Below are 69,732 nucleotides of genomic sequence, written 5' to 3' on the forward strand. Positions count from 1 at the left end.
TGAAGTCCAGCTGCAGAAGCAAGGCCACCCCTTGCATTTACTGTCAGTACCAGTAAGCACAGACTGGGACTGATCTGGCATTGCTTTTGTTCTAGTACTGTAGGTGGCAAGGCTGCAGGTGTGTGAGCGGGCAACCTCTCCAATTCTCACTCCCCACCCCCTGCACTGCCTCCTTTAACCTCCTTTTGGAGGATGATGACAGTGGCTGGCAAATATGTCCTCCTCTCTTGGGGCTCCCCACATGCTTATACTGGTTCTGTCTGCTGTTCATCCAAGGGTGACTGTGCCCTGCATCTCTGCTGCACACAGTGCTGGTTGCCCAGCTCCTGGCCATGCCAAATTCAAGGAGAATTTCCTTAATACAGAGATGTCCTTATTGAGGACATACCTTTGTCTGGTCAGACAGCAATGTTGGTGGCATATTGTGAAAACTGGAGCTATAAACAGAAAATAAAGGTGACTTGGGTATGTTTTCCCACTTAGATTTTTATTGGACTTTTAGATTAAGAAATACCAGAAAGCTCCTTTTATGACAATGACGTTCTTTACAAGACTGTAAAAACAGAGCCCTAAAACCCTGCCCTAGCAGCCCATGCTTCTCAGGCCTTGATGCAAAATCATTCTGAGTGAGGCTGTGCCAAAGGAAGACTCCCTTGATACAGCATCACTGTCCCATCCTGCTGCCCTTCCAGCCTTTATCTGCTTTCTTGTTGCCCTGTAAGTCCAACTGAAAGTAGGAAAAGGAGATGGAATAGCTTTTGGCTTTCCACAATGCACTGCAGAACTGCCTAATAGCACAAGGGTTGGCTTGCAAAGCCACAGCTGGCAGATGGCAGCATGCTACCTCCTCAAAAAGATCTTCCCATTGCTGGCACTGAAATACAGGGAAGTTCCTCATCCATGTAAACATTTAGAGAGTTTTCAGAAGAAGAAGAACCATGGGATTAGTATAGCAATAGCCGACATCTGAACGCAGAGCACAGGGAGCCCTGCTGCCACCCACCACCCACCCCACCATGCAGGAAGGGAGCAAAACCTTAGTGTCTGGGGCCAGAAGCAGCACAGAGGGGGACGAGATACTCATACACAGTGATGTATGTGTGTCTCAAGATCTCAGCATAAATTGCCTCTCCATGGAAGCAGTGATTTCTACTCTAGGAAATATCAGCTTCTGGTACAAACTTGGAGAAAAGCAGTTTTATAATATTTCATCTTTTGGCAGCTGTCCCATAAATAAGAACTTCCTCTTACTGGAAGCAAAGAAGGGGGCTTTGGGGAAAATATATTGTACCTTTAGCACTATCAAGTGTTATCCAAGCTCTCCACAGCTGTAGAAAAACAGTTGTTGGGTGCTGTTTTGACCATTGAAAGTCATGGCTATGACTTTGAACGACATAAGCATGGAGATACAAATAGCTTGTTTTTATTTTGTTTTGTTTTCTGAAATCTATAAAAATAAGCATCTTCAAGACAGTGTGACTCTGCCAAAAGTTAAAAATACAATTGAAGGAGAAACAGACAAAGACTGTTCCTAAACCTAAGCCAAAAAACACCCACAAAAAAACAAAAAAAAAACCAAACAAACAAACAAAAAGCTAGCTACAGCAGAGTAAGTCTAACCTGTGTTTTTTACCCTATAAACTCACTTCTCGCCTCACCTTCCAAAGAAAAGTTTAAAATGCAGAACTAAATCAAGAAAATAATTCATATCACAGACTAAATGTCACTTAGCCCTTTTTGTTCTCTCTCAGGATCTTTTTACGCTGCTTACCCCACTGTCCTGACCTAAAAAATATGCCTTCTGTCTCAAATAAGCAATGACTGCACTTGTGAATTCAACACCCTGGTCCTTCTGCTCAAAGAGATGCTATGTCCCAGGAATCTGCAAGGCAACAGGAAAGATAATTATTAAGTGATTTTCAGCCTGTGGTCTACAGTCCCCAGGGACTCTATGAACTATTTCTAAAGGGTCCAGGAAAAACAACCAAGGCAAGTAACATGCTTGTCACTGCACTTTAATTTGGTGGTCAGGAACACTCACTCCATTAGAAAATGTTTCGAAACATATTGGAAAAACAAAAAAAGACATCATCCAAGGTTGGAGGATGTCTAGGAAAGTCCATGAGCCCACCTAAAGAGCAGGAACCTGCTTCATATATACCACTTTCTGGATTATAAGTGTTTCAACTGGCTAAAGCATGGAACTGTGGCAGTTTTATATATAGCTTCTCAGCAGCATTCTGCAGCCCATGCAGAATTTTTGCTGCTGCACCAATTTCCTCAGCAGCATACATGCCAGATATCTTAAAGCCAGTGCAGTGGTTTCATCACCTTTCTAGTGCTACTTGATCTGAGCTGTTGCTATTTCACTGACTCAAGAGGCTTTGCTTTCATCTTAAAAGTAGGAAGGAACATTGTTGACCTGTTTGTTTTCTGCGTTTCAGGTCTGCTTTGCTGATTTACCCCGTCATTCCAGATGTTCTTGATTGATTAAGCAGCACCAGATCTACTCCATATTGTCCTAACCTGGGTACAGCTATCTTGCAACAGACAGACAAAAATAACCTCTATTGGGTTAATATTTGTCACATTGTGTTATTTCAGGTATCTGTTTCACGCAGAAACAGGCAACAGAGCCTACCTGCGTTGTACAACAGAGCCTGGTGCAAAGATCGCAGAGTTAATGCTCGCCAAAATAGCTCTGGATTGGGAAACAGTCTAACACCTCAGCACAGCAGCCTGGCCAGTTAATTTTCCCTGCAGAGAAACAGAGTCATTAGTGAAACTGCTGTGCTGTTCTCTAGATCCAAACTGCTATCTCAGCACAGCAGTGCTCAGGTATTCCAGCTGTAACTGGAGCCAGCTCCAGGACGTCTGAGCTATGAAGTACAGATGTGCCACCTACATGCTAGTCCAGAAATCACTGGAGGGATGCTAAATATTTTACACAAATCACATTAACTCTAGACAACAAGTTTGTATAAAGAAATAAGTGAGCAAATAACAAAATAGTTCCCATGTTCTTGTGCAGCAACATAAACCAGCCCATGTTAATGGTGGTACATTAAAAATGTAGCAAGTACAAGAAGCCATAGCAAAATAATCTATTTGCCATTCCACCAGAGGACTGCTGGGTGTCATTCCCAGCCTGAGTTAGGCAGGAAAGCAGACTGCAAACCATTGGGTTAGCTCCAGAGGGGTTTGGCTTTAGGCTATCACTGCATGCTGTGGAAATGTAAATTTAAGCTCAAGCTCCTTAATAGTGTATGCATCTTGGGTAGCTGTTCTTTAAATGCTCTGGTTTATTGATGCAGTGCTGTAGGATCAGAGTTTGCCATCAGTAAGCATACACTGTCTACTCACCTTCCCTTGCATAAAAAGAGGTCTCTCAACTTTTCCCTCCCCAGAGCATCTTCCTCCATTAGCCTTTTCCATTGCCTTCCCTATTTCTGTGTCATTTTGGAAAGCTGGTTCCTCCCAGCACTGGTGTTACAATGTTTCTTACAATCAGCCTTTATTTTGACAATTTGGGAGTGTACCCTTTAAGCTAAAGAAGACTTCTGGACGAACTGCTCCTCATAGAGGTCTTCCTAAGTCACAAGACTCTTCAGAGACTGGTTATCCCAGTGTGTCCCAGTGGTATTAAATTGGAGGCAATCCTCAGCGCAAGTCACAAAATCACTCTATACTGCCACTGAGATACATCAGCCCTGCTACCACTGACCTGCCACAAGACCCTTATCACCCCAGATGGCAGTGCTTTCATTAACTGCTTCTCCGCTGTCTGACTATAGCCAATTCCTATGGAGCTTACAGCTAAGGAAAAATTAATTATTATTTAACTTTAAAAAAATGAGGAAAAGTGATTGAGTTGGTTCCTGCAAGTAAACCCCACGTTCACAAAACAGCCACACGTGGCTGAGGCAGCCAGCAATGCCCAGTCAAGGGAGAGGAGAGGTTAGACATGTCAGCCTCAAACCCACAGCCACATTGCTACCTTGTTTATGGAAGTTCATGTATTTAGTCTCTGGTATAGAAAACCTTTGAGCCAGACCTCTGCAGGCTAGAAGTACCACCGTGAGCTTGCCCTGCATTTTGCCCTGCATTTTTCACTATTGGCAGCTGTCAGAAACACGATGATGGGTGTGTGAACCCTGGGGCTGGCCCAGTGCAGCTTGTCTTATGTCTTAAGATATTTCAAAAGCTTACTTCTGTTGTCCCTGTAGTTAGAAAGACACTAGTGAAAAATGTCGAGTGAAAAAACAATGAAACCAGTGAAAAACTGCCAGACTGAGTAGAGGGCAGGATGAGCCCTGGGAATAGCAACAGAGATTGCCAAAGGGAAGAGCAGGACAGGGCAGGCAAGGAGAGATGTGGCTGAGGTGAAAAGGGATAAAAATTATCATCGGGAGTTCATGCTCTGCCCCAAACACAGCTGACTCTGCAGACCTGGTTACAATAGATTCACAGAACAGGGAAAACTTTCTCACAGTCCCTTCCCTGGGCCAGGGACACAGCCCCTGCAGTGCCCAGCCCCCTGACTGGGATCACATTAGGCACCACCTACACATCAGCTTTCTGTGCTTAGCTATACCAGTAGCAGGGTAGAGGTCTCTAAGGATGGGATTCATCTCTCCTAACTTTCTGTATCTATAGCACAGCTGCCAAGGGAGATCTAGTCAATAAACTCACTGGACTTGAAGGAGGTGTTCATCTAACCAAACACAGGCATCTGCTCCAGTATGAGTCGTACCCTAGTCTCAGCCACATTGACTAAACCTCTAGGGACAGGGGAGAAAACACAAGGTTCCTAGCTCAGATGCAGGCATTCACATGTCATTAGAGGTGAGCATCATACTCAGAATCCAAAAATAAAATAGCCCAGAATGGAGTGAGGACCAATCATGGCACAACAGTGAGAGCAACAGTCACATCAATATGTAGCTGAGGAATGTGGATATAAGTAAAACCTGGGGGAACAAACCAAATTCTCAAAGCACTACCATAACCATTGGTTAAATAGCACATTTTTGAGTGGCATTCCTAAAACATCCAAAATACCTTAGCAAGGTTTGAAGCTTTGCTGTGCTATGCACTCTACAGCCTCATAATAAAAAGCCACTCCCTATGGCTGGAGAACATGAGTAGGAGCAGTAAAATCTGTGCATGGTCCCGACCCATTTTCTCTGATTTTCTTCTTCCCCAGCCATTTCCAGGAGAGTCTCACCATCGCTCATTTGTCTCAAGGGGTTATGCTGGAAGGCAGTAACATGATTTTGGCAAGCAGTTGTGTTAAAGCAGGGTTGCCTCAGGGTAGGGCATATATTGCTGCTTGCCAGCTTCCTGACATTGCAAGGCTAAGTTCATACCATGACATTTCAGGATTCCTTTTGGGTGATCTCAGGTTGTTTCAACATTTCTCAAGAGCTTCAGTCAAGGCTTTAAAACAGAATGGAGTAATAAAGGAAAATATTATAAATATTCCCCAAATACATGGAAAAACTTTTTCTTATATAGAAGAACCCAAGCATTTGGCAGAAATGGGAAACATACCCCCTCTAATGAAAAAAAAATATATAGAACTCCTTTTTCACGCAGTAAACACAGAAAGGATCTTAAACATTACAACAGGCTCAGATCAATTTGATAATGAAGGTAGAAGAAAATTTTAAACATGTGTTTACTTTTTTCTGTTCTCCAGGTTTGAGTCCAGGTGTGTGTTGAGTACCCATCTCCATGTGTCTTCCGGAGTTCTTTGTTCAGTCTTTAAAACAAGGTCACTCGGCTTTTTTAATCCAAATAGAAGCATCAGAGACACATGAGGGTTTATTTGCAGTTGCAGAAGAAATCTTCAAAGAAAGCCCAGGAGGCTTATTAAAGTTGGAGCTGGGGGAAAAAAAAAATCCAAACATGGACACAAAAATCAGTATTGGCAGCTAGGGATGCGACTCTCATGAGATGGCCTGATGGAAGAAAATATCTGGAAAAACAGAAGAGAGAAAAACAGAAATAACTGGATTTAAAGCAGCTTGCTTGACTAAGAACTTCTCAAATATGTGTAAAAATTCATAGATATTTACTAAAACCCATAACTGAGCCAGTTGTATAAGTATCCGGAGAGTATATTATTTTTACTCAGCTAAAAGTAGCTGGAATATTTATTCTTAAACAGTTTGCTTTCTGTAAAATGGAGGATGCACCTTTGAGAATTGTGGAATCAAAGGAAAACATGGAAAATAAGTCAGAAATAGAAAAATGTATCAACGATTGTATCAGAGAGAAACAAACTAGACTGTTACTTTCAGTGCTGCATGTTATCACTCTATAAGCAATATTAAAGCCTAAGGAAAACAAAAATAAAGGGAATCAGGTCAGTTCAGGACATGATTTATTTTGAAACTCCTCTGCAGCATGTTTAACATAAGCACATTTCACCATACCACTAAGAATAAAAATCAAGATAAATTTAAAGCACATGTGCATATTTGCAGCACCGGCTGAAAGGAACCTAATGCAAATGATTTTTTTCATTTTGTGCAACATTAAGTGACATTTTTTCACTCCTCCTTTGCCTTCAAGGACAGAGTCTTATCGAGCAATGAATAGGTGTTTAAATCATTAGCAATGAAGAGAAAAACTTGCACAAGAGTAAAGATGGACTCCACGAAGGAAAAAACAGTTTAGATTGTTGGTTATGGTTCTCAATATGCAAACAACGATTGTTGAGTCCATACTAGTATTGAAAACCTCTTTTTTTTCTTTAAAAGATTTAAACCGCGTGCTGCAAAGTGTCTGAGCATTCACATCTGAGCACCAAGTCTAAATGAAACTGTTGCTATTCACAGCACAACCAGCGTTTATACATAGAAATGCAGCAAGAAATTCAGAGCTTGTCTTCATTGCAGAGCTAAATTAACCTTATAATGTTGTAAATTGAATGTTGCCTTTATACTAAATCCTGCTGTCACACAAAACCTACACTCAAGTATGATGTGCAGCAGATAGAGAGTAGAAGCAGGTTAGTGCTGCCAGTCCTCACACGCCTTCCCATAACTTCCATGTATCAAGAAAGGATGAAATTCCCCCAGAATTCACAGTGAAACAGTTTACAGAACAATCTCCTGTATCTTTTCTGGTAATTGTAACCCAAACCAAAATGATCCCTGCAGTTGTCTGCCCCAGTAATCTATCAGAAACTCTTTCTCTTCTTTTCTCTCATAGCAGGAGCAGCAGGAGTAAAAGCATATTTTTTGCCCAAAACTGTGGTTTCAAGTGCATTAATAGGGATTTGCACACTGTGAGATCACTCAGCAGCACAAATTTAATCTTGATCACATGCGGGCATATGACTGCATTTCTGTCAAATCAGACAGAGCACATGATGGAGTTTTCACTGTCTTTCTCTATTAACATGAACTTTACGTAAGCCTGGAGAGGGTGGATGATGACTGATCTCTCGTAAAAGGCAGGCAGCATGAAGTCAGCCCGTTAACACCACTCTGAACTGATCCAGGCTGACAGAAGGAGTAAGTAGGAAGTCAGTGCTTTGCAACCTGGGGCCACGTCTTTCTGGATGCTGTTAAAAGACCCTGAAAAGCAGATGGACCGTACCAGCCAGGCAGAGCCTCCGGCACGGCAGCGCACAAGCCCAGATGCTGAGCTATACCAGCAATTTTAAAATGGATTTGCACTTGGCATCCTTGGCCAAGTCAGGTGAAGGGCCTTAGAGCTGACAAGAGAGACGCTATGGTGTTATCCCCCATTGCCCTACTTCACACAAGATTACTTCCAAGTGAAACAATACAAATTAATAGAAAATAGATCTAAATAACACTGCCTGAACGCTGCAAATGCTTCACTCTATGGCATAACCTACACAGGCAGTATTTGGGTCTCTGGATCAACAAGCAAAGCTCAGAGCCATCTCCTGGCCCTCCCTTGCAGACTGCTACCACCTCGTGGCCATTCTGTCCCCCATGTCGGCAACACCAGCCGAAACCGTTGAAAGCTAATTCTTATTTCCCCTGCTCCCTTAGCTATGGAGAAAAATTATTTTTAGGGAAAGAAGTAGCAAACCCAAAGCACTGTGGGAGAACTGTATCACTGTAGGAAAAGTAACGTTAAAGAAAAACGTGAGAAAAACCTTTTTCATAGTGTACACAAGTATGCAAAATAGCACCTACCGCTCCATTGTGCAAATACACATAAAATTATTTTAAGAAAAGATAGCATAGATGCTTTAAAAACAAATGAATAATTTGTGAATAATTATTTCTCCAACATCAAACAAATCTTTAGTGCATTCATCTTGATCCATTCAGGAACAAATTAAGACTTGAGGCAGAGAAACAGTTCGTAATATAAATCTTAAATAAAACATTTTTAATCAAGCTGCTACTAACACAAACTTTTTTTCCCAAGAAAGAATATAGCAATACATAACTTCTCACCAGAGGTACCCAAAGGCTCCTGGAGACTCCAGACTAAAGTTTAGGCTGTGATCTTCCTCCTGCCAGCTCAGCAGCAAACTTTTGAGCTCCTGTAAGGGACGATGCTGCCCAGAGGGCAGGACAGATTTATGACACAGTTTCCATTCACAGTTCTGCCACTCCATCCTCTGGGAAAAGTCACTCCTGCCTCCTATCCCTGCCCTCCCTGCCTCTCCTGTTGACTTGTCTAAAGGAAGGGTGGAATCTTTGCAAAATACAGCACCTAATGCAACATGATTCTGATTGAGATGATGATTTTTAAGTACCATGATGACAGATATAAAAGTGAATAATTGAAATATAAGCATATGGTTATTTTATTTGTTTTGTGATTAGGTTACAGAGATTATTGTTTATACAAAGGAGGCAAATCTGATCATTCAACTGGCATTTTGGGAAACCAAAAAAGCAATTCCTTAAATATCAGGATATTGGTCAGTTAATATTACTTCTCAGCCTATAAAACAGAATAATTTTTAAGGCCTGTTTCAGGATTTTTCCCCAGTACTTGCTCATATTACAAAAGTTTTCTTATGGCACACAGTAGTACTCTAACTATGGTTCCATTAAACATACAATTTTCTCTCATCATAAGCAGGGAAACATTGTGGTTCAAATCTCTCTTATCAGAGACTTAATTTCTTTCAAATGTTTTAATAGCATGAGACAGATGTTCCACACCTGCATGCATCTCAGGACCATCTTCACTACAGAGAAACATATACATTGCTTTTCAGTGCTGAAGATGCAGGGTCTGACTCTAGATGTGATTGTATAATCATATGTGGGGTGTGACTATTGCAGGGAGGAAATAACTTTCCTACATGTGTTAAGAAGCAGTGATGCCACCTCCCCCACTCCCCATTTCATGTACAAATTGATATAACCATAACACATGTTGCTGATATAGAGGTCAGAGCATTTGTCTTGTAGCAGCAAACAGCAAAACTCCCATGAGTGTTTAGTCCTGGAGATTATTTGTGGAGCTAATAGATGTTCCGTAATTATGCAGACTGAAAGTATATGGTAACATGTCCCTACTATAAGAGGCAGGTTCAAATTCTCTCTCTTCTGCTCAGTAAAGGAGTACACTTACACCCCACAGTCCCTTCTGTGACTGCATGTCATCTTTGTGACTTGCTTTGAGCAAGGCTCAGGATGCTGGGCAGTCATGGCTGCCAGTAATTCACAGAAATCCTGGGGATGGATATTCACACTCAACCAACTTAGACCCCTGTTTTAGCCACTGTTCCCTCTATAACTCATGGAGGAAAAGCAGGTCTTCCAGAAGGCAAATCCAAGCAGATCCAAAATATATTATAGTGCTCTGGATCGTTCTTTGGGAAAACCTGCCTCCATGGACAACAGAGGAAGCTGAAGGAGTCCTGCTACTTTGCTTTGGTGACTGTGACTTCCAACATCAGTTATTCCTGAAATCCTGTCTAAATTCTGCCCCTTCTGTTGGGCCTTCATTCCTCTCTTCAATCCCTGACATTGTCCTTGAAATCAACATATCAGTCTGCTCTTCTTCACACTCTACCTTCCTTCACCCTCTGATCTCCTGAGACAGGGATGGTCACCCACCGGCACCAACACCAGATTGGTCATCAGGAGCTCAGGCTGGCATCAGCAAGTGACCTGCAGGGCTGTGAAACAAATCTGGCCCTGGTCAGCAAAGAGGTTAACCTTTCCTTCCCTGGGCCCTGGGTGGTCTCATCCCAGGTTCTGGACTCCAGGCACTTCTCTGAGCCTTGTGCAGAGGCATTGTTCTGGAAGCTACTCGTTGGGGAGCCAGCCAGGAATCAGAAAGGCTGAAGAACTATGGCAAGTAAACTAGAAATTAAGAGGGCAGCCTTCACTTAAAGAAGATGCCAAGGAAGGAGGATTCACGCATGTGAATCATGGTGTTTGCAGCCCTGCTGTGGCACCGGCAATGGCATCTAAAGCTCAGTGCAACATCCTACAGCCCCTTCTACCTTTTAGATGAAAGCAATGCTTTGAAGTTATTGTAGCCATGAAACTGAAGTGATAGAGTAATGGCCAGAATGTAACAAGCAACTAGAAAACAGATTACTGAGCAGAACATCTGTCCATGAAAGGGCTAATGAAACTGTGCAGAAGGCACCTATGGTACTGTACAATAGGAATGGACAGACTGGGAAATGTCTCCTTCTGTCTCTCAGGCCAAGAGAATCTAGAGTAGATGTATCACATCATTTGTATGTCTGGTCACGGCCACGTGTAACTCATCAGAGCTCCCTGGTCATGCTTCCTCAAACTGTAGTTTGAAATTTTCAAGGAGGTGTGGACAGGGCCAAATTAAATGAAATCACAGGTTGTTGTTTGAGTTCTGCAAGTAGGCCATAGCAATTTGGCAGACATCAATTTCTCGATTCCTGCCCAGACAGGGAGACACATGCCTATGAGTTTTCCAAAGAGGCTCGACTTACTGCACAGGATGACCAGGAAGCATGAGACACACTGTACAAGCACAAAGATATGTGTGGCACACACACACGGGAAGCCCAATGCTTGCAGCATCTGCTTAGCACCCACCCTCACACAGCCTGACCAACCTGCCATGCATTTGCCATTTCTAAAGTCAAAAACATGGGTGCATTTGGTCCCATCTGACACTTAAGGACACTTGGGAAGTCTAAGCCAGACTAGCAGCTGTTTGGCTGCCATCCCACTGAAGTATAGACTACGGAGAGCCAGCGCTTCGGTGCGGTGCAGGCATGTGCTTGTGCCCTGTCTCAGCTTTGTGGGAGGACGAGTGTTTATTCTGGAGCGGCTACTCTTTGATGGGCTAGGTTGCAGGTATTGTAGGCTATAGACTGGGACAGGAGAAGGTGTTGCGTTGTTGATGTGGATGAAACTGTATTTACATTATTGCAACGTTTAATGCTGCTTGTGTTCCCTGACTTAAGGGACAGAGGATTACATGTTACAGGAGGAAAAAATACCAGTTCTCCCGCACAGCCCAAGCCAGCAGAACCACCAGAAGGGGCAAGGAAGCCGCCGCGCAGCTGCCACCACCCCGCGCATCACCCTTCTCCGGGACGGCTGTTTGCTGGGACACTGCGGCACGAACCTCTGACTTGACCCCTGCCAGCGACGGGGGGGTAACACCGGCCAGCGCCCGCCGCTCCCGGCGCCACCCCCGGGGCCGCGCTCCCCCGTAGCGGAGCCGGCAACGAACGCTCGCGAGAGCGGGGCGGGGGCGCGGGGGCGGTTGCGGCGGCCGCGCTGCCCGGTGCTGCGGGGGCCACCGCGCCGCTCTGCCTGCGGCGCCGCGGGGCGCGCCCGGAGCGGCCGGCGCTGGGAGCGGCCCCTCGGAGGTGGGAGCACGGCGGTTCCGCCGCTTCGGGATGGCCTGTCCCGCCGCCCCGGCAGCGGGGCGGGACGGGGGGAGCCGCGGCGCCAGGGAGGAAGGCAGCTCAGTAAGTCCCCTCGGCGCCTGCTCCCCTCTGGGGGCGGCCCAGATCGTGGGGATATCGGCTGTAGTTCGTTAGAAGCAATCGTTTCTTATTCTCGTAAAAAGACAAGTAGGCAGCCCCAGTGACAAACCATTTTCTACAGGCACCTGACATGCATTGCAGAGCGCTCTTGGCCGTAAACTAAATTTTGAGACCTTGACGTACATCACATTACCCAAATCCTTGTCCTGAGAGCTCATCCCTAGCGCTATCCATGTTGTTGAGACCAGTACGGCTCTTCGTTACTGAGCAAAGTAAAATCCTATGCCTCCTCTGCCTCCTCTGCATTATGATTTTATCTGTACTTTGGTTTGTGAACTGTTTTCAGTTCTTGACCTGTAAAAATCAAGCTCCTGGTCAGCTACTGGACTAGCAGGTTTTTAGAAACCCTGTTTTATATTTGCAAATATGGCGAATGTAAATAGCAGCAGTATTTTTATATAGGAGCTGAGAGTATTTTTACCAGCTGTGAAATGCATTTGATGTTATCAGCATTTATTTGCATTTCAGAAAAGAAATTCAGGTTTTAATTCAACATGATGTTAATGAAAGGGGACTAGACTGAAAACCCAGGAAATAAATGTTCTTTGTTAAGCACAGTGAAGGGGACAAGCACTGTTCTCTCAGTGCTGCCTTGCCAATGCACTTCAAACTTAACCCAGGATAACTGGTCGCTTTTCACAGCCCATGTGCACTTTGGCTGCAGAGTGGTGCTTTTTTAATTTTTGCCAAGTGTTATGCCTCAGTCCCCCAGTAACACATTCCTCACCTCCCTGTCCTAGTCCTTATTGCTTTGGGATAATTGTGGCATATATCTGGGCTGCCACTAGGGCTGTCCTAGCTATTCGTTTCCATTGCCTCTCCTGCTCTTACGTTAGTAGACTTGTTTGATGAGTTGGATCAGAGGGCTAATTAATGCAGCTGAAAAACAAACATTTTTTTCTTATATCAGTTTTCTGCTCTAGCTTTTCACACAAGAGTGGGAATACCACAACTGCACAAGAGAGGCACTGGGGAAACAAAAGAACAAAAGAGGACAAGTGAAAGCACATCTCCTTTGAACAGTGGCCAAGAATAATGACAGAATACATGACCAGTTTGTCCAAATTACTCAGGCTATATAGTAAACCAAAACTGGGAGTTGGACTAGATGACCTTTGAAGGTACCTGCCAACCCAAACTATTCTATAAATCTATGAAAACAGAGGCAGCTTTTCTCTCTGAAAATAAAAAAGAGCAAGCTGTCCTATTGTGAACTTTTGATTTCATTTTAGTATTTTAATTACTTATTTTTTTTAGGATGAAGACCTTCTTGACTCATTTGTGACTGAAGACAGTCAGCAGTGTGCTCATCTTACAGGTTAGGACCCTTTCAATTATTCCCCTACGTTTTCCTTGTGAGATCACAGGGTGGAAGAAAGTGGAAGGGGAAAGATATTAGTGCTCGCAAAACTGTCAAGCTCTAAACAAAATTGGAGGTAGGTCTAGTCACACTTTATGGTTCTTGACCTAGGTGAGTAATTATCTCAGTCCTATCTCGCACCATGCCCTTGATCACCAGTTACTGATTTGGCATTTTAGTAACCAGGTATCCATTAGAGTTAAGTATCCACTAGAGTGTAAAAATGGGTTCAGCACTTTTGTTTTTAATTCATTTGCTTTTCACATATGTTGTCATCTATACTTGAAAGTAGATTCTTCAGGTGAAGTGCTTTTCCTTATTGTGTTATTTTGTTTGTTGTGAGGAGAAGTAGATCTAGAAACCAAGTCTAAAGCTGATTAGAATTTTTTGCTGGTAAAATAAGTCCTACAGGTGCTGGTGTCTGATTCAGACCCAAAGCAAATACAAAAAAAATTTCCCATGAAAGCAAACTCTTATCTTTTGGCCAACTCTAAGCAGATAGTAGGGAGGACATGGAATGCTTTGAAAGGGGATCTTTTCATATCTATGGCAAAGAGAAGTAATTAACTCTGGGCAGTGTTGTGGTCAGTGCACAGTACCGGCAGTCCCAGTCATCTAATTACTAGATTTTTTCAAAGCCTTTTATCTGCCTGTCATGTTTTCATTCAAGTAGCTTCTCATAACTTTTAAGAAAATTCCTTGCTGACAAGCAAAAACTGCCCCCATCTCCTTCAAATGTTTCTGTTGCTTTACAGAATTCTTGATAGCATCAGATTCTTACCTCTCCTGTCGTGCTAGCCAGTACAATCTTGTTGTTGCATACACTCTGTGTGACAAGTTTTGTAGGAATAAGCTTTGTTTGTTATTTGTATATTCTTACACAGTACAGATTTTGAGTCGGGCATTGAGATTGCAGGCCTTACCATAACACACTAGTAACAAAAGCAGTAATAATAAAAGGTGCCAACATTTCCTGTAGAAACCCAAATAAGCTATTCCCTGATGCAGTTGGATACTTGATGTACTTTGTAGTTTAATTAATTAACTGTTAATTCAATGCTACTTTTAAAATCAGTGTGATTTATAGGGTGGAGCATTAAATTTACATTTCAGTGGAATGTAATTTTATTGTGCCGTTAATTTCACATAGATAATCAGTGCCGCCTGTTTCCACTTGGAAGAGCACGAGAGACTGATGTGAGGGTTCTTTTGCTTTCTTATAGATTCTGTTTGTGCTCATCTTCTTCCAAGGGCAAAACAGATTATGTTATTATCTGACTCGGAGACAGAGGTACCCCATCCTCAGGAGTCTCAGAATCTCTGTCACTCAGCACCTGCTGGTGACCAGTTTTTCTTGGTGCACTGGCCACACCAGTGTGAAGTCATCAGGAACAGAATTGAGCACATTGGTAAGTTATTGTGTTATGCTCAAAATCTAGTGCATGGGCCAAGAGGAAGCACACCTTAAATATAAATAAAGCCAAGAATGTATTGTTAGTATAAGTGAAGTAGAATCATAGAATTGTTTAGGTGGGAAAAGACACTTAAGATCATCAAGTCCTGTCGTAAACCTAGCACTGCCAAGTCCACCCCTAAACCATGTCCATAAGTGCCACATCTACACACCTTCTAAACACCTCCAGGGATGGTGACTCAGCCACTTCCCTGGGCAGCCTGTTCCAATGCCTGACAACCCTTTCCATGAAGAAATTTTTCTTAATATCCAATCTAAACATCCCCTGGTGAAACTTGAGACCATTTTGTCTTGTCCTATTACTGCCTATTGGCAAAAGAGACCAACACCCACCTCACTACAACCTCCTTTCAGGTAGTTGTAGACAGCGATCAGGTCTCCCCTCAGCCTCCTTTTCTCCAGGGTAAACAGCCCCAGTTCCCTCAGCCGCTCCTCGTAAGTCTTGTGCTCCAGACCCCTCACCAGCTTCATTGTCCTTCTCCGAACTCTCTCCAGCACCTCAATGTGTTTCTTGTAGTGAGGGGCCCAAAACTGAACACAGTATTGGAGGTGCAGCTTCACCAGTGCCGTGTACAGAGGGACGGTCACTGCCCTAGTCCTGCTGGCCACACTATTTCTGATGCAAGCCAGCATGCCAGTGGCCTTTTTGGCTAATCTTTAGAGAGAAATCATTATTAGTCCAGATCTTCTTGCTACAGAAAAAGAAAAAGTATTAATGCAGTTGAAACTGTTATACGTGTGCCTCACTCACACCCTTCTCCTGGGTTCCCCTTCCAATGCTCCTCTAGGTCAGTGGTTTTGCTGTAGAGATTTCATTCTGGTAGAGGGGAAGGGTTGTTTGTTGCAAATCATCAGTTTCTGGAGCACTTTGCTGGGAGAAATACAATATTTGTACTGATGACTTCTTCTTTCTCACTCTAGCATCCAAATAACTCTGGGGTCATTTTCATATGTTTGCTAGCACACTCTTACACCTCTCTCTTTCTTTATCAGTCTTCAGCTCCATGTTACATCTGAATGTAACATATACGGTGTTCATGAAGTGAAACAAAGCTGCAGACAGATAAATAAAAGTTCAAACGGAGCAAACCCAACAAGCCTCTGTCCTTAGGCCTTACAAACTCCATACAAATCTCATGCCCTGTTACTAGCAATGGCAGTATTATATTTCAGGGCTATGTGGTTAAATATGAATGTCAGCTAATAACTGCTTTAATGCAGTCTGTACAAAAGTCACACGACAGTGAAAACTTGAACAGTCTCTGCACTTTACAGATACAACCAATTGCAATTTAGAAGTAATCAGTGAAAATCAGAAATGCACAGAGGTGGGACTGAGCCATTTATGCCTTTATTCTGTTACCTTTGAAACGAGATCCCATTGTCTTGAATGGAATGGGATAGGACTGCTGTATTACAGTGAGGAAAGGCCTACTGTCAGAGTCTTTGACATGCCAGGCAGATGTCATGAGAGTCACATGGAGACACTGCATTATAGCCATGCAGCATCTGTGTGGTCAGCAATGACTTCTCTTTGTAGTTGGAGCTTCTGTTTTCCTAATGGTACCAGTGCCATCTAATGTTCACCATTGTCATCCTCACTGATGGTAAGAAAGCTGTACAGGAAACAGAGATATATTTGCACAGCAAAAGGTTATTCCATGCACAGGTTGTTAGGTATTTTTATTTAGAGTTATAGTGAAGATTTGTTCACAGATCCAAAAATGAGGTTCAAAAGTCGGCTTCCCTATTCATTTATGTGCAACTGATGTAAATAGGATTAATCACTTTTCAATGTGTATTATAAAGACTCTAATACAATCTTCCTGCTTGTAGTCTTCTCTGTGTCTCTTCTTTTTCAGACTGGATACCCACTAGCCCTGAGCCATTGTACACTCCAACAGGTTTGGAGGTGACACCACCATACCAAAATCCTGACAAAGGCAGTGTGGTTTATCTGGAAGAAGGTGGGTACACTGAAGAATCTTGCTGCCAGCTGTAGGCAGATGAAGTACCTGCTTTTATATCCTTTAAGAACCTAATTCAAAGCCTGATGAAATCAATATGATTTTCCATTGTTATTTTAATGCACTTCAGAATAAATGATTTTCCTATACATAGGGAAGGAAATTAGCTAAACAGCTATCTCATCAGCCATAAATTCTGTTAATGATCTCAGAAGTTCAATTCAGGTCAAGCCATTGTTCTCAGTGAATTACAGTGTGAACCAGCTTAAAATGAGTTTGTTGTGAAAATATGAGTGGTTAACAATAACTTAACAACCAAAAGAGAAACCGAAAAAGATGAGAGCTGCATAACTGCAAGACCAACTCCTAAAGTCTGTGTTGGGAAAGTATTTTGTTATTCTGTTTGCTATAGTAGTTTTGCCAAGACTTATAAACAAAATCTGGCCATATTGGATCAATGCTTGATTACAGGCTTCCAAGTCGGGCAAGGATTAATTGGACAGAATTAAAGGGAGTTAGTTGCCTTATTCAGCCATCACCAGTTGATTATCAGAGTTATTATTCCTGTGTTTGGTAAGTTGATCCAGTTGCCTTGGATGAACTTGGAACTTCTGGGATTTTGGTCCTGGGCTACTTCTACGTGTATAAGAAAGAATTATGATAGTTTTGCAATACTAGGATAACTAGATGTGAGCACAAAATTTTCAGAAGCACAAAGCTGAAAGGGATCTGGCAGCCTTCTTGAGGTCAACATAGTCAGTAAAAGCGTGCAATATACTGAAAAGCACTGGTACTCTGACATCGTGTTTATTTAGAAATTAGCTACTTCTGCAGTACAAGCATATTACCTGTCACTAGTTGGTTTCTACATTTGGCAGCCAAGAAAACTGGTAACTCCTGTGTGTCTAGGAAGGAACCTCTGTCCTCTGCAACTGGATCTTTTAATTTATTGCAAGGGATAAGATGTGAAGGAACACACTGAATCCCAGGTCCCTGCCTTTTTATAAACAAGGACAGTGATTTCTCTTATGTTCCTTTAGTTGCTGTTCTTTAAAAATGCACCTTTCCTTGTCCTTTATTACTGACTTCATGCACAGGTGACTGGATGTTCTTATTTCAGCCTGTACATCTCTCTAGCAAAGTGTATATTTTGGTATCATGGTTTTCAGACTTCATAAATGAAACTTTCCAATGAAGGAGGTGAAAACTGCTGCCTTTACATATGTCCAGTTCTCACTCCTTCTCCTGAGGAAGGACATTGTGCAGGCAGTTACAGGCAGTTTGCAATTCCTGGGCTAGGAAACATCAGGCTGAAGCAGAATATGAGCGTTTGCTATCACTGTGAAGACTCTGTGTATTTGTTGACTTTGGTGAGTTTTTAAGTGGCTGTAAGTGCATGTTCACTGCCTTGACTGTGCCGCTTTGCCCCCCAGCCTTGGGTTTGACTGGTAGCAGGACCTGCAGAGAACTTCAGAGCCCTGGAGCCTTTACTTGCCCATCCCTGCTTGCAGCAGGGAAAGTGGACTCCTTGTGCAAACTGGGATGGTGGGCACTGCAGCCAGCTGGGGGACAGGAGCAGGTGGGAGGAGGAGGACTTTGGAGCCCTGTGGAGTTTGTCGTCTCCTTTCTGTTCCTGGGACAGACACTTCCAGCTTGCTAGCTTTCCCATCTAAGTTACATAGAAATAAATGTAATTTTTGAAACCTTAAAATCCTCCCTGCAGAGAAGCTCTGTAGGGTAGGACAGGCATCTGCACTTATGCAGATTTATGACCTGACTGCTACAGATTTTGACTGGCGTGTAATGGGCCATTGCATCCTGTGAGAGATGGCGGTGGCACATTCCCGATTCCCACTGAATTTGAATTTGAATTCAGCAGGAGCTGGGAGTTACTGCCTGTCTTTGAACTACCTACTGCTGAGGTCCTACAGGCCCACCTAAAATCTGGTTTAGGAGAGAAGAATACAATCCCATGGTGACCCCATGCAGAAACATCAAAATACCATTATTTTCTTTGTGCATTCTCAGATTTTCTTTGTGCATTTCATTCCATATCATTTGACTGATACAGATGTTTCCATAACAATTTTACTGGATTAACTTCTGAAATATTTTTCTTCCTTGATGTTAAGGAAGAGGAAGGGAAGGGTTGAGAAACTGTGAATGGAATTTCATCTAAACAGAAATTATTCAAGTGGATATCCCAGCTAGCAGACCTAACAGCCCTTCTCTAATAAAAAACCCTATGGGTCTGTAGTAACTTCAGTCACGAAGAACAATACACTGAATATGGCATCTTCGCATATGGCAACAGTGATTCAAGGAATGAAAAAATGGCTTCTAGGAATCTTGGCTTTACATAACTTCCCTGAGTAGTGCTGTCAGAGCTTTAGTAACACTACAGGAGAGAATAAGACAGACAGACTGCTGCAGGATAAATCTTTAGCACAACCCCATTCAAGCAAGGGCAGATACAACTCTGATATGAAGAGGGGCTGCTGTACAGCTTTAGCCCTGTCGTGTGGTACAGGGTCAGGAAAATCCATCAGCAAGAACACAGAGAGAAGCAAGAAGACAGGAGCTGAGAAAACAACAGCTTGGTGATCAGCGTCCAGCCACCAGTACAAAGCCTTCATTTTGCTAGTTAGAAAGTTATGTAGCAGTGAATTTCACTTCTGGCAGATTGGAGTAAAAAGTTCAGTTATACCCCTGTGAATGCCTCATCTGAGGAACAGTGAATAAGATAGCAGAACAGATCAAAAGGAGCTACAGGCTCAAACTGCATGCCAAAAGTGATGTGAAAACATCACTTGCAATATAGAAGTGATTGCTGCTGGGTCTGGGTGTCATCTTTCTTACTTCTAGATGAGAATAATTGAATACAGAGATTTAAAAACAAATTGATGTCAGGAATTGTCAGCTACATGTGATTTCTGAATAGAAAAGTTGCTCATTTGACTTGTGAAAAGACCTGGGGGAGCTGAGTCATAGTTGTTCCACCTAACTCAGTTGCTTTGCCAAAATACAGAATATGAATTGCCCTTTGCTTGTACAGAGAGACACAGGTGCCTCCAAGACAGAATCAGATCTTAGGCTGACTGAAATCCATAAGATTAAGTGGGAATGGGCAGCAAAATCTTCATATAATTTCTTTTATGCTTACTTAAGATATGCTTTGAAGTTCAGCTCCATACAGTTGTCTGTTTCTAGAAGGAATTTTCAGAGGGATGCAGGTATTCCCTAAAATGGTTCTGACTGAAATGAAAGACATCTGTTCTGCTCCTTCCCTTAGCTAACAAAAAACTCTGCTTTATGTATTCCCAAGTGAGAGGTATCTGCCCCTTGAAGCAAATCGTCTACCAGAAAGAGGACAACACACTGATCTTTGAAGCACGGTTTGAGAGTGGGAATTTGCAGAAGGTGGTCAAAGTGTAAGTTTCTAATCTTTCTTTCTTTTATTAAGATGGAGTTACTGTCAGAGTTGTTATTATCAGCAGCCTATCAGTTTCTGAGCACAATGTCTTACTCTAGGTTTGTAACTTGTTTTGCATTAATTGAATAAGCTTCAAAAGTAGTTTCAGGCAGCCTTCATATGAAATGGTCTGATAGCCATTGCATAATACTGAAGGTTTTCTGTAAGTGATAATCACCCACACAAAATCAACACCTTTTTTTAAACACAGAAGTCCTAGTTATTATTAAAAGTCCTAATGCAGACAGCGGTGGCGTTATTGACACACCAGGTGCGATTAGGCATTTTTCCTGGCAACAGTGTAGACTTTGATTTATGACAACGTAAGTCAGATTTGCACCTGATTCACTGTGGGGTGCTTTTCCATGGCAGTCCGCATTATTTGACACTGCATCATACTACAGCACTAACCAGCATCACAACTGTTTGTCTTCTTTCTGCCTACCAGCAATGAATTTGAGTACCAGCTCACCCTGCGTGCTGACCTCTACACAAGCAGATACATGCAGTGGTACTACTTCCAAGTAAGCAATACGCAGGCAGGGATGCCATATCGCTTCACTATTGTCAACTTTACCAAGTGTAACAGCTTATATAAACGTGGCTTGCGGCCACTGTTGTACTCAGAAGCCGACGCTAAGAAACACAGCATTGGCTGGCGAAGGACTGGAAATGAAATCAAGTATTACAAAAACAATGCGGGTCAAGGTGAACGTCAGTATTTCTCACTCACTTGGACATTCCAGTTCCCTCATGACCAAGACACTTGTTACTTTGCCCACTGCTATCCTTACACCTACTCCAACCTGCAGGAGTACCTGGTGGCGATCTCTAAAGATCCAGTGAAGTCCAAATTCTGCAAGATTCAGATCTTGTGCCATTCATTGGCAGGAAACATAGTGTATGTTTTAACTATCACCAACCCCCCCAAAAGCAGCGACGGCACCGAGAGGAAGGCTGTGATACTAACTGCGAGGGTGCACCCAGGAGAAACTAATAGTTCCTGGATAATGAAGGGCTTTCTGGATTACATTCTTGGCGATTCAAGCAAAGCTCAACTGCTGCGGGACAATTTTGTCTTCAAAGTGGTACCCATGTTGAATCCAGATGGTGTGATTGTGGGAAATCACCGCTGTTCTTTAGCAGGTCAGGACTTGAACCGCAAATATAGATCTAACGTGAAGAAATATTATCCTTCCATCTGGTATACCCGAAACATGATCAAAAGGTAAGCTATTTTTCTTTCCTTTTAGAATAGATGATTTTCCTTTCCACTGTTTCTTTGTTAGTGTGACTTCTCTGCTCCGTGTTGGTTTGGTATTGTTTACATCTTTGCCCTGTACCCGAGCCTTTCTGACTGTTTTGGTTACATGCAGTTGCATTTCAGAGTGGATTATTTTTTTCTGCAGTATTTTGACGGTTTTCCATTAATATCTTTTCTCCATTCCTGGTAATAAGTTATATCTCCAAAGTAAAAGAGTTTTCATTAAAACATTTTCAGCATATTTCTCCCCACTATCTTCTGCCAAAATCTACTTATCAAATTCCTTATTTCTCTCATTTTTTTCCTTTTCTGGCATACAACCACATCCCAGAATGAAGTTACGTTCAAAGTAGACCATTTGACAACAAAGATTGCCAAGTTTGCTGTATGTTTTGCTACAAATATATTTGATTTCTTATGCAGACTTCCAGTCACAGAGACGTTGATACTCTGGATATAAAAGTAAATCTTCAGGTATTAAACTAAACCTTTGGCTAGTAAACTAAATCCCTCTGTAACAAATTAACACAAACAAGACTCTTCTGCAAAACACCAGTGTCAGAATTAGTTCGTTTAATGTTTTTCATCTAGTTACAGGCTATTTTAAGTAAGATCTGTATTCTTTCAAATGAATGTTTTGGCATGTAGATCCCCAGCTTACAGGGGATGAGCACTGTCCCTATCCTTTCCCATTAGAATTCTTCTCTCTGTCTTACTGCATGGAGACAGCCTGCAGTTGTGAGTGCCATGTAATTAATATTAATTATGTCTGCTGAATTGCTACTGACCTTCAGCCTCATGTTCAGCTACCGTCAGCTGAGACATTTATTACTGCTTCTTCTTAGTTCCACCATGGTTTTCCAACTCCTGCCCGGACTAAAGCCGGTGACAAGCTGTGCTACCATCACATCTTTCCTGTAGATCTCTGCTTTGACACAAATTGGGCATTGGGATTGCTAAACCCCAATGTGTCTACCTCTGAATTTTCTTTAAAAAGTTAGTTAAGCAATAATACATTGTAGAATCTTGACACATCATCAAAAAATATGTCTCCAGCTTGATAAAGGAAAGAGTATTCACTGCCATTTATGCTTCGGTCTCATAAGTGTACAGGATGTGTTATTCAACACATGTACAATAGTGAAAGAGCAGCAGATAAGAGTAGCAGGATTCAGCTGTACAATGTGCTCGTGTACACATCTACAGAGCTGGATGTACGTAACTGAGCCTGAGAGTCAGAACAAACACATGGACAAAGGCTGATGATCCATACACTCATATGGTTATTTCTGTGCAGTGGTAAGTGTTTTATTCTGGAGGGAACTGAGCAGTTTGGCTATAGTCTAGCACACTAAGGGTTTAACTTAGAGCTCAGAATATGAAGCATATTGATTTCTTTCTCTTTAGGTTACACATGAGACTCACTTCTGAGGTGGGAAAACAAACAAACAAACAAACAAACACTTTTAATAAAGTATTCTATGTCATCTCATATTACAGAGTGATGGAGGAACGTGATGTTTTTCTATATTGCGACATCCATGGCCACAACATGAAAAAAAATGTCTTCATGTATGGCTGTGAGAGAAAGCAGCAAGTAAAAACACCATACAGGAATCCACGTGTCTTCCCACTCTTCCTGAGCAAGAGCTGCCCAGATAAGGTAAGCAATTGTCTGGCTAGAAACTTACTTAAAAGTTAAAGCACCACCTGGGATTGCTAAGTAGACTGCATTTCACCCAGTAAAATTATCTTCAGTTGACTAAAACTAGAAATTGTAGGAATATGAAATTTTAACTCCTTTGAAATTACAGCTCTCTGAAATTTATCATGCTGAATTGGGACATAAAGTTAGCATTTTTAAAGATTTTTTTAAAGGATGAAGAAAAGTGGATATCAAAGTAATATAAAAACCATAAATATCAAAGTAACATTGTTTTAACAATGTCAGAAACTAACATTAAATATTGTGTACTCATATATCAAATGCAGCTTTAAAATATATTGCAGAATTAAAAACAAACAAGTAAGCAAATAAGAAACTAAATAAGAAAAATATTTCTCTAAATTGAAACTTTTTGAAAGCTTCTGTTGAAAATTATGTCAAAATCACCAGATTTGTTAAAGATATTTCAATTAGGGGAAAAAAAGTTTAGTAGGAAATGACAGCTTTTAAAATATGTCATTTTCCAGCAAAATCTAACTGCAGGAAGCTTCTTTTGAAGCAGAAAGGTTGCAAAGGCTCAGGAATAAAACCATACACAAACTAACCTACTAGATGTCATTGCATACTTGCAGCTAATGCTGTTTTCCTCAGATATCAATAATGAGGTGGTTGTGAGCTCCAGATCAGTTGCATCAAACTGTTGGACTATTAACTCATGAAAGAAAAGCTATTCCAACTTTTTAGTAAATATGCGTGTTGGTATACAGCAGGATTCGTGGTAGCTCAGCTGGCCAGCTTTCTGTATAGGATTGTTTAGAAACAGTAAGTACAGCCACATAAAAAATTACTTGCAGATGTCTCTGAAATCTTTAAAGTAAAATAAATCTTTAGTCAAAGGGCTGCTATTTCACCTGCATCTCCATTATACCAGTAATAACAGTATGCTCTGACATAGGTTGTGCAATTATTCAAGTAGAGTGAAAACTCACAATTGTTTGCTTGGTAGATAAGATTTAAAAAAACTTGCAGGGTTAAAATGAAATCATTGCATCTTCCTATTTACTTCAAAGGCTAATGCTGTACTTGTCTTTTAAGTTCTCATTCCCAGACTGCCGTTTCAGAGTACGAAAGAACAAAGAAGGCACAGGTCGAGTGGTAATGTGGAAGATGGGCATCAACAACAGCTACACTTTGGAAGCCTCTATTTGTGGCTCTAAGTTGGGTGAGACATTTCGCTGTAGCTATTTATTAGCAATCATCAAACAAGACCTTTACTTTTGTTTTTTCATGGAAAATGGTAGCTTGGGCTACCATCCCCTTGTTGATGTTCTGTCTTACTGGGTAGAAATTAATGATGATTTAAGATAAGAGTTGGAAAAAACCACTAAAACTGGGGCATTCACCTCACAACCTTTCAGGCCACCACTAGCATTATTGCGTATGTATCACGAAACAACAATATTAGTGGAGTGCAAACTAAAAGCAGTAACTGAAGACAGTTGTATTTTTAGGAGATTTTGTAGTAGGGATCAGCTAACTATGCATTATAGTTAACCCTTTCTGAGTGGATAGATTTGTTCATATAGGCAGAATACTGGTATGTAATACCATCTGTATAAAACTCCAGCAGTCACAGACCTGTCCAGCATCTGTCAGTGAAAGATAATGTGAGTTTGCAGTCAGCCACCATCCTATCACAGATACCTGGCAGTCTGCAGGATGGCTGACATTTTCATTTCTGTCTTGCTCCTATTGATGCTGCAGGCTACAGACGAAGTACCCATTTCGATATGAAAGACTTGGAGTCAATAGGACAGCATTTCTGTGATGCTCTCTTGGACTACTGTGTTCATAGCAAGGAGGTAAGGAACGTCCCCCCTAGGCCTTTCCTCCTGCCTCAGTTGATCCTACTGTGAGAAAATATAATACTCCATAGAGTTATAACAATAATAAATTTGATAATGGCTTTCTTTAGGCAGTAAATTAAATGTGTTGTGCTTCTTATTAATATCTGTGCCTGAAGGAACACGAGAAATTACTGAAAGAGCAAGCCAGGATGAACTCCAAGGTCCCAAACTCTGACGTGTTAGATTGCGATTCCAGGTAACTTTAGATATGCCACGATTTATTTTATGTTCTCTACACCTCATAAAGAGTGCCTGAGTAAATGTTAGAAAAGTTACTAAAATTAGATTTTTAATAGTCACACTCCTTAATTTAATGCTCCTTAAAAGATTGCATACAAATCTTATACCCGAACTTTAATAGCCAGTTCATTGGAAGCAGCAGAGCTCTGTATTTCCCCCAGGTGGCCTTTCAGGGGAGAAATGAAACTGAGTGGGCACAGAGCTTGGTCTATTGCATCACTTAAATCAATCTGCTTTTTTTCGGCCTTACATTTTGCAGAGTAATCCAGCCACAATATAAAGTATATTGTTTTGGTTTTCTGTAAACCTAATTTTGTTAACCATGGAAGATGCTAGTCTGATTCCATTCAGCCAAAGGGGTTAAGTTCAGAGTAATTGATAGCAGTGCAAGAATCTGTACACTGACCAAATGATACACCTACTAAACATGATCAGCTCCTTCTGTGCCAGTGCGGACTATGAGTGACTGCAAGATCCATTGTCCAAGTGGTTTATGAGAGGTGGGCATTTATGTGTGAACAGCTCTGGCCCTATGGTCATTTATTAGGGAATAAAACTTTTGTACAGTTCTTTTTTGGGGAAACATTAAAAGCTTGGATCTATCTCATCAAATTTTAGGTGCCCAGAGTACAGAAATCAAGACCTGAGCTTCACAACTGGTGCTAAACTGCAAGGACATAAAGACACAAAAGATCTTAATGCAGCATCAGCAGTAGGAGAAGGATGATGTTCTGTGAGAGGATTTGGGAGGGGAAAGGTGTATGAAGCAGAACTAAAAGAAACCTAGGTAGAAGCAGGAGATGCCGTCTGGATAGATCACATCTCTTTCAGTAACCAAGCTTTCCCTAAGATGATGATGCCCACTTTTTTCAGGTTAGCTATAGGTCTGTAAAATTAAAATGTGGATCTGGAAGACAGGCATATGGAAAACACATTTACATCTCTACCACTAGGGTTACTACAGGAAACACTGCTAATGCTGCAAAATACTGTTTGCAATAACCAAATTTGGAAATTAAACAAAACAATGCTCATCTTTCACAGCAGCCAAAGTTCTGACAGCCCAGACTCCTCTGATCTTGTTGCACACCAACTAAAACTGGGTACTAAGGTATGCTATGACTTTTTCTTGTCTGTTTACATCTCTGTCGTGAATGCCACTGGGAAAGAATCGCTAGAGTTTAACAGGCTCTATTTTGAAGAACCTTCGGATTAAATCAGTCAGAATAGTAATTAACAAATCAATAGCCTGTAGACATACAGTCCAAATGAACAACGCAGAGCAATACTATTAATTTACCCTATAGCTTAACCCAGATTATCCAGAAGGTGGTGGGTTTGTTCCAAAAGAGGGTGACTTTCTACCTGTCGGGTTCTGTGGCACAGCTGAGTCAGCAGACATAGGGTCAGGGCGAGGAGGAGGAGGACACTGGCTTTAAGCACAAGAAGTATCGTGCCCATGTACACGGGTGTCAGCCATACATTCAGGTACCCAGCGCAGTGTGTTCAGGAGTTGTGTTCTCCTCTCACAGATGCAGGCAAGTCATCACACTGGTGCTGAGTGCTGTCAGCATCAGACTGCCCCACTGCGTACTCCTAATCTCACAAATGTAGCCTCAGATTTCACAAAGTGCTTTCTACTGGAGGGCAATGAGACATTTTATTTTCCTGAAACCTGTATTTCCTTGTTTTGCTGAAAAGAATGGATTGAAACATGGGGTTTTGTCCTTACTTGGTGTTTATTTCTTTGATGTCTGTGATTACCATAGTATTACTCAAGATGTTTCCTGTAGATAAGCAAAACAAACTTTTGTGAGGGCATTACTTTTTGAAAGCTTGTGGATGGATTTTAGCCAACAATAATAGTTCTGTAAGTCATTGCTTCCTGTTTATGACATAAATGCAGTAAATAAACAACAGTAAAAGCTGAAACTAGTACCAAAACTGTGTAAAACTGAGCAATACTTTGCAAAACATGCAGATAGGCATTTCAGATGACTGGGCTAGTTGACAAATTGCATGATTTTGAGTTTTAGATCTAGTTTCAGATATGATAGTTTGAAATATGATGTAGTCAGATAAGCTCTGGTGAGTGCACTTGTGGTGAGGGAAACTGCCACAGATCCCTTTATGTGCCCTGCTCCTCCCTGGAGGCATTTGTCCCTGGAGAAGTTATATGGAGAACACATATTTGTGCAAAGTCCAACAGTTCCACTTAGTCCCACTCTCATCCAGAGTTTAAGGAAAGCTATGGGGTTTTGTACTTAAGCAAGGTGACGTCCAGACAGGTTTTCCACTCATTCAGATGGATTTGCTGGCTTTAAAATAAGTAAATAAATAAATATTCATTACAACTTTAGAATGAAAATGGCAAATGGGCTCTAAAGTTATCAGCATTTTCTGGTTAACATCAAGTATCCTGGGCCTTTTAGTACTTCTCAGGTCGTCGTGCTTTCTTGCCCCACGTCGTCTCACCCGGCTGGCAGTGTGCCTATGCATGGGGGTGTGACATGGGGCCGGCAGCTCTATGGACTAGCAACTTGAGAAAAAAAATGCCTAAAACTCTGAGCCTTTCCACTTCATTTGCTTAAAATAGCCTTGTTTGTGTCAAAACACTCAACATGCCAGTAGGTGGGTTTTTCTGACCTCCATAAGCACCATTTCCATATGGTCTATAAATGGTACATAAAGGCAAGACAGGATTCACCTGTTGTCTGTAATTAAGCTGTAAATCGAGCAGGCTGCCACATAACTCGCATTCGTAACTGCTTATTGCAAACCATCTGTGCATAGTATTCATCCCAGGGTTTGGGATTAAAGGCCATATAATGAGGTGTGTCCTTGATGACATGGGAGATGTGGAATCCTTTTGGATAATTGTGATTTCAGGGGTCTTTCAGATTCAGAAAAAGAATGGGAGGGTTGTAACACTGCTTTAAAAAACCAAAGTCCAGACAAACACAGAAGACCGCTGCAGAAAGTTAGGGTGTTGTTTCTCGTCCATTTAGTTTAGCCTTTAAAACTGGTGACTTGCTTGGGAATATACATAAAAGAAACATCCAAGAAAAAGGAAGGGCAGGGATGCCTTCCTAGAAACACTTGAGCCCTACAGAACCCGCACAAGAGCATTTGTTAAAGCTTAATTACTTCAGGAACTGTACTAAGTAGTGGATTAGCATATTTCTCATCCTGACAGACTTTTCACATTATGTGAGGAGCCATTTAACAACCATTTTCTGTCTGTGGAGGGATGGTTAGATAGTAGGGGTCATGTAAATCTAATACAGTTAGCAGAACAAGAATTAGATAAGCAGCGAACTCAGCTCATGTGAACCGCAAGCAAGACGCTGACTTGACAAAGTTATAAGGACCTTGACATTTAGTGTGTAACAAACAAAAGCCTTGTGGTTAGAAGTTCGTTGGGAAAAGCAGATGTAGAAACGAAAAGAATGGGGATCTAACGGTGGAGCTGGCAGTTAAGTTGTAACCAATAATGAGCTTGAGTTTTGCAATATGCATAAGCTGATTACTGATTATACTGAATGTCTGTCGCTAGGCGAATTAGGTTAATGTAATCCCTAGATTTTAGCCAATCAGGTTATGACTAGTAGGCATAATTATTGGAACATGTATAAAAGTAAACTGCTCCGTAATAAAATTGAAGTTTGCCGATACTTATATTAAGTGTTTGCGTCTTCCCTCGCTGCGACGAATGCGACAAATGGCGCCCGAACAGGGACCAAAAAAGAAAGCCCTGCAGCCACGGTTGAGCACGGTCCAGCGAGTAAGGGACAGCGGTCTCGAAGCAGCACGAGAGGCAGAAGAGCCGGACTCCGTGCCCGGAACGACCTTAAAGAAGGGTTCCGCCGCTAAAGCCGCCGACGTCTTGCAAGGGCTGCAACAGCGCGCTGAGGAAAGAAGGTATGGATAGACAAGCGGCTTATGATTTGTTTAAGTGCTTCTTACAGAAGTGTCAGCTTAAGGATATTGATTTAGACAGGGAGTTAGCAGGGTTGCTCACGTATGGAGTAGCCAAGGGTTGTTTTAAGGATCCTAATGAGGTTTTTGATGTAGAGGAGTGGTCTCGCTTTGGAGAAAAATTGTGGAATGCAGCTATCGAGGAGGAAAAGGCAGCTAGGAAGTTGGGACGGCCCTGGCGGGTGGTAACAAATGCCTTAAAACAATATCACGCGGAGCAAAAGGCCGCCCATGCCGCCTCAGCAGCCCTAACTTCCCCATCGGCCACTAATGCAGCCACTGGAGAGGGTTCGGCTTTTGCCTCGTCATGCCCGTTGCCCCCTGCCATCAACGTTGTTTTCCTGCTGTCGGGTTCATTCGCCAGTTCAGTTCCTTCTGCGCCTCCTATGCCGTCTCCCGGTCAACCGAGCGAGGAGCACTGGCCATCTCCCCCGAAAGGGGAGGGGAAGGCTCGCGCGCCTATAGACTCTAAAGACACTGATACAAGGGGCGATGCAGAGCGGGTGGCGAGCGAACGGCAGAAGTTGTGGCAAGAGATTTCCAATCAAGCTTGGATGTCAGGGGACAAAGAGGCGGCTGAGGCCCTGGCCGTTGCCTTCCCAGTGATATATTCTCCCACTGCTGGTGGCCTGAACGCCACCATCACTGCCCTAGATTAGAAGCTGCTGTCGCAATTACGGGCCACAGTTAGTGACTCGGGTCTCCATGGTGAGCCCACCCGTCAAATGCTAAATTACATTTGGGGAGGTAATTTGTTGCTTCCAAATGATATTAAGGGCATTATGCGTCTTATTCTTACTCAGCATCAGTATCTGCTCTTTAATGCCCATTGGCAGCAGGTGTCACAGGAATGCGTAGCGGTACAAAGGCAGCCTGGTGACCCTCTACATGGAGTTACTTTGGATGAATTGATGGGTCTCGGTAATTTTGGTAGGATGGAGGCACAAGCTCTACTTGGTCCAGATAAGATCCGAGAAGTCATGAGATTGGCGAGAGCGGCCTTAGAGAGAGTAAAGTCCCCGGGTGGACTCCCAACGTATATGGGAATCAAGCAGGGTAGAGAGGAAGCATTTGGTACGTTTATAGACAGAGTCGCAAACGCTATTCAGGCGGCGGGAGTCCCTGAGTATATGCAGGGAGCTTTGTTAAAACAGTGCGCTATTCAGAACTGCAACGCCACCACGCGTAGCGTTCTTATTACCCTACCCAGTAATTGGTCTATTGAAGAAGCATTAGAGCGTATGGCACAAATTCCTACCGGAGCGCACGCGATGCTGGTAAATGCAGTAAAGGAGTTAGGGGCAGGTATCAGAGAACAGGCACTCTCAACTCAAGCTCAGGCGTTAGCCGCCCTTGCTCCCTTGCAAGCGTCTGGAGCGCGAAATCGATCAGAACGACAATCAAGACCGCAGTGTTTTCGTTGCGGAAAGGTGGGCCACATGACGAGAGACTGCACGGAAGATAATGTGTGGTGCAATCACTGTCGTTCCAACACACACAACATGACCGCCTGCCGACGGGGGTCGGGAAACGGCCGGAACAGCGCGAAGGGGACCCGCGCCATGACACAAATGGTGAACCCGCCTCCCACCTCTGCATTCCCACAGCAAGTGACGACCAAGCCCTTTCTCCAGCCCCAAGAGGGAGCCTCGGCCTTGACTTGGCAACAGCAGTAGACTGCACGCTCACTGATAAACACCCTGAGCGAATCCCTACTGGTATTAAGGGCCCGTTAAAAATTAATAACATTGCCGTTGGCGCCTTGCTAATAGGGTGTTCGTCGAGTACAATAAGAGGACTCTATGTATTGGCTGGATTAATCGACGCGGATTATACTGGGGAAATACAAGTTATGGTACATATGGACTTTCCACCACTCCATATCCCTGCTGGTAGCAGAATTGCACCAATCTCCCTGCCAAGCGTCTTCCCCCAGGACTATTTTTAATTTGTGGAGACCACGCATGGGCAGGGATACCCAGAGACCCCCATGGTGGACCTTGCTATTTAGGACAGTTGACACTCTTTCACCTTTCGTTACATCAATTATTAAATATGAGTTCTAGGCAATCAAAGAGATCTGTGCATGAGCTAAATTGTGATAGTCAATCAGATCCCGTGTTTTGGAGTCGCGCCATCACAATCCTTACCTCCATGGTTTTGCCCGGTGCTACTGCAGCAAGATCTATGACCTCACTTAAGCAAGTTGCATGTTGGACTAAAAATGAACTCAATATAACTAGCCAAATTTTAGGGGAATTAACGCAAGATGTAGCTAGTGTTAGACATGCCATACTTCAAAATAGAGCAGCCATTGATTTTTTGCTTTTGGCACAAGGACACAGTTGTGAAGACTTTGAAGGAATGTGTTGTATGAACCTTTCAGATAATTCAGAATCGATTCATAAAAAATTGACTCAATTAAAAGATAATTTGCACAAATTAAATGAAATCAATGACCCAATCGGAGTTTGGTTAGCACAGTTTGGAATAACTGGATGGCTGAAAACACTTATATTAGAAGGCTTACACTTCTTTGTGGTTATTGTAGCAGCTTTGCTTATTTTAAGTTGTATCCTTAGTTGTATAAAGAGAGGCCTGGAGAATTTGATGTGAGAAAAGGTTTTGCTAGCACAAAATAAAAACGGGGGAATTGTGGAGGGATGGTTAGATAGTAGGGGTCATGTAAATCTAATACAGTTAGCAGAACAAGAATTAGATAAGCAGCGAACTCAGCTCATGTGAACCGCAAGCAAGACGCTGACTTGACAAAGTTATAAGGACCTTGACATTTAGTGTGTAACAAACAAAAGCCTTGCGGTTAGAAGTTCATTGGGAAAAGCAGATGTAGAAACGAAAAGAATGCGGATCTAAGGGTGGAGCTGGCAGTTAAGTTGTAACCAATAATGAGCTTGAGTTTTGCAATATGCATAAGCTGATTACTGATTATACTGAATGTCTGTCGCTAGGCGAATTAGGTTAATGTAATCCCTAGATTTTAGCCAATCAGGTTATGACTAGTAGGCATAATTATTGGAACACGTATAAAAGTGAACTGCTCCGTAATAAAATTGAAGTTTGCCGATACTTATATTAAGTGTTTGCATCTTCCCTTGCTGCGACGAATGCGACATCTGTCCTCCCTTTTCTCCTCCTGCCACATTCCTTGCTGTGTATTCCTTTCAGTTATACACTTCAAATGTTCAGTCCTTGCCATAACCTGGTTTAACACACTAATCTGATAGGAAGCAAACCCACCGATAAGAATGAGATTGTTCTCTGGTGGGTTCATGAGTTAAATCAACTCACACAAGATTTTTTTTGAGCATCAGAGCCAGTTTAAGGGATGGAGGTAAACACTAGTTAGGAGCGGAGACCAAAGCAGCAGAGTTTGGACTGAGGGAGGCAGGACAAAGGAAACTTTCTCCTTCAGTAGCAGGAAATCCTTAGGGGATCTCATTGGTCTATGAAACCACAGCTTTAGGTGATTACTCAAACCTCTCAGTTTTAAAAGTGACTGTTCTTTAGAAACTAGTTACTAATTTAATAAACAATAAAGAGGACTCTTCTCCAGCAGAGGTTCCTCAGGGTACAGAGCCCATCCCATCATGTGCCTGTCTTAGGAGAGGATGAGCATGTTCAGGACTGAACACAGCTTTGGCCACCTAAGAGCCGGATTCTATAAGGCTATGCCTGCCAATACCTATAAACACCAGTATACATTGCAAAACTGTTAGTTAAGTGGAGCCTCACTAGGTCCTGTTCTGTAATTTCTGTGCTGAAACATAGGCAAAAACATATTTCATGCAATGAAATTGTATGAATTGTATTCATGCATCTTTCATGCAATGGATTAAAGCTCTTTTGCTGGATGTATACTGGCAGCAAAAGACATCAGATTGATACTGTAACTGTGTAAAGAAAATAGCAACAGTTTATTAAATGAGTTTGAAAGAGCTGTACAACACAATTCCTGAAAGAAGATTCTTTCTTCTGTTCTTTTCATGATTATGCGCGTTTTTCCCATATGAAGCTACTTCAGTGACTAAGGTTATTAGATCAAAAGACTTAGCGAAATTTCTGTTGTTCTTGATGGAAGTTCTTAAAGGCATTTGAAAAAGGTGAATAGCAAGGAATATCACAGGTACAGTAGAGTTTTTGACAGAAATTCATGGAACTGTGTGTACCCCTCAACAGCACTTTGCTGATCAGCCTAGGAAACTCTATGGCACTCAGATGTAAAACAGGAACACTGTGACTGTTGCCTAGACAAAGCAAACTCGTTTGGAAAGAAGAAGTCACCTTCATATTTTGATGGATAATATTCTTTTAATGTGCATAAACATTATAATTCTGGCTGCTTTATTAATGCTTTCATTGGTTCAATAGGTAGACCAGTGCTTCCCAAGATATTTGCATTTTATGCTAATCTTTCTTTTCAGAAGCCCCAACATCAGAAAAACAGAGCAGTGGCAATTAATACTACTGAGAAAGCATGGTTATCCAGGTTCCCAGACTAAAAATAAACAAGCCATATTGAGTAGGAAGTGAGGTCTCTCGTCAGTATATGTTTGTATCCAGGTTCATAAATATTTGCTGAACAGAACAGCAAAAAGAATTCAATCTTGAGCAGCTTGCTTACATGTGTTCCTTCTGGCATTGTGATTATCATGTTTATTTGCACGGTTGTTTGTACGTGTAGTATTCCCTCATGAATCAAAATGGTTACATACTATTTTCTGTGCAGAAAAAAACGAAAACATCAAGACATTTTCACAGCATTGCTAAGGCCAGAAGTCATGAAAGCAAACATGTGAGTATTTTTCATCCTGGTAGAAACATATTGTGGTCTTTTTCTGACTAGAGACTGATATATGACAGCTTAATTCAACCACTGTAACTTTAGACAGTTTTGTCACCAAAAGCTGCTGACCTAGAATGCCCACTGGTCTTTAGTGTCTATTTCATCTTTCAATGAATTGTCAAGACCAACAAGTCTGGGGCAGGAAAAAATGGTAAAATTATGTCTCATTAATATATTATTTGATACATTTAGATCTTTCTGTCAAAGAATATGCCTTGGAGCTGGGTATTATACCAGCTCTTCTTCAGTCTCCAAAACTACTGACACCTCATTGCCTCAGCTGGACCTATTTCATCCAGTTTCATCGAACAAGATTTTTGCCCAGTCCATTAAAACATTTTTGGTTGTGTTTTCCAGTCCAGTCGAGTGCTGTGAAAAGAAGAGAAAGGGAAAAGTCCTAGGACATTCTAGGGAAACAGGCAATATACTTTTTTAATTAACTTTGGGATAATTACCAAATCTCACCTCTGAAATACTTGTACTGGCAATATTTTAAAGATGCATCATGCCCCTTCCTAGTATTTAGAGTGCGTGATTTGGTACTCAGTATTAGCTGGCCTCACAGTAACCATGGGATTAAGTTTACTGAAGAGTCATTGTCAGAATAGTTGCTATAAGATCTAATTTTTTTAAAAACATCGTTTCCCCATTATTGCTGTTCAGCATTCTACATAATTCTTTAAACAATGTGAGTCTTGTTGTAACTGAAAAACACTTAAAAATCATAGATGAAAATAATGTAGTCTTATGTTCCTTTCCTATTTTCATGAAAATGAATTTAATTTAAATATTTTTATAATGCTGAGCACCCAATAGCTTGCAAAATGAACATAAGTTGCTGAGCTTTCTGAGCTTTTGGAAGTCAGGCCAAATACTGAATGCCCAGCTTGCCTTCTGCTTGGGAGGGAAAAAGAAAAAGGCAAACAAACAGATGACAACAAAAGCCCGGCCTTTACATGTTAACTCTTTTTCCGCTAGTTATTTAACCCTTACCGCGCTTCCTTGTCCTAATCTGGTGTACACTCCTTGAACAATCCATAAAGTAGCTGACTGTTAATACCTTTTTGTCAACCAGTCCTTTGAAACTTAATAAAATTAATAGTTCATTTGTGTTTCTATTCTGTTTCACAGACCCAAGGCATTGAAACTCAACATAAGATATTTCAGGTACTTGACTCAAAGAAAAAAGGTAAATATTATATGTTTGTTTAATTCTTTAAAACCCAATAAGCCATTTCTTTTCTATAATCTCAAACTTCAGTAAAGATTCTGTTCCAAAAAGATAAGTACAGAGTTCTTTGGCTTGGATTTCACTCAGTCTCAGCATTTGGAAGAGCTCATTTTTCTTCAGTTTTAACTGTCTTCATCATATAATTACACTCTGCTTTACTGATTGGAACAGTCTTTCTGGAGGAAAACGGAACCCAAGGCAAATTCCAGAGAGATTTAAAAATATTTGCTCCTATTGGCAGTAGGGTACATGCATTTAAAATAATGCACTCACTTAGTCCAGAGAAACTGGAGGAGAAAACATTGATTGAAGTCAAACAAGGCAGACCAAATCTTATGGAATTAACTAGAACATTTTGGTTTCATAAGAGACAAAATGAAAGCAGCGAATGTGGAGGCTGAGGAAACAGAACCAGAGAACTTGTGTCATTGCAAGCACTAGAAATCTGGGAAAGATTTAGGTGTCAAAGTGAACAAGTAGCTCAACATGAGTTGTTATGCTGTGCCATAAGAACAAATACAGTTCTTGCCTTCGTGAAAATAGGAGGGAAAAGCTATCTTGACTTCTTTGTAGAACTTCTCTGAGACTAATATTGAATTATTTGACTGCTTCTTGTGTCATCATTATTTTAAAGAGTTTTTTTTAAAAGAATAATACAAAAGAGAACCTCTGAAATTATTTAAGAACCAGAGACAATCTCTTGTCATGACACTTAGGAGAGTTCAGCCACTTTATGATGGATAGAGACTCTATGGGATGAAAATTGTCTCCTAAAATATAAATATAAGCACATTCTTCAGTACAGCAGCTGAGAGTAGCAGACACAGCCTTAGTCAATAAAAAAGAAAGAATGAGAAGCTATGACTGCAGTTGATAAGAGATAAATTTGCATTAGAAATAAGAGATGCACATTTTATCAGGGATTCAGAACACCCACTATTGCAAACTCCACCTGGGGTGGGTTTTCTGTCTCACTTCAGTCAAACATACAGTCTACAACAGCGTTCACAGAAAAGGGAATGAAATTGTTAGCTTCTTTTTCATGGTAGGTGAAACAAATTATGAGATAACTTGTGGTTCTTTCAGGCCTTGAAGATCTGATTTTCATAAACTTTAAATTTTTTACATTAAAACAGAATAGGCTTCTTACAGGAACACAGAGTTTATTGAATTCAGGAATTTAAAGATAGGGTTTGGTAGAGTTTTTGGTAGGCCTTTAGTTGAAAACATTAACGTGGACAGAGTACTGAAAAACAGTGGAATTTGTTATGCTTAGTGTCTAATTTTGTGGCTTTGCAGATACCCACAAAGCCGTGAAACAGCCTGCCATCAAGCATGCAAAATCGACAACTTAATGTATGAGGAAAATAGCAAAGTAAAAATGTCCTGAATACAAAGCTGCCTGCCCTTACCTTGCAGTGCCATAAGTGAGCATTCATTGATTTTAGCCATTGATATTATTTTTATTTATTCCAATAAACACCTGTGAGCAGTGTTAATTACAGCATTGTGTCACTTTTTAAAAATTCTTACAGCTCATATTATTGCCAAAATTTTGCAAAGCTGATAATACATTTCTCTTCAGTTCTGACCTCTCCTACACAGTTAAATATTCCGGGAATTACAAAAAGGAAAAAAAAAAAAAAAAGATTCTTCACATTGAAATAAGAGCTTTAAAATCTTTTCCAGATGTCATGTCAGCAAATTATACAGAATAGTACTTCAGCTGTTATTTTCATGAGCAGACATCTAGCATTCCTCAATTAGGAACAGATGAGAAATATTAAAATAGTCATACCTATTATCTGTGTTTTTATATAAATCTGTGGTGTTTATGGATTCATAGGGAGCTATCACAGATCAGTTAAACAGAGGAATGTGAGAACAATTTACTTATTCTCTGCCTACATTAAGGATACTGGAATTAATTCTTGGGAAGATCCTTATTCATGTGATTTTCACACTTTGGATGCTGAAAATCTAACAATGTCGTACTATAGTGGTATGTTTTAGTAATGACTTTGTGCTTGGTTCTGAATCCCTGTCTTATTTTTCTCAGACGTACTCAGAGATATTCTGCCTTATGGCTATTTTGTTTTTGTCTTAGAGAGCTTAACTGGGGAAAAAAGAAAAAGTGGGGGGCACAACATGGTAGCTGGAAAACTAACAGATGAATATTTGGTTTGTGAAAGGGTTTGTGAGAAGGATGTGCCTGTGATAGGTGAGGACTGGATTCATTGACTGAGGGGATGCTGTGTTCTTAATGTATTTTTAAACCTGTGTAAATATAGCTGGAAGATTTCTCTGGTTTTGTTTTGTTTGGTTTTTTTTTTTCCCTCCTTACTTTATTTTGGCCAGGTGGGTCAAATATTATTGATGAAATTCAGTATCAACCATATAAAGCATCTCTTCACGTAGAATAAAAGGAGCTTCAAAACGCTGTAACTGTTCTTTGTGTCCAAGGGATGTGCCTCCCTGTACGCTGTCAAACCCAGTTCATCTCACCCCTTGATCGTGGACCTTACCCAGTAGTTTCCTGCCTCCCCAGACCCTACAGGTGAGGTATTTGCAGTTTAGGACTAAAGCCAGCTGGAGCTAACCTGGTCCACGGCCGGCTGGTAGGATGCATCTGCTGGGTCAGGTCATGCTGGAGGACCAGGGCCGGGGCTGCAGCAGTGATTTGGCCACCTGAGGAGATGCGGTCTTCACCTGCCATCAGTGCCAGGTCCATGCCTGCCACACCAGCAACGCGCTGGAGATCCACGTCTTGAGAAAGAGAAGATACATGAGGCACCTGCAGCGTGGAGGCAGAGATGAAGTTAAAAGTGCCTCCCTCTCTGCCAGCCTCTGAGCTTGGGCGCAAATAATTACAGATGTAATTGGCTTCTGTGGGACAGACGGTCTAGTTAAGTACAGTTTAATACACTTTAAGTACAGTAAAGTTAAGTACATTTAAATGACTGATGAGGGCTTGCCTGCAAAAGAGATAAATAAAGAATTAATTTTTAAATGTTTTTGCAATCTTGAGTGACTTTAAAGCACATTCTTCCCCAGCTGCAGCTGTTTGTTCCTAGCTATGGTGTACCATATCCAAGGGTAAAAATGTAACAGATCACATTCTTCTAGGCTTTCCTGGAATTGACCTTGCTTAGAGGAAGGAAAAAAATAATCCTGCCTCTTTATATTTTGTTACTGTGTTTTTTAGATGCGGACTGGAGTACTATCCCACAGCCTGTAAAAAAAACCAAAAAAAAACCCAACACCTTATATCCCCCCCTTTTCTCCCTCCTACTGCTCTTCCAGAGATGTCCCATCAGCAGGGTGTGTAGTGAAGGCAGGTGCTGTACATGTACCTGAGAGGAAACAATTTCTAGCCCAAAGGTTGCTGTCACTTGGATATTTTTACCTCACCTGCACCAGGCCCCTGTTGAGCTGCTGCCTGAATGCGGTGGCACCACCGCTCCAGAGGCTGCCACACTACTTAACATATAGCGCGTAGCTTCCCTGGGTGCTGGCGCTGCTCGTGCCCCAGGCACCTTGTTCTTAGTAACGCAGCCAGGCAGCGTGCCGTGAGCACTGCCTGCTCAGCAGCTCATGCGCGTGTATCGCCTGTCAAGGTCAGCTGGGTGGCACCAGCTCTTCTTCTCTCCCACTCCCAACTCCCATGTTGCTTGACTAGTGAGGCTTGACATAGTATTCATGCTCTGGAGGTGTCTGGAGGTGGTTGTCCCGCTCTGCTCTGCACTGGTGTGGCCTCACCTGGAGCACTGGGTGCAGTTCTGGGAGCCACAGGATAAAAATATATTAAGCTACTGGAGAGTGTCCAGAAGAGGGCTACAAAGCTGGTGAAGGGTTTGGAGAGGAAGCCATATGAGGAGCAGCTAAAGTCACTTGGTTTGTTCAGCCTGGAGGAGACTGAGAGGAGACCTCATGGCGGCTGCATCTTCCTCACAAGGAGAGGAGAAGAGGCAGGCGCCAAACTCTTCTCTTTGACAACCAAGGACAGAACCCAAGGCAATGGCAGGAACTTGTGCCAGGGGAGGTTTAGGTTGCACATTAGGAAAAGGTTCTTCCCCCAGAGGGTGGTGGAGCACTGGAACAGGCTCCCCAGGGAGGTGTCACAGCCCCAAGTCTGGCAGTGTTCAAGAAGAGACTGGACAACACCCTCAGACACATGGTGTGAACTGTGGGGTTGTCGTATGCAGGGACAGGAGTTGGACTCAGTGATCCTTGTGGGTCCCTTCCAAATCAGGACATTCTGTGATTCTATGACTCTAGTCCAGTGTCATTTGAATCTCAAACACTTGCTTTCCTTGGAGCAGACACTAGGATTGAGAACGTGTTCTTCAACAGAGCTGTATGCTTCGCAAAGCAAAATAATCATGTTGCCTTTGGCACCTTTGTTTCCTGATTTATAGTTTTATGCACAGTGGAGCAGTTTCAGTGGGAGCTACCCAGAGTAACTTTATCGTAAAATATCTTTTATTAGACAATAGATGAAGAAGGGGAGGTGGGCATGTGGGTTGGAATCTGTTCAATATGAAGAAAGTCTTAATCACCACAACTAGTCATCTGAGTAAATGGATTGATGTCCAGCGATGTCTGCTTACTGTAGCTCTACTTACTGTAATTCTACTTATTGTTACAGTAAGTAGAGTTACAGTAAGTAACTGTATCAGCCTCAGCCAGTTATTGAGTCTGAACTAGCCAAGACAGAATTTGGATGTTTCATTGTGTTGATTTTTTTAAGAGATCTGATGGGCACTTTCCATATTTTTCTTTTTTCTACTTTTTACAGTAAAATTGCCAATTACAGCCTCTGCCAAACAAGTACAAGAGTATTTCAGGTAGGAGATTATTATATTTTACAGGTTTCTAGCATTTTTCACAAAGCAGGAGTTAAACAATGATCCCAGCCTGATTTCTTTACAAATCCACTCTCCTCCTTTTTATGATCCTCTGACAATGTGCTTCATTATTTTTCATTCATAAACTAGACAGCTGTCCTTGGCCACTACATCCCGTGGTTGAGAGTGCAGGGGAAGCTGACAGAGAAGCAGAGAATCCTCTTTCCCCCATCTCATCTGGAGCACAGACCCCCTCCTTCAGCCCACAGCTGCAGCTGCTCTCCCAGCTTTGCTGGACTCACCAGCACACAGGAACCGATCTGGTGCTTTTCTGGAGGAAGGGATGATTGCTGCTACCTTGGGAGGAAGGGAGAAAATTGGGCCATTCAACTACTAAGAAATAGGGCAGAGGTGAGAAAATAAAGGCCAAGCCAGGCTAGGTGGCACAGACACTCCAAAACACACCTTCACTAGTTTAGAGTCGTTACATATCTTAAAATCACGGTATTGTCATGGTACTGGTGCATAGCTCTTCGCTAGAACATTCCCTTCACCTCTAGGCTGGGTTGATTTGGTGATGAACCATGAAGGTTGGACACTCTTATGAGTGTGCAAGGCCCCGTGGCAGTAATAGTGATGATCAATGTTGATTACTTCCGTAAGTTCCTCTCTACTGATAGCACAATATATTCTGTGTCTTGCTGAGCGTACATGCGGCTGTTGTTGGGTAACAGAGCAAAGTGGGGTTAGCTAGCTAGTTAGATTGCAGCAGATCCTGCCACAAACACCTTACAAAATAATACATATTATTTTGTTCACATTAAATGATTTCAGATACTCCTGCTTTGCACCTTACAGCTCAGACTTTGCTACGCAACCTTGAAAATTTTAGGCTTTCTCCTCATAAAAAAGAAATGCCTTTGGTGTCTATCTTTATTTGTGTGACAATAAGGTAACCCTCTGCTACTTCTATGGTGGGTAATTCTGGCTGACTCAGAAGGGATAGTGGGTACATGATATTGGCAATAGTGTCCTTAAGATAGTATGATGGCATTGTGGTTCTTTGTAGTTTGAAATACAGTAAATTACCCTTTCACAGAATCACAGAATCACAGAATCACAGAATGTTAGGGATTGGAAGGGACCTCGAAAGATCATCTAGTCCAATCCCCCTGCCAGAGCAGGAACACCTAGGTGAGGTTACACAGGAAGGCGTCCAGGCGGGTTTTGAATGTCTCCAGAGAAGGAGAATCCACAACCTCCCTGGGCAGCCTGTTCCAGTGTTCCGACACCCTCACTGAGAAGAAGTTTCTTCTCAAATTTAAGTGGAACCTCTTGTGTTCCAGCTTGAACCCATTACCCCTTGTCTTACTGTTGGTTGTCACCGAGAAGAGCCTGGCTCCATCCTCGTGACACCCACCCTTTATATATTTATAAACATTGATGAGGTCACCCCTCAGTCTCCTCTTCTCCAAGCTAAAGAGACCCAGCTCCCTCAGCCTTTCCTCATAAGGGAGATGCTCCACTCCCTTAATCATCTTTGTGGCCCTGCGCTGGACTCTCTCCAGCTTTCCTTTCCTCTCCCCTCCTCTCCCCTCTTCTCTTCTCTTCTCTTCTCTTCTCTTCTCTCCTCTCCTCTTCCCTTCTCTTCTTCTCCTCTCCTCTCCTCTTCTCTCTCTCCTCTCCTCTCCTCTCCTCTCCACTCTTCTTCTCATCTTTCTTTTTTTCTTTTTCTTTTTTTCTTTTTTCTTTTCTTTTTTCTCATATGATGCTTAGGAAATGCTTCAGACTAAAGTAGCAGGAATTTTACCTGTAAGGATTTTCTATTCTGCATGGTCATCTTTGTGTATATCTTGTCATGAATTTTTGTGGAGATAAAATATCTTCTGGCCTGACCTCTCTGTATTTTAGCTCTGAGAGTCTCACCTGTGATGCTAAAGGCAATCATGAAAAGCCATTTCTGCCCCGGGATATGCAATGATATTTAAACAAGTCCCAAGCTCCTTATGCACACACCAACCTCCAACTCATAAGGCACCAGTATAATACCGACCACAGAGCTTTTCTCACACCCACACAAGCAGAAAGGGTGGGAATAAAGCCCCACAACTCCCTGCTGCAGGGCTCCCATGGGCTGTTGTACCAGGCTGTCTCTGCCTGCCTTTGCAAGGGGCTGCCTGCTCTGCCTGGAGAGGCACTTCTCTTAAAGGAGCTGATTCTATCCTGCAGCTTGGGAACTTCTATCTTGGAACAACCAGTGGTGAATTCCTTGCTCGATACACAGAGCACATTCCCCACTCTAGCTTTTCTTAGACCCTACAGGCTTCAGTTCCCCATGTCCCACTGAAGTGGAAACTAACTGTTGGCCTGATCTTATCCACAAGGCAGCTGTCTAGAAGTTAATGTGCAACAAGTAGCAACACGGCCCCAAATCATCTGCCGTGATCCTCGAGTCTCCATACACCGGCTACTCACCAGCCGATCACGTTTGGTTGCCCATTCCAGAGACAGCAATGGAGATTTGGAAATGGATGAAGCTTTAGTTTGCATTATGGGGTTAAAAGACCAGACTTTGATGACCCCGTCGACATCCAAGCTGGCCACTCGCCGTCCAGAACAATCAACCCTATGTGCAGAAGAAAACTAATTGGATAGTTTTTCTCCTTAAAATTCTTAGATGCAGGTAGATAGCTCAGCAATCCTTGGTCTCATGGCCACACACCAATTACTTCTGCAGGAATCAGAGCTTCCTTGCACCGTTTCCTGTTCGGTCCACAGTAACTGGCACAAGGAAGCATACCAACCTCCACATGCAAAGCATAATGCCCTTAAGCAATGCCATCCTGCTTTCCCAGGGAGTTTCTTCCCTGGATGGTATCTCCCAATCACAAAAATCTCTGTCCATCCTCACTGCACAAGCTACAGGCTATTTTCAGTCACAGCAACTCGACTGCCCTACAACTGAGAGTATGTGCACAACGTGCTGGACAGAAGAGAGGCTGGGAGAAGGAGGCCAGACACAGCTGGTCCTCTAGAGAGGCTTCTATGAGAAAGCCCTCTTCTCTGCCAGTCCCCTACCTGCAGTACATGATGGATGAATGGTGCTCCCCATACTCCTCCTGGCTCAGGACGATGAAAGGCTGCTCCTGTCGGACTCCCACAGCCTCTGGGACACTAGCAGGCATTTTGGTTGAAGTCTCTGCTTGCTCAGCATTCAGCTCTGAGCATGGTTCTGTCTCAGCGGTGCTAGTCTCTGTTTTCTTCTCAGCACTTTGGCCCTGAAGGAAGAAATCCTGTGTGAAATACAAGGAAGCAGCAGCTCCAGATCAAGCTCTTCAGCCACCCCAGCCTCCTGGGAGGTGGAAAAAAAAAAAAAAACAACAATTTGTGCCATTTGTGCCCCAGGAGGCAGGAATATGTGTATGCTGTGATAAGATCCTATCCACAAGAGAACATTTCCATTCTTCCAGCTTTAATCTGATCTCCCAGAAGATGAATAAACACGATGGCAAAAGTGTCTTCAAGTCTGCAGAGAAGACATTTCAATATTTAAAAGGTTTCTCAGTTATTGTTCTTTTTGAAATACACCAAATAATAAGTTTTCATTCTGTTTGGTGGGTTTCTTGGTCTAGCTGTCTCAAGGTACTGAAAGACTTAAGACAGGTGGTTCTTGTGCATTAGCAGTGCTGGAAAACTCCTTGGTGTTCAGCAGCAGCTGGTACACTGTGGCAGAGGTCAGAACTGGAGCTTCCCAGATGAGACCCTAGAGGTCCAGAAGCTCATTAACCTCTTTGTGAACAGCTCAGGGAAAAGAGCTTGGAAAATCTCAACCTAATGACAAAGCATAATGCCTCTGACCCTGTGCTGTCCTTCTGCAGTTACTGGTGGGAGAGGCTTTAGCCATCTGATCATTGCTTGTCATAAGTATCAGCATACCATAAAGGAATGTATGCTCTGATTCCATGAAATGTTGGAATGAACCTTTCCAGAGGGCGTCAATAGAATATCTTATCACTGGAGCAAAAAAACCAGGTTGCATGCCAATGGCTGAAGTTTCCACATTTTAGTACCAGATTTTGAATCATGCTGTGGCTCTCCTTTGGTAAAGGAAATGTTTCTGCTGTAATACCACAGTTTCTTGTGAAGGAAACCAAAGCCATGTATGTTTTAGTGAGTAATAACTTTGTAGTAGTTGATATGGATTTGTTTTTTTCTCCTTTTTGACTCAGGTCTTGATCATAGTGCAAAGAGCAATTCAAGAAAGGAAGAAAGGAAAGTGAAGGAGAGACTACCCACAAAAGGCACAAGGCCCAAGAAAACCAGGACAGCAAGCAAAGATGTAAATTTTGGGAAGAGTAAATCCTGCCAGGCACAAGACAAACTCCAGTTTTCTCTGCCCCTACTGCCTAAAGCAAAGAACAAACAACATGCTGCAAAATATCAGGATTTATTTTGGAGCCTCAGTTCTTCAGCCAATGAAAGCACATGAAAGTGTCATGTATCTATCTGATTTGCTTAATTCCCAAGACTTTGGTTATAGATTATGACTCTACCAGCAAAGAAGTAGATACCTGCAGAAATCAAAACTCTTCTTGCTCTTTCTTTTCTGAAAAATAGTTGGCATACATTGGCTAATGTACACATGAAGTTTTCTCACCACATGAAGAAGTATCCCAAATTCTAAACCAGTTTAGTTGGGAGTCTCTCCTGAATATAAAGTATCATTTGTCTTAAACAATAAAAACTGGTTTGGTGAAGCAGACTCCACTTCCAGAAAGAGCTCTGTGAAGAGCTAAGTCCCCATCCTTCTTTTTTCCCTTTTTTTTTTTTTCTCCCTTCTTCACTTTTTTTGGAAGTTTCCCTAAGATTCTTGAGGAGGGTGATTATTCACCAAGCAGCTGAAGCCACAGTTCCACAGTTAATAGAGAAACTGGAGAGTCATAAGCCATGAAAATAATTTCCCTCTTTCACCAGCAAACCAAATACATGTTACAGTCAAAAACATTGTGACATAAAATCTGTACACAAGCAGTCGGTCTGTGGAACCCTTTGCCAAAGGATGTCATGGATGCAAAACAAACATACATAGATTCAGGTGGGCATGTACCTTATAGATAGAGCACTAGGAGTTTTTGAATAGGCACATATGGCTTGGGAAAACTCAGCTGAAAAGAATAAGACTCTAGGAGAGTGCTTGGGAAAAGTACTGGATATGCATCCTGGTTTCATCTGGGATGGAGTTAATTTTTCTTCCTAGTAGCTGCTATAGTGCTGTGTTTTGAATTTAGTATGAAAATAATGTTGATAACACACTGATGTTTTGGTTGTTAAGCAGCCAAGGACTTTTCAGCTTCTCACACTGTGCCAGGTGCACAAGAAGCTGGGAAGGGGCACAGCCAGGACAGCTGACTCAAACTGGCCAAAAGGATTTTCCAATCCATATGATGTCATGCTCAATATATATTCTGGGGCAAGGTGGCCAGGGGAACCACTACTCAGGAATGGGCTGGGTATCAGCTGACAGGTAATGAGCAATTGCCTTGTGCATCACTTGTTTTACATATTTTTCTATTATTGCTATTATTAATATTGCTGTTATTATTATTATTATTTTCCCTTTCCTATTAAACTGTCTTTATCTTAACCCTCAAGGTTTACCTTTTTTCGAGTTGTCTCCCCCATCCCACTGCAGGGGTGGTATGGCTGTGTATGGTGTTTAGCTGCCTGCCAGGTTAGACCACAAAAATATGTTTGTTCTGTTCATACTCTCCCCTGGGCATCCACGCACAGTCACATTGGAGGCAGGGTACTGTGATGGACCACCCCTTGGTGGTGTACTGTGATGGACCACCACCAGTATGGCCATTCCTGTGTTCTTACATACCTGGGTAACATTTTATTCATTATAGTAATATACCTGTATAGTTTGTGTCTTCTTCATGTGTATAGCTTTGTACATACATTCAGGAGAAGAGAAGAAAAATATGCTACTTAAGACAGGTACAGAGTTTTGTCTCCTTTACCTTTCTTAGCACTTAGGATTGCCTGGTAAGCAAGTCAGTGGGCTTTTCTCTCTACCTTGTCTCTGTCTCTATGGCACACTCCATTTTAATCCATATGCTGGAACCAATTGCTGCAAAAATCAGGGCCATCAAGTTCTGAGCATTTGAGAGGGGCTGAGCTAGAACTGCCGGTAATAAATAAAACATAAAATATTGTTTCTGCAGGAAGAATTGGCCAAATACAGTTAAAATGCATCAAGTGGAAGGAAATATCCCATACAGCCCCTCTCTTGTGCACTGTATGAAGGACAAAAGGAAGAATCATATATTATGGCAAGACGAAGTCATGAAGACAAAAAATTAGACACATAGGCACAAGCCATCATTACAAGGCCACCCAGAGGCACGTGGGTCAGCTTTCTGTCAGGGCTAGAACTGGATGCAAGGCGAAGAAGGGCACCTTCCAAGCCAAAGGCTGCAGCCAGCCAGGCATCAGTCCTGGGGAATGAGTTCTGGGAGCCTCACAGCTGATACCCTGTGGGATTAGGGTTCAGTCTCGTAGAATCCTAAATGCAACACAAAGTGCAGACAACACAAAGCCATTTAGCTTTGCACTGCCTTGGACTCCAGCTCTTTGGCTGCCAGCAAGCTCCTCATGACAGCTATAGGAAGAAAAGCATAGAGTAGGTTTTGTTTCACTGAGATTTATTTATTTTTACTTGTCAGCAGATTATAGATAAGAAAAAAATAGTCATTTTACAATTTCTTTTGAATAAAAGTGATTTCTAAATAATGTAAAAGAATATGAAGTGAACTCCAACCTCTCTTCTCACCAGCCTAAGGAGTTCCACAGGAATCCCTCAAGTCTGATACAACGGGGCAGTACTAGCTATAGCTGAGAGGGGTTTTGAGTAACTAGAGGCAACAAGAGTTCTGCTGTGGAGATTCCTTCAGGAATGAGGACCAGAATCATGACCAACTTCTGGGAAGCAAGTGTAGTAGCTTACTTTTAAAAACAGCAGGCTAAAATAAGCAAAACACTTTTCAAAGTCCCAGCTCATCTCCTGCTTTACTTGTGATTGCTAATTTTACTAGAACTGCTGACAATGTTGCTGTGTGTGCTTTAACTGCACCACGAGAAACCAAATGCTGCAGAGCATTCATTCCACTGTAAAGCTGTGCCCATATCTCCTTAACAGACACGAGAAATTACGTTTCTATTTCAGGAAACAATTCCAGGAAGAAATGGTTGCAGAGGAGTTTCGTGGAAACTGGCTTCTTGGAAGTGCTTTCCTTTCCCACCCACAGACGCCAGGCCCAGCAGCCCAAACATGCCATCCCATCTCTCCTACCTGCAGGCAGACACATGTAGAAGCCCTGCTCTCTTTCTCCTCTCCCTTCCTGTCCTTTCTCCATGAGACATGTTGATGATCAGCCCCCTACCTACCCCACACCCACCACACCTATCCTCCCCCAGCTATTCTATCATCGGCCAGACTTCAGGCATCTAAAGGAGCAGCCAGGGGACACCTGTAAAATGTCCCTAGGAAGGAGAACAGCAGGACACATTGCACCCCGTCCAGCCTTCAGGTACAATCTTCCCTGCCCAAATGCCTGGAAAGAGAGAGCAGAGGAAATACCTGCCAGAGAGGCAGCCAAAGATGTGGAAGGACGCCCCTAGAATAAGATCAGCTGGGCAAAGTGGTCAGTGATCTCCAACAGTGCTGCAGTACTGGGGTCAGAAATGGCGTGGTTGGTCACCTCTAGAGAAGTGTCCAAACAAAACAAGCTCATCTCAGCCCTCACGGACACCCAAGTCACTGTAGTAGCACAACTTTCCTGGGTGAGCTTAGCCCGGTCAGTTATTCACATCAGTTAGCACGGCCGGGAGAAGAAAGTGCAAACCTGCCCTGGCTTGGGCGCTGGTGGCTGGGCTTGGTTTGTTTTCTTGCTCATATTTCTATGACGCAGTATGGGGGAGGAGCACCATATCAGGCTCCCATGGGAGCCAAAACCGAAACAGAAAGCCAGAGGCAGCTGCCTGTGACACAACAGGGGCTGTGGTGTCAGAGCTCAGCAGCACAGGGACACAGCAGCAGCCACAGACCAGCTCAGGTCGCCAGGGCGGCACCTTAGCCCTCTCCAGCGTATTTCAGCTCCGCACCCAGACAGATGGGCAGCCTGTAAGTATCTTCCACTGGGTCCCCCACTTTTTTAGTGGCATTGACATTGTGGGGAGCTTACAGGAGAAGTGGTGCTGCAGGATGCAAACGTCTGGGAGGGAGCAGGTCGTTCCCCAGCTCTGGGACACTTCTGGGGCAGTTCCTCCACAGTCTGGTCCATGTGTCACTGGCTAGTTTCTGTTTGCCAGGAATCTTTAGCTCTTTCTTCACCTGTAGCTTCCCCACAGCTGATCCAGCCTGAGAGGGAAAGAGGGATCCTGGCGGGGAGCAAGTGGCTTAAAGGAAAGGTGCCAAGTCCAAAACTGCCTTCCTTTCCCACCGCTCTTGCATGGCATTAGTCCCCTAAGCAGCTGGGGAGGGCAGATGCATGAAAGCCAAGTCTTCTGGCTTTTCAGTGCAAGCCCATCCCCTCAACCCTTTGCATTCAGCCTGCTCATTGTGGTGACATCCGGCAGCTTCACACAGATGTTTGTCCCTGCACAGAGGCCAGATCCTGCACTGGACCTCCATTCTTTGGCCTCCCTGTCCCACCACCTTCGCCCAGGCACTCAGCCAGCAGGTCACAGGGGAGAAGGCACAGCCCCAGCCTGGGAAGGTGCTGACCTGCCTGCAAGCCAGCAGAGGGAAGGGCCATGCAGTCTTGGTAGCACAGAGGGTCCCTATGAGCCGCATCTCACACACAGACACCACGGGGAGCTTCTGAGCCGTGCACATGAGTCCCTTTGCCTGGGAGACAGAGACACAGAGCTCTCCATGGTGAAGTCTAGTCCTTCAGCAATGCCTGCCCAGAAACAAGGGGACTGAAGCTAGGTTAGGGCTCCCTGCACCATGCTTGGGTTCCTCTTTCTTGCACCTTTGAGGTGCCACAGACCCTCCAAAGGCACAGGCATGTCCTGAGAGGCAAAAGGGCTGCAGATGCCTAGCAGAAGTCCCAGCTGGACACTGGGTGACAGCTCTTTTCCTGTTTATGCCCTGCTTCTCAGTCAGGCTGCCTCCAAATCGGCCTTGGGGCTGAGCTGCAGAGCTCATGAATGGCATGTCTGCGGCTGCGCTGATGGCAGCATGCCATGTCTCAGCTTTCATTGCCAAACCATACGTTTCCTCCAGGCCGGACATGTGCTCTCTGCACCAGCTGACACAGGGCACCTGCACCGGGAATGCTTCTGTCACAGTCACACCTGGAGACAGGGATTTACCTGCTGGGCTGGGCTGGGAAGGCAGCAGGATGCTGAGACTCAAGTCTGCCTGCAATGTGGCAGGGTGAACAGAGGGGCAGTGCTGGGAAAAGAAAATAGGTCCTTAAAGACATGAGCCTCAAAGCAGAAGAGAGGGTAGAGATTTCCCTGGGCTCTCACACATGCAGAGATCACATAGCAGCACTGGGTCTCTGACGTGGCTCTCCGCCACCACTGCCACACACCTGCTAGGAATTTAATTCTCTGTTCCCTCTCTAGTAAACATGTGCAACTAGGACAATTTTTAATTGCTTTTATATTTTATGGAGGTGGGGCAGTTAAATAAAAGATAACGTGATTGAACAAAAAGCCCGTGATTCTGCAAGCCTGCCTGCCCTAGGAAACCAGTCTAAAGAAATACGACAGCAAGGGTTGGTGAGTGAGCACGGCCAGGACCGGGTTGGCTCTGAGTTCTGACAGAAATCACTGAGGAGCTGGTGGGCCCTCCAGGCGCAGCTTGTTCTGCCTCTGAGAGATGCGAGGCAGGATGACAGTGAGAACGGGGCAGGCGTGAGCCCCTGTGGGATAGGGAGAAGAGCAGCAGTGCCTGGCTGCAGGAGAGCACGTGTAAAGAAAGACAAACCAAGAGGTGATACCAGCAGCAAGTCAAACCCTGGTGAAATTACACGTGCATGAGGGTCCATTCTGCAATATGCTTTGGGCCCAAGCATGGATAGTTTCCGGGTCATTTGTGTATGCATTGTAGATTCAGAACAATGGGCATACTCCATGTGACCCTCAAGTCTCTCCAGAAGCCTGTCGTGAAGATGATCTCCAAGGGAAGCTACAAGAAGTGGTGAAGAGGACAGGTCGGTGTCTGGATGCTGTGACCCCCTCATGCTGTGTGTGTTCTCCTCCTGGCTATGACTGTGTGGAGAAGAAGTTTGGGACAGAGAAGCTTGTGCACATTAAACATAGGTGCCCCACTTCCAAGTGTCCAAGGAGACAGGGATTGGGAGGGAGATGCAAAAGGGTCTAGTCACCAGTGTTTCAGTCATGCACTGGGTACAGATGTGCATGGGGTCTGTCCTGCCACTCTAAAAACTCAAAGGCTGTGCCAAATCCACAAGTGGCTGTGGGGACTGACATTGTGAGTTTCTTGAGGAGAAGTGGTAAAACCAGGACATAATTCTTGGCAAAGGGAGGAAAGTGGTTATTTGCATGTCCTCAAGCCAGAGGCTCAGCTTGAAGCCAAGGTCTCTGAGCTCCTTGCCCTGTGTTTGTGCCTCCATGCAGACCCAGATGGCCAGTGCTCCAATGCTGCATGGCCTGCAGCCAGTGATAACCCTTCCTGATGCCACTTGCCTTTTTTTCAGGGTGAAGCAGAAGCCTGAAAGAGAGCACTAAGGACAGTCCACATCTCTGGGTGGAGGAGTCTGGTTTACCAGGCAGTCTGAGAGAGGAGCGTGGAGGACAGTAATCACAGGTCTGTCTCTGTAGCACCCATCTCCCTGGGCCCCACAGGAGGGCAGATGGCTGCAAGTGGGTCCAAGGTGCCTCTTTGTGGTGGACAACCATCTGTCTGCTTGAGGCATCAGTCCTCAGGCAACTGAAACAGAGAAGGACCACATCTGCCAGCCTCAGTGGGGAGCAGGGCTGCAGGCGATCAGCCCTGCTGTGCCCAGAAATGTACAGGCATGCAAGGGCCTCAGGGGCATGTAGGGGTCTCTGGGGCATGTGGATGCTGGAAATGAGTGATATCAAGGGCATTGGGCTTTTAAGAGCTATGGGGGGTGGGGAGTCAGGGGGAGCCCTGCACTTCAGACCCTGTCATGCCTGCATTTTCCTCGGTCATCACAAGGGATGTCCTTGTCTGACCAGAACTGAAAGAAGAGCATTTTTCCAGAATGGCTCTTAACCCGCTCCTTACGAGACAGCAGTGCTTTGCTCCCCTCCCATCACTGCTGTTTGCTGACAAATGTGTCTCTTCTCCAACATGAGACCTTGGTACAAAGGGCATATGTGGGGCTAAGGGAGCCAATACTGTTCTTCCAATGCTGGTCCACGTATGGGACATCATTAAGCCCCCTTTGCTATGACCAAAAATGCATCCCCCTCTACCCAGTAACATCTGTAGCAGTCAGAAGCCCGACTGAGATGCTCTTGCTGTACTTGCAAGGGGAGTCCCAAGACCTCAGTGACACAGGCTCAGACCACATTTTGGGAAGGGTACCATAACATACAACCACAAAGGGGTCCCCCGCTTCATGTTTTGCACCAGGTGTCCCCACAGCAGGTTTTACCATGGTATCAAGAGAGCATGCGGGCATCAGGATGTGTCTGCTGCAACAGAGGTGCACCGGGCACCTGTTCTGTGCGCTGACCCTACTCGAGGCTGCCGGGGCCTTGGCCTTGATGTTTTATGCACTGCTGTGGGAAGCTGGGAACCTGGTTGACCTCCCTGACAAACGCATCGGCTTTTACAACTTCTGCCTGTGGAATGAGACAGCTGGGAAGCTGCAGTGCCTGGAGTACAAGCATCTGCAGGTGATGGGCATCAGCCTACTAGGAATAGTTCTAGCCAGGATTTGTGTGTACACCTGTCTGGTCTTCAGCATTTTCTACCCTATTTTTGTTGCACATGTGAAGTGCACAGAGGAGAGAGAGGGCTGGAAGGCGATCCTCATCATACTCATCATCAAGACAACAATCCTGTTTGGAGGCCTGATTATGTTTCTTTTCCAAACCTCACAGTGGATTCACCCCTCTGATTTCACTGGAGGCTTCCTGGCACTGCTTGGGACTCAGGCTCTGCTACTGCTCCAGATTCTCACTGCTACTATGTACCTCATCTGGACCAAGCACACGCATCCATGTCAAAGCCTTTTTACTGAGGAGGCCATGCCCACTGAGATTCGACAATGAAGACGACGCAACAGCTATTGATAACCTGATTTATAACAGTAATCCCACGACAGCTTTAGTCACCGGCAGGAATTTGATCCTTAGTCCAAAGACCCATGTTGAGCCATGCTCTGGCACACGGCTGTGTGCAGCTCTCTTGAGGCGAGCAGGCAGCAGACACTAACACTCACAGCGCAGCGTGGAAACTTCACAGTAACAGCAGCGTGTAACACACACCGTGGCTTGGGGCACAACATCAGAGCAACAGCATTCCTGGCCTTGACCCGGAGGACAGTGGACAGATCAGAACCAGCACACAGTGGACACAGCCCTCTGGCCATATCTAGCCTAAGTATAAGCAGCCAGAGAAGCAAACAGGCTTCCTTTCTTTGAGTTGCCTGAAGAGACTCTGCTCCTTCTCCACGTCCTGGACTAACCAGGGATGCCTTCAAGGCAATTGTGACTTGAGGAGCTGTGGCTTCACACTGCTGTCACAGCAGTGGCAGCCTCAGATGTGTACTGGAGATACTTTCTTCAGCAGGACCACCTGTACTTCACCTGCAGGAATAATATCTGAGGTGACTCTGCTTTAGTTCATTAGGGTGAAGGGGCCCACATCCAACCCCAGCAGCAGCAGAGCACCTGGAGCGGCAGCCAAACAACTTGCTGAACATAGCCCTGAAGAGGAGGGTTTCCACAAGCCAGCAGAGGATTTGGGTGCAGAGCCCCAGGTTTGTCCCTACTGATACTACGAAGCCAAGCCCAGCACTCCAGCAGCCGAGGGCAGCTTACCACAGAGCCAGCTCAGCTCAGCCCAAAACATACCCCATGCAAGGGTGTGCTCAGGGAGCAGGGCCAGGGCCGCTGCAGGCTGGGTTGCAGTGCCCCAGCTGGGCCATCACAGCCAGAACACTGGATGGAGGCTCTGCCACGGCAATGCACAGCACTGCTCCATGCCACATCTGTAACCTCGCACAAACCTCGCCGGCTTTCCCCCCCATCCCCTTCAGGCACATGAGGGTCCGTTTTCTCTCCTGCTGCAGTCTTTGGGGGGATGTGGCTGGTGATGCTGGTTGGCTGATTCTTCATTTCAATAAAGGCTCTCGCGCCTGCTTCAGTCTCATCTTTGTTTGTTCACCCCCTCTTCAGACTGGGAAGAGGATGCTAAGCCATCCTCATCCCTTCATAGACCCCCATGCACAATGCCATGGGGTTAGCCCCCTCAAGATGGTCCCTGCCAGTCTGCTCCCACCCATGTCTTCCTGAGCTATGGGAGGCCTGCCCAAGCCTGGAGGCACATTCAGTGTCAGGTCCAATGTGGACAGCCTGCCAGGCCTCACTGCAGCTGTCACAGGGGGACCACAAGGACAAGGGAGCCCAAAGGCTGGCCAGCAAAGACATTCCAGGCCCAGCAACTCCGTGCTCCCCTCCAGTCCCAATACTGACTCACCAAAGAGATACTCACAGAAACTCAAATGTCCTCTTTAATCTGTCCATGCTCCAAGATACCAAACAGAAAGGAACATAATCTAATCTGGAGCACAGCGCACACTGATAGAAGTGAGTGCCCCCTTCCTTCTTCCCCATGGCCTTCATAGGCCTCCTACCAGCTTCACAGGCCATCAACACAGCAGATACCCAGCCCACTCCAGGCTGTCCTCCTGCAATGCTGTCAGAGGGGCCACCTCCCCTTTGCTCCTGGGAAACCACAGAGGAGGCAGCATTAGCTGAAAAAGATCTCCCTGACATATTTCAGAACATCATCTTCAGAGTCCTCCCAGTCTGTCCTCTCTGCATCAGCATCAGCACCAGTGTCAGGAGGGCATGGGAGAGCCGGACCGCGGTCACTGCCTGCCCCAATGCTGGCTGTGCTTCCAGGTGCCTTGTTTGGTGCTTGCTGAAGCTCCTGCCCGCCTTGGCTCCAGGACTGGGTTTCCTCCTCACCTTCCTCGCACTGCAGATTCTGCCCAAAGAGAAAACAACCAGACACAGCTGTGCGACTTCAACCCGGGAGCACTCTAAGGAGGGAGGGGGGCAGTGCGGAGGGGCAGCCCATCGCCAGTCCCCAGGTTCCCAGCGGAGGCAGGTCTTGTCCCGCAGTGCCCGGCCGGGGGATGAAGGCAGCTGTACCGGCCCTGGCAGCCCCCGTGAAGGGCCAGGGCCGCGTCCCCACCCCCGGGGGTCCGGGCTCACCTCGGCCAGGACCGCCAAGGCCACGTCCACCAGCTCCGCCTCGTTCATACAATACACCACCTCCGCCGCCCTGCGCACCGCACGGGGAGAGACGCTCAGCGGGGGGAGCGCCGAGCTTCGCCCGCCGCCGCCGCCGCCGCCGCTCCCCCCGCCCCAGCGGCTCTACCTGGGCCGTGCCACCGCCTGCCGCCGCCTCCGCACCGCCTTGGCGGGGGGCGCCGCCGCCCGCTCGTCCCCCGCCGCCCCCATCCAGGCCGGGAGCAGCCGCCGCCGCCCGCCCGCCGCCATCTCTGCCGGCGCGGTGGGGCGGAGCAACCCCGGCAGCCGCACCCCCTCCGAGCGGGAAGCCCAGCGCTCCCCCTGCTGTCCCTAAAACAGGGCTCTTCACCCGGTGTGCACGCAAATGGACCGAATTCTGCACACAGAGACGAGACATTGATTTCAGTGCAGACTTGTACAAGTTGGGACGGTACGTCAGACTAGCGTACCAGCAAGAAAAAAGTCTGAATCATTTATACAACATCCTATCAGTATATACACGCCCTCAGGGGAGTCCTGTAAGCCTGATTAATTACAATATTTGCATACAACTTATATAGCATGACTCTTACTACGTCTGCTCAGTGAGTAGGGGATCTTCTGCAGGTGGGAAGCCTCCGAGAAAAAGGTATGGCTTTCTATTAAAATAATATTATCATGAGTAAAATTTTCTTTTGGTTATGTACGTCCACAAAATTTGGCGATAATCACTAGGTAATAAATCAACTGCCCTGCACGCAACCACTTTTAGCACTGGGGAATGTTAATGGATCTCCGGGCTCTAAAACCAAAACAGCCTTGAGAAGATACCAAATGTCTCTTCAAACAGTAAATCAGACCTATTCTTCACATAACTGAGAATGAGATCTCTGCCCAGGAACAGTCCTGCAAACGTCCCATAAAGGCCAAGGACATAAGCAGTAGTAAGTTCCGTGGTGATGTGTAAGCAGATAAAATCTGGCTGCTTAGCAGTCTGCTCAACCCCTCTGCAACACCTGAGCACAGCACTTGCCCTGATGTTGGAGGTGTGCAGGGAGAGAGCACAAGGGAGGGTCTTTTCTCCACGCTGGAGACTCTGGCACATCACTGTCCCAGCCACCCTCCATGTTTCGCAGCAAAGACAATGACGAGAGCACAGCAATCAAGTGCAAGGGAATATTTTCTTTGCTTGCTATCCTGTCCACCCCACAGCTGCTGCCAGCTCTCTCCCACAGACGTGGGACTGCTGCCTCCACCTCAGCACTTGGGACAAAAGCGGATCGCTCCTTCACAGAGGAGAGAGGCCTGAGCTGCCATTAGCACGAGGCGAGGCAGCTACACAACCCAGATGAACCCTGCAGTGCTTGGAAAGTAGCACCTGTACCGTGAACATGCCTGTAGTGAGCACTTCAGTCTCCAGCAGTAGTGCAGTAAGCCCTGCATGTGTGTGTGTGCGTGTCTGTGCCTTGCTCTTTATCAGCTGGCTGTGAAGATGTGTAGGATGGCTCATGAATGGCCGTTGCTCTTCCAGTACACAGGACACGCAAGTGTGGAGGTATTGATACCAAAAAGTCGGCAAAAAAGACTCTTTAACACTGTTTTGAAAGTGTTAAAAAGCAGGCACTTCTATTACAGTACGCCGGACGCTCGGAGGATCGCTCCTCTAATCGAGCATGAGCGTGACTTGCACTTTTTGGTATTTATTCCATATACCTCTTGCATATTCATTTGTCTCTACTGCTTAGTTAATACATTAAACATAAATTATTTACATAACCCCACCCTTTCCCGGAAGTCCATCTGCGGTATTCGAGAGTCTTTGTCGGGGGTCTCTAGTGCTCCCCGGTGGTCTTCGCAGCTGGTGCTCCCCCCGCTGTCAGCTTCTTGACCTAATTTCTTCAGCAAGCATATTGTCATTTTGTGCTGCTACTCAGCAAAAGTCCTGTACCCCGCTCTTCATTTAGTGGAATATTCCGCTTTCCCAGCTTGCAAGGTTTCTGTTACATGATGCCTAGCCTTGGTACATCAGGCCTAGTCTTGTTACATTATGCCTAGGGGTTTCTAAAAGATTTTTGTTCCTGTTATCAGTATCTTTACCAAAGGCATTTCCTTCCCTTCTATATGTAGCCTTCCTAAGCAGCTGCAGCAATATGCGGGCTGTGAAAGGACAGGAGAATATCCTGGGGGAGGCACACAAGGCCCAGCAGTACTTGACAGCTCTTGCTCTGGGACAACTGCTGTCCTTTCCGGATCCTTCACCAAATGAGCGTTTGGAGTCCTGGAAGGTGAGGACGAGTGTTGTGGCAGCATTGAAGAAAGGCTGTAGGAAATCACTGCAGATATAGGAGAGGGGCCAGTATAAAAGATGAAGCAGTAACATGGCTTGTGAGAGTTGACATGAGAGTCAAAGCAGTCCACTCCGTTTTATCAAACCTAAGCTGACTACTGGGGATTCTTGCTGTGGTTCGATGGCTGCAGGAATTGAAAGAATGGCATATCCGCACCAAGGGCTAAGCCGAGTCCCTGAAGAATGCCATGAAGAATAAGGAGAGAGACTTAACAGGTGCTTTCACCCGTGGCTGACACAAAGCAAATGACTGTGCGTTTCTGTCTCTACAGCGGCTGTCAACAAGCCCCTCTGTGTCCACTCCTACTGCATTTTACTGCACAGGGGGACACATCCTTCAACATTTTGCTCCTAAGGAGTAGGCAAATAGGGCTCCTGAACAGCACATATGCTGTAAACAGCACATTTTCAAAGACAGATCTTGGCCTCCCTTTCAATAACCCACCCACTCTTGCATGCAAAATGGAGCAGACTGCAAATCTACCTGGCCTTCATTTTCTAAGGTCAGGCTTGCTTGGGGTTTTGGCTTCAGGCAGCACTGAACACCGTCAGAGCCAGCTGTTTCAGCACGACGCAATCTGGTGACGCAAGGCAGGGAAGGAGGGGGAAGCCAGGTGGCAACGGACCTCGAGATGCCCACAGAAGTCACTTGGCTGCTTGCAGCCTGCCGAGGCACAGCTACCCTAACGCACCGGCAAAAAGGAGCCAACCAGCAGGCCCAGCTGTGGTCCCCAGGCTGCTCTGCCAGCACTTCAGCCCATGGAGCAGGCCTGCAGCTCCCCAGCTCTTTCCTTGCTGTCCTGCTGGCCCTCTTCTCCCTGCTTGGTTTCTGGGCAGGGGTCACGTGCTTCACGTGCCCAGCACCGTGCACAGAGCAGCTGAGGCACATTCTCTTCTGGATCACAGGAGCTGAGCAGCATTGCAGAAGAGCTCACTGGAGGAAATCTGGCCACGCAAACACACGCCTCAAACCAGCACGATGTACATTCACAGGAGCCCCGAGGGGGTGTCACTGTGAGTGACAGTGCGAGCTGGGCGAGAGAACTCCCGAGGTCCCTGCCCACCCGAGAGAAGCGCTGGCCGCCTCCAGCTCCACTTTTGGGGACCCGCATCGCCGGACTCTGCGGCCACACGCTGAGGGATAACAAGGAGCTGCTGAGGGGAGGGTGCTACAGCCACTGCCGCAGCCTCCAGCCACCCACCCCACCGCGGGCCACCCTTATGGTGGAGCGGGTGGATGCTCCGCTCTGCCCTGCTCTGCCAGCCTGCTCCCTGTAGTGACACTTCCGTGCAGCTCAGCACGCCTTTGTCCACGGTTGACTTCTCAATTTCGCGATAGGTTTGGCTCTCCAGTTGGAACTTAATTACTGCTGGACTTCTCATGTATTATTAGTCGAATATGAACTTTTGAGTAAGCCTCATGCTGAGGTCTTTTGGGCTGTCTAGCAACAGTGGCACAGGGCGAAGCTTTGCTGCGCGCTCAGCGCTTCCTCGGCAGCCCCGTCTGTGGCCACCCCCGCCGTATTCTCCCCCAGAACCGCGCCCGACGCAGACGGACGCATCCTTCAACAGTCTGAACGCGGCAGCGAACTGGGCTCCAGAACCGCAGCTGTGCAAATGGCACAGGTTCTGGGCTGCTCTCGCCCTCTCCGTGCCCTCTAGCCTTGTTTGCCAGGGGCTCGGTTCTAGGCTGCTCTCGCCCCCTCCGTGCCCTCTAGCCTTGTTCGCCAGGGGCTCGGTTCTGGGCTCCTCTCGCCCTCTCCGCGCCCTCTTCCCTCGCTCTCCCGGGGCTCGGCAGAGTCCGCCGGGTGCCTCCTGCGACTGCTCAACCCGGAGCGGGCCGTGCCCTCGTCGCCGCGAAGCATGCAGTGCTTCATCGAACTGCTCAGGAGGGTGCCGGAGCAGCCACCGTCCGACAGCGCTTCCGCGCCCAGCACCGCCGGGGCCTTGGAGCTCCGGCAGAAGGGCCGGGGCGGGCTGCACAGCGCGGCCGCCAGCGGCGACCTGGTCCGGCTGCAAGGAATCTGGTGGCGGAAGAGATTCCGTATCAACTCGCGGGATGCCAACAAGCAGTAAGAAGCGGGCAGTGCCCATAGCGAAGATCCGCGTGCCCTGGCTGCAAGAGCCGGCGAAACCCAGCACGATCACGAGCACCCTAGGGACAGGCCGGCTCCACAGCGCTGCCCTTACCGGAGGCCCGCCCGAGCTGGGACAGGAGCCAGCGGATGCGCCACTCTGCCCTGCTCTGCCAGCCTGCTCCCCGTAGCGACCCTTCTGTGGAGCTCCGCAGGCCTTCGTGCAAGCAGAGACGGCTCCTTTCCTCTTCCTTTCCAGGACATGGAGTCACAGAGCCACAGGGCACAGCTTCCCGTTGCTGCTAGAAATCCCATCTCCCCTGTCTCTGGGATACATCCGGCGCAGGACTCGCTGGGGGCAAAGCCAGGGGCTTACGCAGACTCCACAGTCTCCGCAGACCTACGTGGCCTCCAGAGGCTCCAGGCTGCCAAGACGCCGTATCCTTTGCTCTGCTGGGTGGCCGGGCAGGTCTGGCTGGAGGCAGGGACCAGTGCCTGGGCACAGGAGTCCGGTTGTGCACCTTCATTGCCACAGCTGAGAAGATGCCTCCTGGCTCGACAGAGGTGCTGAGGATGGTGCCTAGCCAGCCCCAGGCTTTGGGTGTGCAACCGCTGCCACCGGCTCTGGCACGGGAAAGCTTGCTTTTGGCTGCTTTCTTTGGCAGTTGAGCCTTGTGGCCCTAGGTGGTAGGCAGCACAGCCTGAAACAATGTCTTCGGCTGTCTTGTCTGTGTTAACTGGATGTATTTAATTTCTAGGACGCGTCTGCATCTTGCTTGTGCGAACGGCCATGCAGATGTCGTTCGATTTCTGGCAGGAAAGAAGTGCAAGCTAAACCCTCGTGGCATGTTTAAGAAATCGCCGCTGATGCTGGTACGTGGAATAAGTTACGCTGTTGTACGTGGGGCTTGTCAATGATGCACTGAGAGATTCCTGCCTCGCGTGATTCTTTACGTAGGCCTGTGTAGAAACAAGTATGTTACAGTCAGGGGGGAAGGGGCATATGTTGCCTTATCTTTGAAGACGCTCGTACTTTCCCGTGTTGGGAAGATGCAGGAGTTCTGACAGAGAGAAATGTACATGTGGGAAGCGACTCCTCCCTTGTGGCTTGTTTCCAGGCAGTACAGCACCAGCACAAAGACTGTGTGACCGCTCTGCTGGAGCACGGTGCCAACCCCGACCACAAAGGTGCTGGTGGCAACACTGCCCTTCACATGGCTGCCGTCGTGCCCAGCGAATCGATGGTGGAGCTCTTACTCGAGCACAATGCCCATATTGATGCTAAGAATGACGTAAGCTTGGGCTTTGGGTAAGGCTTCTCTTCCCCAAACTCGCTTGACTTTCCTGTGTTCTTCTAAGGGAGACGATTTCTCCTTTCAGTTGGGATACACTCCGCTTGCCGTTGCGGTCATCGAGCGCCGTGAAGAGATGGTCGAGTTCCTCCTTCAAAACGGAGCTGACGTGAACGCTCGAGATATTCATCAAAGGTGAAAGTTTTGTCAAAAGCGTGCATGGGACTCCTGAGCATTGTTCAGATTGGATTGATGGGAGCTATAGGAATGAGCTTTGAAAAAGAACCAGGAGCTGCCCAGAAGGAGCTCCTTCTGTGACACTTGTGAAAGCAGACCCGCACTCGGCTGCTCTCTTACCTCAAGGGTCGATCTCTGCACTGAGGACTGCAGGAAAGCGTTGGCTGTGGTGCCAACAAACGCACGTGTGCGCGTGCACACACATGCACACAGAAACAGACACACATACACAGACCTCCCGAGTCTGCTCTGGGGAGACGCTTGGCCTGGAGACCTCCTGAGGTCCCACCACCCTCAATTGTCCAACGCATCCATGTGTTTTGCTGTAATTTCGCTCTGCCTGTAGGAGGGGAAATGAATTGTTTGAGGAGCAAAGAAGGACTCAAGTAATGGCAAGGCAATGTCTGCAGAAGCTGATGTATTTCCTATCGTTTCTTGGACACTAGGACCACTCTTAAGATTGCTGCTTACGCTGGGAATACGAATATAGTACGGGTGCTTCTTCAGCATGGTGCTGTTCTGTCTCATCGAGGCGAGGACGGCTTCACAGACATGGGTTATCTCGGTCGGTTTACTTCTGAGTAAGTGTTTTACACCCTTGTTAGAGCAGCTGCATTGTCAGCATGTCCGTGCTGATGCACAGCCCTTTTTGCTTGAATGGGGTGTTGAGACCTTTGTTGAAGCTGGGCTCAGTGACATCTTCTGATGCATGTCATTCCATGTCAAGAGCGGATTTGGAAGCTGGGCAAAACTTCCCTCCACAGCTCTCTCTGAGAATTCACCTGTGTGCTGCCAAGCTCCACTCGACTGACTAGCAACTACCTGCCTTTTGTTTCAGAGGGGGTCCAACCGATATCCCCTGATGAGTTAAAATCTTCAGCGGTTTTCCTCCTCTCGGGTGTAGTTTGGCTCCCCTGGCTGTTCCTTCTCTAAGGTGGCTACGTGCCCTTAATAGCTAGGCTGAAGGAAATAGCCCTCTCTCCTAGTGATGGTAAACTGTGCAGTAAAATCCCCTTTAGGAACAAAGCATGTTTGAGGATTGCTCTAGCAAAACAAGAGGTTGGCTCCTTCCCCACAGGCTTCTGGCACAGTATCAGTCTTGTGCTAATGCACCGTTTTGCATAGCAGCCTTGGCCTGGAGCATGTTTTTACGATTTTCTTGCTTCTTGGGGGTTTCTTGTTTTGTTTTTAGTTCTGCTTACGAAGCCACCCTGAGAGTGGTCTCTCTCCAGAGCCCAAACTGCCCCTCTGCCAGGGTTGTTAGAAGATGACACCTGTGCAATGTAGTTAACCCCTGCAGTGCTTGGAATGCAACCGCAATCTTTGTTGGCCTCTTGACATCCCACTTAGGAGCTCTGCACACTCTTGGGGCCTCAGACTAAGGACGGGAATTTCTGAAACCCTTCAAAGTCCAGAAGGAGTTTCAGGAGATGTTACCCCAGCTTGACGTGAAGAGTGGCTGCAGCGTTAGTATTGCTTCCCGCTGAGGTAGAAGCCTTGTAGTTAGATGTCAGTCTCACTGGCCCCCAAAATGGAGAGAGGGGTTTATAACATGAGACTGTAGCCAGCAGGGGTGAATTACCCCATCGACATGAACAGGCACCTCTACTGCGAACATACCTGTAGTGAGTACTTCAGTCTGCAATAGGACCGCAGTCAGTTCTGTGTATGTATGTTTGTGTGTGTTGCCATTTACACCTGGCTCTGAATATGTGTACGATGGCTCCTGAATGGCTGTTGCACTTCCAGTAGAGAGCGTATGCAAGTGTGGGGGTATGTTCACTAATTTCGTTTCCTTCCTTTTCGTATACAGTTTTACTAAGACACTGGAGAAATATGCCAGAAGTAAAAGGACAGGAGAATGCTCTGTAGGAGGCACAGGAGGTCCAGGAGTACCTGAGATCTCTTCCTCTGGGACGACTGCTGCCCCTCCCATGGGAGCACCTGCGAGGATTGCAGCAGGTAGGATCCCCCACCGTGGAGGAGGTGATGAGGACAAATCGCTGTGGCCTGAAGGAGAATGAGAACCCTTTGTTCAATGCAGGGCCCGCGGGATGGCAGAAGGCACAGTAAAATAAGCACTCACAACTGCATTGTGCCTCTTATTTCCTTTGAAGTTGTCTTGCCAGACGCTGGAGGAGAGCAAGAGGAAGATTTTGATTCCCTGTCTGATTTTGAGGTACCTTCTCTGAAGGTGGGGCCCGACTGGGCATGCTTACCTTTTGGCTCTCTACTTTCTGCTGCTGCTTCTGACTCAGGCTTGGAATCCCACCATCACTCAGGTTGAAAGAGACCCTTAAGTTCATCGAGTCCAACTGCACACCTGGCACTGCCAAATCCACAATTCAACCATGTCTTTAAGCACCAGATGTACATGTCCCCTAATACCACCAGGAATGGTGACACAACCACATCCCTGGGCAGACTGTTCCAGTGCTTGATAACCCTTGCAGTGAAGAAAGTTTTCTAATATCCCATCTAAACCTTTTCTGGAACAACATAAGGCTCTTTCTTCTTGTACTATTACTGCATATTTGGCAAAAGAGACCAACACAGATGTCTAACACGCTGGCTGTGTTTGGCCTTTTCGGTCTTTCCATCACCTGATACCACATTATGCATGTTGACTGAAGCAGGAGCTTTCTGGATAGAGACGGGTCCAGAAGGAGTCTGTGCCACTTCTAACGCGTGTCTTTATATTTACACAGACGGATTCTGAAGGTCCAACAGAACTGTTGGATGCCGTCCTGCTTCCACCTGCAAGCCAACAAGGAGCGTGTGCGCAGCCTGTCGCAGAGGAGCGCCACAATGGTAATTTCCTGAGGGACTAAATGGTTCCCTTTGTAAGCTTCTCTGGAGTGAAGCGGATGGGGAAAAGCGGAGTGAAATAAGCACAGCAGCGTGGCGCCTCTTACCTCTTTGTAGGGGTGTTGCCAGCAGCAGGAGCAGCACAAGACGACGACGATGACTCCTCTTTCGATTCTGAGGTAGAATCCTAGCATCACTTAGGTTGGAATAGAGCCTTAAGATCATCGAGTTCAAGTGTATTGTTGAAGGTTGACTCAACCACTTCCCTGGGCAGCCTGTTCTAGTGCTTAATAACTCTTTCAGTGAAGAAGCTTTTCCTAATATCCCATCTAAACTTTTCCTGGAACAACAAAAGCCTTTCTTCTTGCCCCATTTCTGTATACTTGACAAAAGAGACTGACACCAACCTTGCCACAACCTCCATTCCGGCAGTTGTAGGGAGCGATAAGGTGTCCCCTCGGCCTCCTTCTCTTCTGACTGACAGCCATGCTTCCCTCAGCCGCTCCTCAGAGGACTTGTTCTCTAGACCCTCCACCAGCTTCGTTGCCCTTCTTTGGAAGTGCCAGTTCTAACTCGTGTCTTTATATTTACACAGACGGATTCTGAAGGTCTAACAGAACTGTTAGATGCCGTGATGCTCCCACCTGCAAGCCAAGAAGGAGCATGTGCGCAGCCTGTCAAAGGGGAGCGCCGCAATGGTAATTTCCTGACGGACTAAATGGTTCCCTTTGTAAGCTTCTCTGGAGTGAAGCGGGTGGGGAAAAGCGGAGTGAAACAAGCACTCACAGCAGCGTGCCGCTTCTTACCTCTTTGTAGGGGTGTTGCAAGCAGGAGGAGCAGCACAAGAAGAAGAAGATTTTGACTTCTCTTTGGATGAGCTGCTTTGTCTTCCTGAGGTAACGGAATTGTTACGCTTCTTAAGCCCAGCTGCTGAAATGCAGTGTCATGCTGCTGTGTTGCTGCAGATTCCTTTCCTCACTGTCTGTCGGTCTGTGTTCTTGCTCGCTCAGGTTTCTGCACCGGAGAGAGAAGAGCTTCCGCTCAAGAAGGAGGCTTCAACACAAACCGATTGTCAAGGCGACAGTCAGGTGACTCTTAGGGCCTGATGCAGATATCTGTAAATCAAGCCTGTCAGTTATAAGGAGACCTGTTCTTGCTACTGAGTTCCTTTTGGAGTGCTGCAGAGAGGCTGCTTTCGAATCAGGACCTGAAGTCTATTTCAGATCTCATTTTGTTCCTGTTGTGAAGCAGAAGTGCTGCATAAAGAGGGAAAACAGTCGGTTAGAAAAAAGCTAGTGGCACAGACTCTCAGCCTCTGTTCCGAGGAGGAGGAAAATACGGAAGCCTTTTCTGTGTATTAGGGAAGAGAAGGCATCATGATGAGCTGCCGACAGCTGAGAAAGGTGCCAGCAGATGCCTGCTGGTGGTGGCCAAAATCTCTCATCTTTGAATTCACTGAGTCAGAGAAGCATAGAATGGTTTGGGTTGGACAGGTCCTCTAAAGATCATTTAGTCCAACCCCCTGCTGTGGGCAGGGACATCTTCCACAAGATCAGGTGGCTCAACACCCTGTCCAGCCTGACTTTGAACAATTCCAGAGATGGGGCATCCACAACTTCTCTGGGCAGCCTGCTCCAGTGTCCCACCACCCTTGTTCCAACCCTCTGCTCATTTCTGTGGGCCTCCTCTGGACCCACTCTAACAGGCCCATGTCTTCCTTGTGCTGGGGACCCAAGAGCTGGAGGCAGTAGTCCAGGTGGGGCTCACAAGAGCAGAGCAGAAGGGGAGAATCAGCTCCCTCCACCTGCTGGCCATGCTGAAGATCCATCTGATGATATGATCCCATGACTAAAAGCATGTGTCCTGTTGTCATCTTCTTCCTGACTTCTCCATGCGCATGGAACACCATTTCTTTAGGAATGGGTCAGGTGGCTGCAGCAGGAGTTTGCCAGCGCTCTCAGAAAGTACTCCGCAGCAGAAGCTTCACTTGAAGCCGAGAAGCGCTACAGCAGGGACCTGCAGGAACAGAAACTGCAGCTGCAGAAGGAACTGGACAGTTCTAAAGCTCAGGCAGGGAGAGGAGAAAGCCTGTCTCTTGTCTCTTGGCAGGGGCCCAAGCCTTTCCTGTTGCAAACCAGAGTGAGGAACAGACCCTTAGTTGGGGGTCCACTCCTTTTTATCAAACCTAAGCTGACTACTGGGGATTCTTGCTTTGGTTTGACAGCTGCAGGAATTGCAAGAACGGCTTATCCGGACCGAGTGTTATGCTGAGTCCCTGGAGAATGCCATAAAGGATAAGGAGAGGGATCTAACAGCTTCCAAGAACCTGCAGAGCCTTCTGGTCACATCTTCTGGAACTGCAGCTATCCCAGAGCTGGAAGAACACATGCAACAGTAAGGAAGTCACACAGTGGGGCAAGGCTTTGCTTTCTGCAATTGTGGGAAAACAACCGGACTGTTCTTCCTGCATGCCAGCAAGATAATACTACATGGTTTTCAAAGATGCTTTTGTTTTAGATGAGGTTCTATCACACTCTTCCTTTGGGATTTGTGCTCTTGTGGACTTCTGTGATAAGACCTGTACTTCTTTTTCAGGCTCCAAGTTGGAATGACCAGGCTGGAAGCCACAGCCCGGCAACAAGTCAAGGCCATTGAAGCCCTTCAGAAAGACCTGCATGCCTCTGCCTCAGTAAGCTAGTCACAACCTTCCCTTTTCACGAGCTACCAGAGCCTAGTTCCATCTTCAGGTGGGGAAATTTGAAGAAGAGGTTTTCCCAGAGAGCCTGGGAGAGACCGTTTCCTCTGTTCTACTGACTACAGGCTGCCCTTAAAGTCCTGCCGCCCCATCCCTCAGCTTTCTGGCTTTCAATTGAACTCTCTTGATGCTCCTGCTGCTGTTGTAGCATTAGATGATGGTGACATTGAGGAACATAGATGTAGTTATCCTGATAGCTAAAACCCATGAGCCAGGAGTCCCAGCAGGGCTGCTGAGCTCAATGGCCTCTCCAAGCAGGATGCAGTCCCAGGGGCCCCGAGCGAGATTTTATATCTGATATTTTATAGATGATATTTTATATCATACCCCGAGATTATAATACGTTTTAATACTCTGTCAGCAGGTGACAAATGCAGTCTCGATGGCCTCCCACCTTGCGGATTTCCACAGAAGTGAGTGACTTTAGAGATCTCTCTTTGACTTGCTTTTGGTTTGCCGCCTACAAGTTGGTGACATTTTCCCAACAGCTGGAGATGCAGTTGAAACAACACATGCAGCAGGCAAGATAAACCCAGGACCTGTGAGAAGTTTCTCCACTTTGCCTGGGAGTCAGGGAGAACCAGTCCAGAACCCGGGCTTAGCCTCAGAAGTCATTCGGGCCTCCCTCGGTAGGTCACAGCCAAGCAGAGCAGTCTAAAAGAGAGAGGGGAGAAAGAGCTGGACAAGAAATAAGGCAAAAAACACAAAAAGTTGATCCCTATCTCCATGGAACGCAATTTTCCACTTGTGGCTGTAGCCCACAGGCTGTAGCTTTGCTGTTGACACATTGGAGTGTTTGGTTTTCGGTATCTGGATCTGCACATTAGCGCTGTACTTCCAGAAGCCGCTTCCCAGTACCGCCTTTGGCCCAGCCTGCTGTCAAACTAACACAAAGCCTTTTCTTCTCCTGCCCTTCCCCAGTCACTCCTGAACCTCTGCCATTAGCAGTAAGAAGATGCTGGAGCAGAGGAAGTGTCGCTGCCAGAAAACAGAGAGCACACAAGGGGCAGGAATGAAGCCTGCAAATCTTTACATTCCGCCTTGTGCAGCCGTTGCCCTGCATCTAGTTCCAGGTGCTCCATTGCACCTTGCTATTTAATAAACTGTGTCGTCTACTCCGTGTCTTCGTTTTGCTGCCCAACTGGAGTGCTTGGGACCTCGCAGATTTGGATGAGGACCGTCCTATCTTTGAAGGCTCACTCAGGCTTTCAACCCATGCAGGCACTTAGCACGTCTCTCTCTGCCCTTGCTCTGAAGGAATATCAGTCGTGCAGACGTCTCCAAGAGGGAGCACAAATCTGTGTCCTTTTCCTCTGGGGAGCCCTGAGCCATGATTGCACTCAGATCGGGGACTAGCGCTGAGCTACTGCTAATAATCAGTTACCAGGCTCTTCCTTCCTTTCTAGAGCAATCCTCCTAGTGGTCTGGGCAGAAGGTGGTGGGCGAGCTTCTGGTATCCATGGAAGCTTTGCAGCTCCCACAGGGATCTGATGGATTTGTAGCCCACCGAGGGGAAAGGTGCGAAGAAGTGGGCACAAGCTGGAATGGGGGAATGCCACCTCAGCCTAAGGAATAATCATTTTCTCTTGTGGGGGCAGTGAGAGAGCGGTGTCAGGGAGCAGCACGGGCACGCTGCTCCCTCGGGGACGGGGAGCCAAAGGGGGTCCCGTCGCCAGCCAGGCAGGGCCCAGCCTTGGCCTATGTGCGCAGGGGGAGCAGGGCATCCCGGGGCAGGCAGACGCGGCAGCCAAGAGCCCAGAGGGACAAACAAGTGCCCGGTGAGGTGGCGGCCTGGCAGAGCTGAGACAGGGAAACCCTGACAGAGCCGAGACAGGGACGGCCTGACGGAGCTGAGACAGGGCCTGGCGGCCTCTGCCTGCGCCTCAGTGGGGCTCCTGGGCCCATGGGCTGGAGGCCCCAGACACCTGGCCTGGGGCTTGAGGCCCCAGGTCAGCCTGCTGGTGGCCTCTTTGTGCCACAGAGATTGTGGAGTCTCCACACTTGGCGATGCTCCAAACTGGACGTGGCCCTGTATCACCTGCCCTGGCTGACCCTGCTTTGAGCAGGGCAGGGACTGACGAGTTGGACGAGATGAGGCTCCTTCCACCCTCGATGATGCTGGGCTTTCAAGGCACAAATGTCTCCTGTGGTCTGGAAACTTCATGCTGCAGGCCCGCTTTCCTTCAGCTACGCCTCCTGCCTGACTAAACCAGCCTTTTGCCCGATTCTGACGTCAGCTTTGCTCTAACTGTAGTCTTCCTCGGGCTATGTGCAACAGACAAAACAACCGCAGACTGTAGCCAGCATCTCCAGGCACAAAGGTGGCAACAGCCTCCTCAGACACCAAGTCACGTTGCGAGGTCTGATGCCACCAGTGAAGAACGGCCATAGAGTTAGCCAAGGGAATCTTGATTTCTAACCCCTGCTTTGAGACCTGCAAGTGCAGAAGAACCATCGTGCTCCAGGTCTGGCTGGGCAGCAGTGGAAGCAGCCAGCTCTGGAGGTTCACCTGGCCCAGTCCTCATCACTTCAAGTGCAAGGAGATAGCCAGCTAGCAATTACAACTTGGAGAAGCCACCCTTCACAAAGTCGCCGAAGCACACTTGGCAAAAGCAGACTTGCCCCTCCAGGCAACCGCCCTTCACATTGGTGAATGTTAAGGGATCTCTGGGCTCTAAAACCAAAACAGCTTTGAGAAGACACCAAACCTACCTTCAAACTGTAAATTGGACCCATTCTGCACATACCTCAGAAAGAGACCTCCACCCAGGAACAGTCCTGTAAACTCCCCATAAAGGCCAAGGACATGAGCAGCAGTAAGTTCCGTGGTGCTGTGTAAGATGAAATCTGGCTGCTTAGCAGTCCACTCAACCCCCTCTGCAACACCTGAGCACAGCACTTGCCCTGATGTTGGGGGTGTGCAGGGAGAGAGACAGCTCCAGTGACAGAGAGCATGAGAGAGGACCAGAACGGTTCTGGCCCTCCCTCCTCCTGTCCACCACCTGCTCACTGCTAGGCGGTATGTAGCTTCTGAACTCCAACACCGGCATTGCAACAAGCCTGACTCAGCATCTCTTCTCTAGCTGGCAGCAGGTAGCATCAGGGAATGCAACACATCTGGCCGAATGCAATTCTTTTTGTTCCTGCATGTCTTGCACTGGTTCCCCGCAGCGTGTGAGTGTCAGTGCTGGAAGCACCCAGTGAAAGGGTGCACATGGGTCTTTTCTCCACACAGGAGACTCTCTGGGTACAGCACTGCCCCAGCCACCCTCCATGTTTTGCAGCAACAGCTAAGAAGAACACAGGAATCAAGTGCAAGGGAGTATTTTCTTTTTGTGGAAATAAAACAAAAAGCAGCACAACAACAAGTGTTATACTGAAAAAATACTCTAGTTTCACAACAGCCTTTCCGGTTTGAGCCATCTCATCACCATGCACTGTGCATGCCTCCTCCAGCCTCACT

At 45.7% G+C, this 69,732-nt stretch overlaps 4 protein-coding genes across 6 annotated transcripts; 3 read left to right on the forward strand and 1 right to left on the reverse strand.

Moving 5' to 3' along the window:
• The first annotated feature begins 11,721 nt into the window (after positions 1 to 11,721).
• On the forward strand, positions 11,722 to 45,077 carry LOC136003042 (cytosolic carboxypeptidase 3-like). The gene is made up of 17 exons (XM_065658326.1): positions 11,722 to 11,932; positions 13,268 to 13,328; positions 14,594 to 14,779; positions 16,707 to 16,811; positions 20,104 to 20,242; positions 20,732 to 21,511; positions 23,048 to 23,210; positions 24,309 to 24,435; positions 24,978 to 25,075; positions 25,237 to 25,316; positions 26,405 to 26,471; positions 34,086 to 34,151; positions 35,334 to 35,391; positions 40,232 to 40,280; positions 42,192 to 42,248; positions 43,685 to 43,836; positions 44,510 to 45,077. The coding sequence occupies exons 1-17, from the start codon at positions 11,861 to 11,863 to the stop codon at positions 44,767 to 44,769; spliced, it is 2,520 nt and encodes an 839-aa protein (XP_065514398.1). The 5' UTR covers positions 11,722 to 11,860; the 3' UTR covers positions 44,770 to 45,077.
• Positions 45,078 to 47,844: 2,767 nt separating this feature from the next.
• On the forward strand, positions 47,845 to 53,650 carry LOC136003050 (transmembrane protein 140-like). Of its 3 annotated transcripts, none has more exons than XM_065658336.1 (4): positions 47,845 to 47,872; positions 50,407 to 50,509; positions 51,017 to 51,126; positions 51,922 to 53,650. In XM_065658336.1, the coding sequence occupies exon 4, from the start codon at positions 51,945 to 51,947 to the stop codon at positions 52,563 to 52,565; it is 621 nt and encodes a 206-aa protein (XP_065514408.1). In that variant the 5' UTR covers positions 47,845 to 47,872; positions 50,407 to 50,509; positions 51,017 to 51,126; positions 51,922 to 51,944; the 3' UTR covers positions 52,566 to 53,650. The 3 variants fall into 3 exon arrangements, with proteins under 3 accessions (XP_065514408.1, XP_065514407.1, XP_065514410.1); XM_065658335.1 differs by lacking the exon at positions 47,845 to 47,872 and adding an exon at positions 48,321 to 48,465; XM_065658338.1 differs by lacking the exons at positions 47,845 to 47,872; positions 50,407 to 50,509 and adding an exon at positions 48,321 to 48,465.
• Positions 53,651 to 54,010: 360 nt separating this feature from the next.
• Positions 54,011 to 55,066, reverse strand: LOC136003051 (cell cycle regulator of non-homologous end joining-like). The gene is made up of 3 exons (XM_065658339.1): positions 54,904 to 55,066; positions 54,738 to 54,807; positions 54,011 to 54,507 (listed from the first exon to the last, which is right to left on the reverse strand). Exons 1-3 carry the CDS (start codon positions 55,023 to 55,025, stop codon positions 54,268 to 54,270), a joined length of 432 nt encoding a protein of 143 aa, XP_065514411.1. The 5' UTR covers positions 55,026 to 55,066; the 3' UTR covers positions 54,011 to 54,267.
• Positions 55,067 to 59,327: 4,261 nt separating this feature from the next.
• On the forward strand, positions 59,328 to 66,962 carry LOC135985408 (ankyrin repeat domain-containing protein 36C-like). The gene is made up of 17 exons (XM_065628759.1): positions 59,328 to 59,413; positions 59,567 to 59,695; positions 59,933 to 60,050; positions 60,296 to 60,469; positions 60,558 to 60,664; positions 61,153 to 61,287; positions 62,520 to 62,668; positions 62,824 to 62,900; positions 63,415 to 63,517; positions 63,632 to 63,693; positions 64,110 to 64,212; positions 64,331 to 64,410; positions 64,540 to 64,602; positions 65,432 to 65,584; positions 65,739 to 65,908; positions 66,110 to 66,203; positions 66,903 to 66,962. The coding sequence occupies exons 1-17, from the start codon at positions 59,328 to 59,330 to the stop codon at positions 66,960 to 66,962; spliced, it is 1,863 nt and encodes a 620-aa protein (XP_065484831.1).
• The last annotated feature ends 2,770 nt before the right edge of the window (positions 66,963 to 69,732 follow it).

Source organism: Caloenas nicobarica, chromosome 1, assembly GCF_036013445.1.
Source record: "Caloenas nicobarica isolate bCalNic1 chromosome 1, bCalNic1.hap1, whole genome shotgun sequence".
Taxonomy (NCBI): domain Eukaryota; kingdom Metazoa; phylum Chordata; class Aves; order Columbiformes; family Columbidae; genus Caloenas; species Caloenas nicobarica.

Excerpts from the sequence above, each read along its gene's own strand:
- LOC136003051 (XM_065658339.1), bottom strand. The coding sequence starts at position 55,025 with ATGGCGGCGGGCGGGCGGCGGCGGCTGCTCCCGGCCTGGATGGGGGCG. Across the intron at positions 54,808-54,903 it reads CAGGCGGTGGCACGGCCCAG|GGCGGCGGAGGTGGTGTATT; the intron begins GTAGAGCCGCTG and ends TGCGGTGCGCAG. Across the intron at positions 54,508-54,737 it reads CCTTGGCGGTCCTGGCCGAG|AATCTGCAGTGCGAGGAAGG; the intron begins GTGAGCCCGGAC and ends CTCTTTGGGCAG.
- LOC136003042 (XM_065658326.1), top strand. The coding sequence starts at position 11,861 with ATGGCCTGTCCCGCCGCCCCGGCAGCGGGGCGGGACGGGGGGAGCCGC. Across the intron at positions 24,436-24,977 it reads TATTTGTGGCTCTAAGTTGG|GCTACAGACGAAGTACCCAT; the intron begins GTGAGACATTTC and ends TTGATGCTGCAG. Across the intron at positions 25,317-26,404 it reads GTGTTAGATTGCGATTCCAG|CAGCCAAAGTTCTGACAGCC; the intron begins GTAACTTTAGAT and ends CATCTTTCACAG.
- LOC135985408 (XM_065628759.1), top strand. The coding sequence starts at position 59,328 with ATGCGCCACTCTGCCCTGCTCTGCCAGCCTGCTCCCCGTAGCGACCCT. Across the intron at positions 62,669-62,823 it reads ACCTGCGAGGATTGCAGCAG|TTGTCTTGCCAGACGCTGGA; the intron begins GTAGGATCCCCC and ends TTTCCTTTGAAG. Across the intron at positions 63,518-63,631 it reads CGCAGAGGAGCGCCACAATG|GGGTGTTGCCAGCAGCAGGA; the intron begins GTAATTTCCTGA and ends ACCTCTTTGTAG.
- LOC136003050 (XM_065658336.1), top strand. The coding sequence starts at position 51,945 with ATGGTATCAAGAGAGCATGCGGGCATCAGGATGTGTCTGCTGCAACAG.